This window comes from Salvia miltiorrhiza, chromosome 8 (genome assembly GCF_028751815.1).
Source record: "Salvia miltiorrhiza cultivar Shanhuang (shh) chromosome 8, IMPLAD_Smil_shh, whole genome shotgun sequence".
Classification (NCBI taxonomy): Eukaryota; Viridiplantae; Streptophyta; class Magnoliopsida; order Lamiales; family Lamiaceae; genus Salvia; species Salvia miltiorrhiza.
The window spans coordinates 48,760,942-48,832,213 of record NC_080394.1 but is presented as its reverse complement, the minus strand read 5'-3'; the positions used below and the strand labels follow the sequence as shown (position 1 = coordinate 48,832,213).

Below are 71,272 nucleotides of genomic sequence, written 5' to 3'. Positions count from 1 at the left end.
CCAAGAATAATGTCCACGTCCCACATCGGCATTAAATGCAAACATTTAGCTGTCATCTTAAGGGGACCTAACTCAAAGTCTAAGTTAGGACAGGTGTGCTTAGTTGTGATACCCTTGCCTAGAGGAGTCATTACCCCCATTTTATTTTTATCTTGTTCTACATTAAGCTCAAAGGTATCTACGCAGGCATATGATATGAATGAATGCGAGGCACCAGTATCAAATAACACAATGATAGGCACACCCTTTAATTGACCCATACCTGCCAAATTACCTTGGTTTTTCTCAAAATGTTTCTGCTCTAGGGCAAAAATCCGTTGGTGTTGTTGTTGATTCAGCGGCTGCTTCTGTGGTGGTGGTTGTTGTTGCTGCTGCTGTTGCTGTTGCTGTGGTTGATGTTGTTGTTGCGGCGGTGGAAAATTTCCCTCCATAGCCTTTAGATTTGGAGTTGGGTTGGGGTACGGTCTTTCCCCTCTATTACCTTGTTGCTTATTTGGGCATTGGTTCGAGAAATGCCCCGCTTGTCCACATGTATAGCAGCTGTTACTACCAGCCTTACAAATTCCAGTATGCATTTTATTGCATTTGGAACACGGTGGAATTCCTTGTTGTCCCAGAGGTGGTTTGACATTTCCAGAGAATTGTTGCTGGCTGGTCCTTGCCATATCCTCTTGTTGGGCTGATTCTGATATTCCCACTTTCTTTTTCCTTTCTGAGTGGAGTTTTGATTAGCAAAAGGTGGATTCATGGGCGCTCGTGGCTTCGCCTGGTACTGAGGTGGCTCTGGTGCTTGAGGTGTCTTCTCGGGCTGCATAGCTAGTTCCATGTCAAGTGCCCTATTCAGAGCTTCAGCATAAGTTAAAGTATCTTGACTTGTTAATATCACTCGGATATCTTGTCTCAGTCCAGCACAGAAAAGCTCAGACATCTTTTCATCTGTGTCTACTTTATATGGAGCATAACGAGCTAAGTCGCAGAATTCACGGTCATACTCTGCAACAGTCTTCTTCCCTTGCTTCAAATTAGTAAATTCCATTTCCTTTTGCTTACTATAACTCCGGGGAACGTATTTGTCAACAAGAGCAGTTTTGAATTGCTCCCAAGTTAAATTCTCAATTTGTTCCGGAGTATAAGTCTTTTTCCTAGCATTCCACCAGTAGTCGGCTGAGCCTTTTAGTTGAAACGATGTGCATAAAAGACGTTCTTGATCATTACACCTTAGGAAACGAAAGATTCGCTCCATAGATCGGATCCATTCCTCAGCCTCTGTCGGATTTCCAGTCCCACTAAAAAGTTCTTCTATTCTCCTTTCAGGTGGTGGAGATGGAGGTGGTGTAGGTTCCTGATCATATACACCAACTAGTTCTCGATTTCTTCTTTTAGGCGGCATTCTATTATCAATACATAAAGTCTATATTAAATACATCATCATTGCAAAATAACTCATACTTAAGCAATTGTATTTAACTCATCATACTCAACAAATAGTAACTCATGAAATTTGCTAAATGACCGCGTAGGTCATCATCATATATCATCAGGTAAAAGCTGCCTCCTCGGAGGACTTTTACAAAATAGCAGGGATATGTACAGCAAAAATCCCTAGTACTAATCCTGATGTTCTACTATATAAACATCACAACTAGTACTACACCACGGTGCGGTCAGCTAGACTCCGCATCCGTATCACCAAAACATATATATACATCTACACACCACACATAGCTATATACATCTATGTACATACATAAAGTTACTACACCTATCTAACCATCATCAAAGAGTAGCTAACATCTGCTCATGCTGCACTGGACTCGCTAGGCTCCGTCTCTGTCTCGCCCTCATGTCGTGGAACCTCGTGAACTCTCACACCCTTACCTGCAGAATCCCTCCTCAAGAACACACGTATCGTCTGACTGTGTGTCTCTGCCTCGTGTGTATCATCCGAGTCGACTACCACATCAGCTTGATTTAGATCTATTGGTTCTCGACGTATGGTTCCAACAGTTGGCTGCATTCCAGGAGAATCCATATGGTCTCGAGGTACTCAAGGTGGTCTGGAAGGTCCAGCTTCATACTCGTCGCAGGTGCGGGTTCCAAGGATGGTACAGTCGGACGTGAGTGTTTGTTGAGAAGTCGTCTCACTATCAGAGGAAATCACTAGGTAGATCGGTGTAGGAGAACGAAGTAGAGCAGCTATCTCGTCATCCGTATCAGACTCAAGGAGTGGGGCCACCTGAACTGGCTCGGGCGGCACATACGAAGCAGGGTCATCTCGTGGTAAGAAATCGGCAATTCCTCCTCCAGCTTGGATGTAGTCTCCTGGTAACGTGTATGGTCCATAAGGAGCTGCCCCATAGCGGTAATACTGATAACTAACCGCTGCTACGAAACCTAGAAAATCTACATACAGGTCGTATTCTTCACCATAATGGTATAAGTAGTCTGAGGCAATGGAGGTCGCCCAACCCTTCCAGTCGGATGGAAGTATAGTCAACAGTCGAATAATGCCATCATACGAGGAGATCCCATACATGCTAGCTTCCAACCAGTGCTCGTGGAAGTGGGCAAGAAATTCCCCCAATGTGTCTCTCCAGCACATGCCATAGTGAAGGTACTCCCAGCGGATCTCATCCCGTGTCGCTCCAGCACTAACTCTCTTCCTCGCGGTACGTAGGGTACGAGCCATCCTGCCAATATAACCTTTACAACTTAACTTAACATAATACCCATAAAAACTAACTCCTAATAAATATCCCAAATAATGAAATAGCTCACTCAAATAACACATACTTGAATAATTAAATACTCATCCAAATCACTTACAAAATCATAAAAAGTTTTAAATAAACAATAATCCAAAATAATCTCATAAATATATCCATCACTTCATTCATCAGAATCTCAAACTCTTTAAATCACATCAAAATAATTTTTTTTAGAATGGAAATAATTTAAACTCATACCTGATTAAGCTGGATGAGATTGTGTACTGAGCATTCGTCATTAATATTCTAGTAGTCTAGAGATACAATCTAGACTAAACTCAAAATAAATTAGGCTCAGAGCAAAGGGCCTGCTCTGATACCACTTTGTCGCAGCCCGGCCTAGGATAAAGATAATTAGACCAGGTATCATACGACTAGGGTGGAGAAACGAGAGATGGAAAGTAATTGAAAGTGTCTAAGACAAATAAATAATTAACAACTCACATATATAATCAATGAATCTCAAGAGGTTCGTCACCATCAAACTTTAACAAAAGAAGTTTAAACCAAATAAACATCATAACCAAGATTCGTCAAGCTCATATACAGGTTAAGGTTTTAAAACGTTCTACAACACGTCAAAAGTGATAAGAGAATTAAAGTGTTGCAGCGGAGTACATCATTGGACGTTATGTATGAAGACACAACATCCTGAGCCTATTACTATTTACATAAACAAAAAGCTCCAGCTCAGCACACTTCCATCTTCATCCCAACTTAACCTGCACATTTAGAAAGATATGCTGGGCTGAGTACCAAAAGCACTCAGTGAACATGTGCCGAAAACATTTGAAACTCTGCATGATAATGCTATATATTGAACTTGCCACTTTAAGCAATACACAAGTGATTTCTAAAGCAACCTGTGTTTGCTAAACTGTTTTTACAGAGTAACTGAAAGTGTCTGCGCAGACTAAGTTCTCATATAAGTATGTACCATATCTACTAATCTCAATAAACACGTTGAGAAGTAGGCCTCCTTCCCCAACGTAACGACAAGCTAACTCAAGGTTAACCGTCACTCTGTGTACACAAATCCTGACTCGCTCAGGACCCGAATTTGTTCTTCTATGTAGATGGTATCATACAAATCTTAAATAATGGCAAGTCAACAATTTGAAAATAAATGCATACACTTAAACATTATATAGTAAAATATGCATCTTTATCTCTTGAGTTAGTAAGCCCACCTGACATATCTTCTTTACTCACTTTATACCCTAGTGTCATGCTCGTTCCTAGCTGGAACCTTTAAATAGATAAAAATTTCGTAAGAAAAATAAGGAAAATATATATATATCTAATATTATAACAATAACTCATGTTTCCTATTAACTTATTATTCTAACATTTCCTCGCATCATATCATCAATACAATAACACCACTCATCCTCTTAACTCAATAAGGAAAAAAAAAAGAATAAGCTCATAGATGTTTGTCAATTCTCAATGAATAGATACATATTTAGTTTAATAAACTAACTTTATCAATCTCCTCAATCTCTATGAAAAGAAACCTCAATGAGCTAAAATTAAACTCCATCAATGCTACTACTCTCAACTATATGCATAAACATAGCAACTTTATCACTTCCCTGCTCTTTATACAATCGAGCTTTATAAAAGAATTGGGTAGTAGGGCTGTTCTAATCTCAATAATTAATAAAATCACATCATAATATACATATCTCCATCAAAAGGTAGCATAGGAACACTCTTAACACAAAAGCCCTAATTTCCACTAAACTAATAAAATCAACTTCCCAAACTATGTGGCGTAAACTCATAATATACTCATATATGACATAGTTCCAGCTCAAGAACACATATATGAACTCAATTATTCAAGAACATAATTAAAATTTTCGAACTCAACCTAGGGTTTACACTAACTTGAGAAAAATCCAAAATCAAGTAACAATTACTGCAATTACCCACCACAATCATACTTAGGACATCAGAAACATAGTATATATTAATATTAGAATCATACCTCAACTCTAGTATAAAATTCTCAAATTTTTCGAAGAACCCTAGAATTCAAAGTAGAAATTTCTTCAAGTTCGAATCATAAAGAGATAAAGAATTAAAGAATTTACCCTTTCCTTTCAAGATTTTGCAGCTATCACTTGAAATCTCTCTACAAGATTAACTTGAAAGAAGAAAATGGTGGTTCTTCTTTTTTGGGGAAGAAGGTCGACGGGTTGAGGATGAAGGAAAGGAAATGACTCTTCTCAATTATAGATAATATAGTGCTTCATTATCCTCTTTTTTTTTCTTGGAAGCCGTGTAATTAAAACAATTTGATAGAGTTAACATTGTTAAAATAATCTGACTCTAACTTCAAGTATTTCGATCCACTTGAATTTCTTTTCTTTTTTTAAAAAAAATTGTATACTAATAAATCATATAAGACCACTTGACATATATCACTAAATTTGGGGCCACTAGAGAAAATATATATATATATATATAACTACGTACTTAAACTTTAATGACATGAAAAGAAACATATTAATACATTGATTTATAAATAAATGAGATTCTTTTAGGAACACGCCTAAATAAATATTCTCCAACTACAAAAATTTAATGAAGCTATCTACCAACAATTATTCATCTTCAAGAAAATAAAATTAAATACTCTCATATTATTCACACTATTGATTTAGTAATAAATCTTAATTACTAAATCAATAAACTCATTAGTAAAAAAAAATACTCAAATAATTAAATAGCATCTCAAGCTATTTAATTCCTTTAACAAATATATAAATACTAATAAAAATATTATAAAAATATACGGGGTATTACAGGACACCATCTTCAGGAAGGGCAATTCAAGGTTTGGAGAATATAAATCTCTCTGTTGAGTATCGATATTAGCATCATTCAATGGTTGAAAATGAACAAAAGATGGAGAAAATGTGGAAACGCATTGCAGAAGCCTACAATGGATTCCCAACAATTATGCTTGAGGTGGTTGTATCTTAAGATTTGTGAATTTGGCATGCTTTTTTTGAGTTGCAGGGTCCAACAATGATATAAACGTGCTTAATCAGTCTCCACTGTTCAACGACATTCTACAAATGCAAGCGCCTTCCATACCATTCACAGTAAATGGCACGCAATATGTTCTTGGATACTACCTAACAAACGACATATATCCTCAGTGGGAAACTTTTGTCAAGAGCTTCCAATATCCTCAAGATCCGAAAAGAAGGAAGTTCGGGGAAATGCAAGAAGCTGCGAGAAATGATGTAGAACGCGCATTAGGGGTTCTCCAAGGTCCGAGTCGCCTCTTGTATAAAGAAAACATTACTGACATTATGTATGCTTGCATTACTTTACATAATATGATAAATGAAGATGAAGAAAAAATGGCAAGCCAATGGATCGAAGACGAACTAAGTACGTCGAGCAACAATATTGCAGGGGAAATGAATCATGGTTCGGTAGAAGGATTCAACGAGTACGTCATGAGAGGTGCTAGAGTACGTGACAAAATAATATATCAACGTGTGGGAGCGATTCGAGACGATGATTAATGGCATAATTAATTTTTTTTTCGGTTTTGTCATTTGGTATTTAAATTAAGATGTTGTGTGTATTTTTATTTGTATTTTTAATTTTAGTTGTGTTGTAAGAATTTACTTTTCAATAATATGTTTTGTTTGAATTTTAATTTTTTAGCATAATTATATTAATTTTAAAATTATATGTTATCATTTAAATAAATTATTTTATTCGTATAATTATACTACCTCCGTCCCCAAAATAAGTTCCTCTTTGGGGACGACACGAGTTTTAAGAAAAAGTGGTAAAGTGTATTGATAGTGGAGAAAAATATATTATAATTAGTATTGGGAGTGGTGAAAGGTGAAAAAGTGTTATAATTAGTATTGAGAGTTATGAAAAAGTGAAAAGTAAGAATAAATTAGTGTTATCATTTAAATAAATTAATGTATTCCTATAATTATATTAATTTTATTAAAATAAAATATTATACAAAAATTAAAATACATAATATATATATATATATATATGTATATAGTGGTAAAAGTAGTAATAATGATAGTGTGGTCCATTAACAGTTAAAAATGAGGTAGTGCTATAATAGAGAAAATATGGGGTAGTTGAAAAAGGAGGTAGTTGCTGATGTGGCACACAGGTGAAACTACTATGGGGTAGTACCACAGTGGATGCTCTTATACATTTGAAAAATTAAATTGTCATACGTAAATTCAATTATTTTGTTGTTTTATGGAGTTCAAAATTTTACCGCATGAGTTTATAAGCAAAAGTCATCAACAAACATATGATTATCAGATTGAATCTATTTCCCTTTTCGGTCCACTTTAGCTAAGGTTTTCACCACCTACTCATATCACAATTCCCTAAAGAGGGAATAAAATTTTCTCTGCCAAAAATCATAAAGTCTCAATCCTTCTCCGCCGATTCTGAAATCTTTGATCTTCTTCTTCGATCGACCTTTATCTGCCGATGGTTGATGCTCCTACGTCTTCTCCCACTTATTCCAGGAATTGGGAGTACGAGTCGATGGAAATAGAGGGTGATCCGACCTCCCATCCATGGAAGCAGTTGCCATGTCCTATGTGGCATTCTTGGAGCGGGTTGCGCCGAAATCAGAATCCATGGTGGTGGAAACGGAATACATGGTGCCGGCGATTGAATCTTTCATAGATTCGACGCCGGTGACTGGATTTGTTGAGGAGTGGTTGTTGGCGACTGGATCTGTTGACCAATCTGTTTCTGCGGCTAAATCTCGATGATTGAAGGTCCTGACGACTCACACTCCTCTATTGACTGCTCCAGCGTCTGGATCTATTCACGAAGCCGATTTCTATAACTTTTTGCAGTATGAAGATGAAAAGTACATAAAGTATGTGGGCTTTTCATAGTCTATGCTGCCAGACAGTGGCTACGACGCGTGGGTGGCTATTGATGGCCTCATCCCTAATAAAGAGCTGCCACCGTTCGTGAGAACGAAGTATGAACCTAGTGCGTGCCGCAGCCGTCTTCAAACCCTAGGAATTTATTTTCCTACGATGTTTGATTTGAGCAAGTAAGGTGATATCTAACTACTCTTTCCTTTGTTCTTTGATTTTTGGTGATGTGGTGTGTAGGGATGGCAATCGGTTACGACGGGTACGGATAATGACTATCCATACCCATATCCACGAACTAAATGGATATTGGTTTTTAACCACGAAACTATCCATGGATATCAAATGGTATCCATACCCACTACCCGCGGATACCCGCTACCCATCGAGTATCCGCGAACCCGCTATCCGGCGGGTATCCGTCACCCGCTATTCGTCGGATACCCACTATCCACCGGATACCGGCCACCTACTATCCGTCGGATACCCACGAAACAAAATTTAAATATAAATTTACAACAAATTTAATAGAAAAAAAAATCAACACAAATAACATAGTTCAAATCCACATGTTGAAATCCACAAAGAACAATGTTTAAATTCAAATTCATCAACTAAAATATAAAATCCAACAAAATTCTATAATTGCTCAACAAAATTCAAATTTAAATTAGACTATTAGAGTTTGGGGTCTTGGTTGAGTTTCTGTCTGGGCCTATTTTAAGATATAATATGCTGTCCATAATCTCAAAATATATATTCAAAGCCCATATTTTATGGATTTTTTTGTGGATATTTGACGGGTAATTCACAGATAATTGATGGGTAATTGGCGGGTATTTTTTGCGGGTAAACGGGTTTCGCGGGTATGGATAGTAAGTATCCAAACTCATACCCACGAGCTAAATGGATAGTGCATTGCAATCATGAAACTATTCGTGGATATCAAATGGTATCCAAACCCATCCTAATAGGTTTGGATTTTCGCGGATATCTGTTACCTGTGGGTAGATTGCCATCCCTAGCGATGTGTTAGTTGGCTGGTGATGCCATTTGGTTGATGTTTGTGGGCTGGTGATGCCATTTGATTGTTGTTAATGTCTACTTTAAACTGAATAGTGTTGTGGGGAGGGGGGCTGGTGATGCCACTATTTGATTATTAAACTAATATTGCATCTGTGATACTACTACTTGTGATTAGTCGGCCCTATATATGATGATGTTTATTATGAGGGTTTGTGATATTGCATCTGTGATAGTATTACTTGTGATTAGCTCTGCCCCTTGCAACACCTATGTGTTTCTGTGTTAGTATATGATGCTCTGGCCCTTTGATGAAGCGTATTGTGACGTGGTATGTGATCTGTTTGTTTGTTGAAGGCTTGTGATATGTGATATGTGGTGTGACCTTATGATGATGTGTATTGTGATGTGGTCTGTTATCTGTTTGTTTGTTGAAGGCTTGTGTTATGTGATACGTGGTCTGGCCCTATGTGTTCTGTTTGATGCTTCGACCCTATGATGATGTGTATTATGAGGGATGCTGATTATCTCCTAAGAGAGCCACCACTAGGTTTGTCACCTAGTATTGGAGGTTCCTTAGGATGATTATCATGCATAATAAGTCAATGATGTAAAAGTAATTCAGTGAGACTTTGTTTTACTAAAACAACAACATAAGTCTACATTCCAAACAAGTCCAAAATATGCTAAGTGATGTTTGGTTTTGTAAATCATACCCAAAAGTATTTTTAGTGAGTCTCCTAACTGATTTGTACATGTCCGAGACACTCTAGGAGCATATCCAGGTTGTGTTGCATCTGTTTTTCATCCAGGTTGTGTTGCATTTGTTCTTCATTTGTGTCAGCATGTTTTAGACCCTCTAGGAACTCCACAGACTCTCTTACAAGTTGTTCTTCAACTGCTATTGCATCTGGTAGAATCTCATGCCTTTCTAATATCTCTTTATTCATATGAGGGATTTTGTAGTTGTTGCCCCCCTTAGCTTAGATTATTTCGTGGTAGCAACCTTGTAGAGTAAGAAAGACATGATTTATCTTCTGTGGAGGGTACTCTATTTATGCTTCTTGCATATTTTTGAGTAGTTCTTCTACATCCTTGGCTGGTTTTTGGTCTTTCAATGTTTGAAATTTGAATTGCTCTAAAGAATCCAAGATCATTGACATTGGTGTCCGGAGAGTTAGCAGGTTGGCAGACCAGATGGATATTGAATCCATCTGCTCTTGCAATTGCTATGAACTCTGGGTCATCAGGCTTGATGTGTGGCTTGACATTGTCTTGTTGTATTACTATATTCTTGCTTGTAAATGCATGTCACACCCCAATTCTTGAACGAATAAAATATAATCGAGGTGCGACTAAAATCATAGAAATAAACAAGGAGAGAACCTTGTGGGATTCAAATAATGGAATAAAAGTCGGGGAACACCCTTTGAGTGAAGAAAGACAAAAATCAGCTGATAATAATCAATCAACAACATTCTAAGCCTTAGGATCATAAGTTCGGTTTCATGCTTCCGATAACCAACGCTAAATAACATAGAGCTAGAAGTTGAGAGTTTAAGCTCGATAAAACATAATTCGGAATTTAACATAAAAGTCTTAAGTTGGAAAAACAAAAGACAAATAAAAGCTAGTGCAACAGCGGAAGACAAAATACGGAGTTGAACCCTAGCCTCAGCTCTGCCCCGTCAGCACCGACCAATCAACCTGAAAACATTTGAAAGTAATTTTGGGCTAAGTACTAATGTACTTAGTGGGCTAGCATTTTTACAAACATTTCATAATCATAAGAGCAGTTTATCCAATTATACTTGACATGACTTAGAAGGTTTTAAATTGAAATAACTTCTAAGCATGTTAAAACATTTTATTATATTGCGCGCAATTGTCACACTCCCTTTCCGTTACTCGCTGTGATCCCGGACCTTTTAGCCACCGACGGATCCATTACTCCTGCTTACTTGAACTGAGGGCGTAACCCAGCCAAGTTCCCATTTGGGACCCAATGCTCCGGAACACATCCCGTCGAGCACCCTTATAACGCCTCATACATGATTAGTGTCCGATGGAGATCAACCCACCAGGTCAGCTAATAGGTGTACACAATTCTCAAATAACATGTTAGGTCAAGAGAGAACCTCGATCGATTCATTGTTGCGAGCCTTAAACAGAGCAGAGTGCACAAAATATTTTATCGGATAAACAGTTTTCATTTCATTGAAACATTTAAGCTCAATAGCTAAACCATACATTTGGAAAATAAGCCCACCTGATTAGGCAATGCCTGTCGTTTATTCTTAACTCTGAATCGGTATAGCAGTGCTACTCCTCACGATCCACAAAGCCTACAAGAAATCTATAATCTTAATAGGTCTCCTGAATCTAATCTTAAGTCATAGTGTAGTGCTTATCATCCTATGATTCACTTAACCGAGTTTTCAAAATTTAATAAATATTTGAAAACTAAATTCTTGAGTCAAGGACACCAACAATATCCTTGCTCGATTTTACTTAAATAATTGAATTAATAAATAAAACCAATATAATCAAAATGATTTTATTTGCAAAATATTTAATGCAAAGTTAATTCATGCTTTAACTCACATAATTAAATAAATACAATTAATATATGCATATAATAAAAAAATACTATTATGCAAACTTTTTCTAAAATAGTTAATTAAACTCAAATAAAGAGTCAAATTAATATATCAATTAAACAAGTCCAACAATTAAATGGAAGCACATATTTTATTTGAAAAATTCGCAGCTCAAAATAAAATAAATAGCAGTCCACATTTAAACTAAAATTTCAGTCCAGATTTTAATTAAAAATAGCCCATTTGTAAAATAATTTAAGGAGGCCCAATGGCCCAAAGTTCTTTCTTCCTCTTCTTTTACACGCACACACTCAAAATCACACGCAAGTCACACAACACACACACCAGCGCACGCCACACTACCCTCTCTCTTCTTCCCTGCGGCGGTAGCCGCCGCCGGCCACGCCGCCGCCCCCCTGACTCCCTCGTTCTCTCTCTCCGATCTCCCCCTCTCGTCTGCTCTTTCTCTACACCCTCTGTCCTTCCTCCCTATCTCCTGCTCCGGACGAAACGCCGACTAAGTCGCCGCCTCCGAGCCCTAAATCCCCAAATCCAGACGCCACCCCTTCGATTCCGGCGAGGCCGTCACCCTTACACCCATCTCCCTCTCCACCTCTCTATCTCACTCCCTCCTACGATTCCCAGCGGCTGCACGACCATGAAGCCGCCGCCGCCGAACTCCAGTCAGGGTCCCAATCCAGCCTTTCCCTCTAAACTCCGGCGACCGCAGGTAGTAGCTTCACGCCACTACCGCCGTGCCCTAGCTCCTGCCTTCCTCTTCCCTTTGCTCGGCCGGACAGCAGCTCGGAGCCACCGCCGACCGTACCGCCCCCATCTCCCTCTGACTTCCGGCGAACGACAACGAGAAGCCGTCGCTGCCCTCCCCTCTACTCTCGACTCTCATGACCAGCAACAGACACACCACAAGTTCAACAAAAGATCTCTCACTCAACATTCAACAGCCAAGACCAAGACTCAAGTTTGAAATTACAGTTTATAAGGCTAGTTCTATACATGCTTGTTCAATATTATTCCACTACTTGTATTCCAAATTGTATACACATTTCATAAAGTTCATACGTTTACAGCCTTCGTAAAAATTGATGTGTTGGTTTGAATGAAAGAATGAGTTGCTGGTTAGTTTGCAGTGCGTGAATTATGTTGTGGCAATTGAATAAATGGAAGTAAAGAGTTCAAAGGTAAAACCTTCTTGATATTTTCTGGTATGTTGCAAGTTCTGCAAAGAATCAATAAGCAGAGGAAATAGTTTCAGAATTTCTAACTGATGAGAAGAAGTGAAAAGAGAATGAATTGAAGGGGAAACATTACCGAGGAGGGCTTGCTGTTGGGTGAAGGATTTTGAGAGGAGGTTAAAAGTATTTGAAGGGGTGAGATTGAATAGGTTAAAGTACATATACAGTAGCAAAGCATGGATGAAACGTGAAGGAGGATGAGACTGAGACTGAGACGTGAAAGACGTGAATGAGCAGTTGAGGAATGGGCGCATGGGGGTGAGCTGCATAGCTGGTAGATGGTAGCTGCTGTACTTGGGAGTATTGGCATAAAGAGAAATGGAGTTGGGTTTGGGCTAAGAATTTAAATGCTAAATATATATACCACTTAACCTTAACTAAAAGGCCCAAATAAATAAATAAAACTATCAAGCCCAATACAATTAAATAGTTAAAATCCAACATAAACTTAAATTAAATCATGTACACATAAATACTTAATCATGGAGATAAATCACATATGATCACTTTAAATAATATGAAATGCGTAAAGATTTGAATAGATGAATTTTTCAAAAGATTTTGTAAAACATTTTGTTGGCATTAAAAATAAATTCATTTTATTTTCCGGCATAAATCATTTAATCTAAGCTTAAAATAAATTCTAAACTTAATATAAATGGGCGGGGTGTTACAATGCAGGTCACTTGGCTTTTAAAACATGTAACATATGTGAAAATGAGTGGAAAAAAAAAAAGCTAAGTGATGAATTGTTAAGTAAATTCTGATAACATAACATAAAAAATGCATACTTTATTGATCATGCAGTTCCTTATGAGATTTTTTGTGATATATGGAATTAGTTTCACTTCTATAGTGCCTTCAACTCTATTCTTAGAGTTTCTTTGTGCTGCCTCTTTATTTATGAATGGAAAAATGCCCAACTTTCCATAAAAAAATGACATTACCATGTGCATCTATAATAGGTCATGCAATGGGACACATAAACATAATTTTGGGTATAAATCTCTTAGATTTGCAACACCTATAAGGCTTCTTCTCACCCGACATAAGGTAATATCTATCCTAATTCTTGGTTAAGTAAAATCACTTCTCGTCTATGTGTATGGTGTTGAACATGGTCTGAAATTTTATGAGTCCTCCCTCACTTACACCACTAAGCTGACTAAGGCTCCATTTGCAGCCTTGAAAGTTTATTTTGAGGGGTTAAAAATGGATTGATAGCATTGGTATGCGGTTTAAGTTTCTTATCTTTCACCCACACATGAATAAGTGACTTACTAACACCAAAATTACCGGCCATTAGTCTTAATGATGATCACTCTAGCACACTTAGCTAATTTACTTTTTCTGCATCAACCTTCCATTTGTCTTTGTGCGTTGATCCTTTTTTCATTGATTTGAACTGTATAAGTAGTTCGAGTGCTTGCTGCGCCATGGCTGATTTCCAGATGCACCAAATCGTCTTCAAACTGACATCGAAGAGATTGACAGCCTCTTTCTTGGCACCGTACTGAAGTTTACCGTTGCAACTACGTTGCAGCAACCACTGTGCAACCTAATTTCTCTATGCATTTGTTAGTTTTGTACTCTCTCTAAATTCTGCCTTTTTATGGAGTGGGATAATTTATTGTGTTCACCCAACTCCTCTTGTATTTATTGTGTCATTTAGTGAGAAGTGTACTTTGAAATTTTTCTCCAAATGTTTTGGAGTTAAATTATAGATTTTTGGCGCCAGTGAATGATTTTATGACTTAAATGTATTCTGACTTTGTTGACCGAATTAATGAAATATGTTCAATTTTATTGATTCTTCTATTTTGTTCAATTTCTTACCTTTGATAGCAGATTATGTAAAAAAAATGGGTTAATTTGGTATAAATACACCAACTTTCCATGATTTTGAAATTAGACACGAGCTTTGAAATCTTCTTGATAATATTCAACCTTTGCACCCATTTTTAATTTTGGCCCGCCTAAATTTTCCAGCCAAATACGTGGCAGTACTGATCCGTTGTCATCCGACCTGTGTATTGACAATAATGACATGGCCTTTTTTTATTCCAAAATGACCTCGTTTTGGGAAAAAATACTAGAAACGTTGTTGTCCTGTATAATTTCGTTCATTTCTAAATTAGGGCTACGAAAAAATTGAAACTTGAAGAAATTGTCGAGGAAGGTTAAAGATGGCAGATAGGTAAGTGAAATTTGCAAATGTATGAAATTTAATGAATTTAATGTGTGAATAAGATGATTTAGCTCTGTCTTTTCTTGTATTGTTAATTTTGCAGTTCGTTTAGAATGTTTATACAACATGGTGGGCAATTCCATAAGGAAAGAAACTCCTAACTCTAATTGGATTAAATCTATGAAACTCAGTGCCGTAGTGGGTTAGATACTGATTTCTTTGGCTACTTCGATTTAATTGACGAAGTTAAAAAGTTAGGATATGAGTCATGGGAACATATTTGGTGTAAGGAGCTGGATTCAAATGCTTTTAGCTTACTTGAGGACGACAATGATGTTCTTTCTATGTTAAGTCAGCTGACTCCAAATCGTAGACATATTAGAGTATATGTTGAGGGTGGTAAGAAACCTGCATTGTCAATTGGAGAGGGTAATATGGTTGTTGGAGAAGAAACTGCTCATAACTTGGATGCAACTCATGAAGCTAGCCCTAAGGTGCAACGGCCTACAAAGAAGTCTAAGGGTAAGGAGAAATTTGTGAGAGATATGGCACAGAACCGAAGGCAAACAGATTGTACAAAGCAAAATCAATTGCTTTGGAAACATTGAGGGGTTCAGTGACTGCTCATTATGCCAAATTGAGGAGCTGCTTGGCTGAGATGATGGCCAGTGATCCAGAGGTGAAATTTGAGCCATTATGCAGTGAAGGAGCTATCTTTAGAGGGTTATACATTGGTTTCAGCTCATTGATGAAAATGTTCAAAGCTGGGTGTAGACCAATAATAGGACTAGATGGATGTTTTTTGAAAACACATCTAGGTGGGATTTTGCTTTGTGCTGTGAGTAAAGATGGTAATAATCAAATGTATACATTGGCTTGGGCTGTTGTGGAGGTGGAGAATGAAGAAAATTGGAAGTGGTTCATTGAAAGACTGTTGGAGCAGTTGGGGACAGAACAAGGTGGAGGTTACACCTTCATTTCTGACCAACAAAAGGTGAGATTTGATTAAATTTTTTTGTACCACATATCATTTCACTACCATGTTTGAGAATTTTATCTAACATATTTTACATGTAGGGACTGACAAAATCATTGGCAGATCTAGCACCTATGTCCGAGCATAGGAATTGTGCTAGACATGCCTATGCAAACTGGAACAAGAAGAACAAAGGCATTCATTGAAAAACATGTTTTGGAGTTGTGTAAGAAGTACATATGTGGAGGAGTGGCAGATTGGCAGTTGATGAAATGAGGAAGGAAAATGAGCAAGCCTATCTTGACTTCATGGAGAGAGAACCGGCCAAATTCTGTAAGGCTTTCATTAGTACCCATTGCAAATGTGATATGGTTGATAATAACATAAGCGAAACTTTTAATGGGTACATAGTTAAGTTAAGAGTAAAGCATATTATTACTATGTGTTAGGAAATTAGATGTTCTGTGATGGAGAGGCAGTATAAGAAGCTTACTAAGGCTGGCTCTATGAATGATACTATATGTTTTAGAATTAGGAAGACTGTTGAGGAATTGAAGTTCAAAAGTAGGTACTGTGAGGTTCATCCAGCTGTTGGTGGTTTATATGAGGTGTATCTTTATGATGGTAAGTTCACTGTTAGTCTTGAGGAAAAGGTGTGTAGTTGTAGATCATGGGAGTTAAGTGGGATCACATGTCTTCATGCTACTACTGCAATCATGTACATGAAAGAGGGGGTGGAGGAATATGTGCATGATTACTACAGCATTGAGAGGTATAAGAAAGCTTATGAGCATGGAATCAAACCTTTAAGAGGTGAGAAAATGTGGCCTCATGCAGAGGGTTGGCCTGTTCAGCCACCTGCATTTTCAAATAGGGCAGGAAGGCTAAAAAAAGGGGGTTAGAGAACATAACAAGAAACACCCCACCAACCCAAACAAATTGAGAAGATTGGGCTTGTAATGACATGCAAGAACTGTTGGCAGAAGGGGCACAATACAAGAGGATGCAAGAATGAAAAGTGTGATCCACCAGCCAAAGAAAATGTAATGTGCACTATCTTGTATTTTGCATAAATATAACACTACCTAATACTGTAATGTATATTCAATATGGAGAAGAAGAGGCAGACCAGCCAAAGCTCATTTAGAGGCTCAATCAAGCCAAGTAACTGGAACAGAGACTAGCTCTCTTACAAATACAGCCTCTGCCCCAAATCCTCCTAATCCTCGAGCTCCCACATCGCTCCCACTCCAAGTCAAGAAAACAATTGCAAAGGATAGAGCACTTGCTAGGAAAGGAATTGGCACGATGGTTACAGAGTCAGGGAACATCTATGTCAGGGTAATGATTAAAGGATTAAGTCTTACTCTTTAACTTAGTATAAAACAAAATCTAATTGGGATGATATTAACAGGGTTCTAGCAATCAAAGGGGTTCAAAATTCATCAATCCAAGGAAGGTATCTGAGCTCCCAAACACTCAAGAAAGCGGGAAAGATGAAGTGTAATGGAGTAAAGAGAACTCAAGCAAGTGTAATAAATGTTGTAGGCATCAACAAATGTATACATATTCACAGTAAAAGAAAATAAAGGAATCATAATAGTGATTATTTTTTCACAAATAATTTAAAGTAAATTACAAATAAGCAAAAGTCAAGTCAAAATAAGTAAATGAATAAAAATAATGTCAAATACCTTTATGTTAATTAAAAATTAGTAAAAATAATAAAAAATTATTATCATTATCCTTTTATTCTACACATAATATCTTCTTCAGCACCAAATTAAATAGGTACTTAAGTGGTGGAGGGAAGGAATAATTCATTTTGTAAAAAATAAACGAAAAAACAAATTAATACCATCACTATTAACAGTTTCAAAAAAAAAATACCATCATTATTAACGAAACCCCCACTAGAAAACTACACGGCACCAAACCAAAGGCGGAGAAACGCACACGAACAAAAGCCTCATCCGCACCAAAAGTAATTTATGGGCTGCTGCGGCGACGACGACGACGACGACGCACCACCACAACCGTCGCAACAATTGCTTTCGCCGCCGCATGATCTCCTCCAGCCGCTCTGTTCCTCATCATCCGCCGACACCACGATCTCGCCGATGAATTCGAATTTCTCGGCTCTCCTATGCAAGGACACTCTCCGGGCCATACTCCAGAAGCTATCGCTCTCCGATCTTGCCCGCGCCTCTTGCGTCTGTCGCCTCTGGCAGTCGGTGGCCTCCGATAGCCAGATGCAGATTCAAGCTTTCATTTCCCCGTGGAAGCTTCGAGACATCGTCGGAAAACCTAGCTCTAGCGCCTTCTGGAGAGATAATTCCCTTTCGAAATTCGCCGTCTCTCACCGCCTCTCCCGCAGCGATTCCATTGCTAGCCTCGCTGTTAAGTATACTGCTCAGGTATTCCATGGATGCTAATCGAGTTCATTTTGCGAATTGTGATTGTGCAAACCCAGTCTATATGCGTTCGGTAATATGTGTTCCTATAACCAACTATAATAGGTTAGTTTCGAAGATTATGATTTATGATTATCTTTTATTTTACATATAGCTGACTAATACAATAATTTTGTTATTGCCTTTTCCGCGCGCGGCTGTGAACTATTGACTCATGAAATTCTTTTTGCTAGCTGATATATGAGGTTAAGGCCAATCACTTTATCATTCTGATGCGTATTCCTGAGAATTTGTGGCTTGGTATAAGGTTAAACTCCTGTTCAGTTTATCTGCTCATCGGGAACAAATGAAGGGCGATTGTCTTTCACTTTTTATCCCCAAATTGTATGTAACCTTATCGGCAATGATTCAAAGTAGCTGTAAAATGTTATAGTTCTAGCTTCTTGCCAATAACAATTACAGCTGTGAAATGCTTCTGAACTTTGAAATATTCTTATGATGTTCTTCTTGTGTTTATATATAAATGAAAAACATTGGTGAAGATGTCAATGCTCATAGTTATGAAGCAATGTATAGAATATCACATTGATCAAATGCATATCACTCCAAGTTTGTACTATGCTTTGTCGTCAGACATGATGTGGCCCGAATTTGGCTAATACAGATCAATTATGACAGTTCTACTGCTCTGGTCCTGTTTTTTTGTCTTGTTAATCTTTTTTTTGACTTGGGGAAGGGAGAGTAGTGGGGTTTGAACCTTAGACCTTGCTGTTTATAATTGAAGTCTGCACCCCTTGGGGACGTTTGTCTTGTTAATCTTAGTTTGTCTCTTGAGATACCATGGCTCATAGAATCAAAAGTTTTGTTATTCTTATGAATGGTTGATTGCAATGGTGAGTTTCTTCCACGGATTTTTGTCATGCCCATATCAAATTATCAATACATCAAGGTTTGCCCTCATCTTTTTGTGCTGCGCGGATGAATTCAGCTATATAATTCTTATAATTGTAAGGTTACATCTCTTCTATTGCTTACAAAGGCTTTACGCTGCGTTGATGATTATCCAACATTGACAGGTTATGGACATCAAGCGCTTAAACAACATGATGAGTGACCATGGGATATACTCCAGGGAGCGTCTGCTAATCCCTGTTAACAACCCAGAGATGCTCGTAGGTTCCACATGCTACATAGAAGTGGACGCCCATGCAAAGAGAGAGGTTGCAGTACTGTATCTCGAGGGTGGCCCCGACAAAAATCTGAATTCCCTTCTACATAGACTGGCCACTGAACGAGGTAAAAAAAGGGTGATAGACTCGTTGAAGAGGAGTATGCGTGTCGATGATGGCACAGCTCTATACTACCTATCCATATCGAACGGTGATCCTAGAGCTGCACTTACACAATTCTCTGATGATGTGCGCTGGGAGAGGCAGGTTAGTCTCGCATAATCTGTAATACAAAGCCAGTGATCCTGTTTGTGCTAGCAATAATGGACTTTGCATTATTGGGTTCATTGGCGTTCCAGTATATTCCATGTATATAGAATCCCAATTACCTGGGCTCACAGAAATAATTTTCTTTATGTGAAGCTAGGGGAAATTATTCAAAGAATCGAAGTTGTGTTTATATATTTCTGCTATTCCAGGTTCTCATAAGTTGTGCCTCTTGGTGTTCATGCAGTTTGTTGCTTTTTCTTTTTCTAAATAGAAGAATAATATAGTGAGGTATAAATTTGTGTTGTTGCCTCTCAAAGTTATGATCCAAAATTGAGAAATGAAGTGTATTCTTTTTTTTTTTGAAGAGAGAAATGAAGTGTATTCAACCATGTGAATACTGTAACTTTTGAGTATTGTAATTGGAGAATTAAAAAAGAGTTGTAATCTAGTTCCAAAAGAAAAAGAAAAAGAAAAAAAAAAGAGTTGTAATCTAAGAGGGTGTATTCAATTAAGAATTTAACAGATTTTAACAGATGTTTTTATAATCTATGGATTCCCTTAATTCCATGGATTGTCTTAATTCTATATAGAGTTTAACTCCTGTTAGATTTATTTATCCCTATTTTTCTAGAATTTATAAGTTTATAGATTGTTATAATAAAAAATATCTATAAAAAAACAATTAAATTATTCTTATCAATATGGCATCAAATATTGTACAGGAAACTTACTCGGAACAAATAAAAGGATAAAAAACAAACCTGCCTCAAGAGAACATGAACTTCTTCCTTCTCCATATAATTTGCCTGTGTCAAATTCTTCTCATTTTTTTTGCCCAACAAAAATCAATAGGATTGCATCAGCAGAAAAAATATAACAAGTTCAGAGCATCTGACATTAAACCAGACTGATATTCAAGTTGAGAGACCAAAGCATCCCCACAAATAAAAATATCTCCTCACAAAATTTTTCAATAAAAAGTAGGTAGAAGACATTATTGGCTCAAGCCCTACCAAAACATAGATAAACACAGATCGGATGATGAGTTTTAAGAAAAATACGATGAAGCTTATACAGTTATGCAACAGATAAAGACGGCAGGGGGGAGAGAATACTTTAAAATCTCTTATGGAGAGGTGAGATTTGTGTAGAAATTTTTTATTTATACTAGGGTTACTGAATTCCTCTAAAATCCACAACATTAGAAATTTCAATACCAGCAGAATAGATGGATATTTAAAAGTCATAATTGAATATTAACAGATTTTTATGAACTTTTTAAAATCTGAATTAAATATCTATGAATATTTAAAATATAATTTTTTTTTCCAGAATCTGAATTGAATACATCCCCTAAGAAAAAGAAGAGTCCCTCAAGTTTCCTTACAATATCCATACTGGTTTACCGCTTCTGAAAACGGTGAAGAAATAATTTGAGTTTCTTTTTAATCGAAAAGCTTGAATCTAGTTCCTTAATCATATATATGGTAAATTTGAAAATGAATTAACATGATACTCCCTCCGTTCCACGAAGCATGACACAATTTCTTTTTTGGTCTGTCCCACAAAGCATGACACGTTTCTAAAAATGACAAAAAATTTACCCTTTATTCACATATTCACTTTTTCACCTACCACACTTAACACACAAAATACCAATTTCTTAATTTTCGTGCCGAAAAGAACTGTGTCGTGTTTCATGGGACGGAGGAAGTACTAAATTAATAAAGTGAATTTCAGCATACATGTTGATCAAGCAGTAGAGTGAATATTGGTTAATGCCTTTAGATCATCTCTAATGCATGACACTTAGAGATGATGCTAATTGGTGGTCTCCACCTTAGAGCCACCCATCTCCAGTTCATTGGCTCTATAAGTGGCGCTATAATCTTCATTTCCATTTAATCCAATTTTTACTCTTCTATTTTAAAATTTAACATTTCATTAAAATTAAAAATTCAACATTTCATTAATTAAAATAAAATAACAATTAAATTAATTTAAATAATAAAAAAAATTCAACACTAATAAAAAAATATATTTAAATCTACCCTATATCAATCATCTACGCCTCATCACATCTTAGAGCATGCTCTTGTGCATATGCCAATTGAGCCTCCGACATACCCGAAGTGTCCGCAAAGAGGATTTTGTAATCGAGCTCCTCCCTTCGTACCTCAACTTCTTTGTCTCGCACCTCGGCTTCTTTGAGCCTCACCTTGGCTTCTTTGGCTCACACCTCGGCTTCTTTGGATTTTGCCTCGGTGATAAAACCAGTTTGAATGGCATGTTCCTTCATGCTCTCGGCGACGTGTTCAAGTGCTATATAGTATACGTCTACTTTTCCGACAATGATTCCACCTTCTTCCCCTTTCCTTTGTCGCGCTTCGCCGCTTTCTGGCCTTGGGGCCTCATCGTGATAATCGGCTCCGAAGATGTTGTAGAGGCCGCTCCCTCGGACCCCTTTGACTTTTTTGAAGAATGCACATCCTCGCCCTAAGATGCGAATTTCTGACATTCGCGCAAGATCATCCAACATTTGATTTCTGAGCTCCGTGATGCCCCCCCAATATTCGGTAGTCCTTTGACCATCTCCCAGTATAGAGTTGTGGGTAGTCTTCGCCCACAACATCCATATGAACTCGACGTCTGCAAAACCTATGGGCCTTTGTGTGGCACACCTAACACAGTACACGGCCTTAGGGCTGGAAAAATGTAAACAGACACACACACATAACCCGTCAATTTTCTTTTTAATAAAAGTTACATTGTCACCAATCATAGGACAATTGACATTATGATTGTGGTTGGAAAAATATATCAAAAATTGGTATAGTGCATCGTATCGTAAAATATCGAATTTTTAATGTATCGTGATTTTTGGTAAGGTATAATATTATATAAAATATTATAAGATAAATGTATGGGTTTTTAGAATACTAATGTACGTTGATATCACAATATATATAAAAAAATCAACATATACCGCGATATAGGTATATACTGAAATACCATTATAATTAATAGGTGTATAATTATATCTAACTCATCGTTTTTACGAATTCTAAAAAATGTCACAAGCTAAAGGTATTGCCAAAATGATACCCAACCTACAAAAAATATTGTCTATGTCCTATTAAAAATTTTCGGCTCCCAAAAATTAACGTGAATTGTTGGATATCCGACATGAGTTCGCGATCGGCGTAGGTAAGCCATGTTGGATATCTCGCAATCCACGTCAATTTTAGGGAGCTGGAAAATTTTAATATGACATAAATAATATTTTTTTGATAAGTCGAGTGTTGTTTTGATAATACCTTTAGACGATTAAATATTTTATAGAATTCGCTAAAACAATGAGACAGAAAATGACATTTACTATATAATTAATTTATAATGAGATGAAAATATTTATAATTCTCAAGTTGATTTTGAAAATTAAATAAATGTAGTATATATAATCAAACGAGATAATTAATTCCCTCAATTCACCAAAATTATGACATTTTTATCATTTTTAACGTCCATTATAAATATAATATTTTCTTTTTATGACATAACCTCATAATTTATTTTTATTATAAGGGTTAATTGTCTGTAAATCCATAACATTTACACAGAATTGGTTTTTGCACCTAATTTTATTTTTCTACTTTTAAATACATAACCTTTCGTTTTTGTCTCAAATTTGTCCGGTGATCGGTTTTTTCTTACGCCGACGCCAGAAATGCCATTGTGGTAGCCAGAATTGATGAGGTGGTAGCCAGAATTGACATCTAAATATATTTTTTACATGTGACAAAAATATAATAAAAAAAGCAATATTTTTTCCAAATCATCATCTTCCCCAACCTAATTCACCTCTCCCCCCCCCCTTCTTCCCCCTTCTCCCCACCTGCTGACCCCTAATTCAGCTCCCCCCACCCGCCATTGCCGTCGGTCGGCCGCTCCCCCTCCCCCTCCCCAAACCCGTCAGTCCTCCCCTCCAGACCCGTCCGCCCTCCCCCTCCCCAGATCTACCCTTCTCTCTATATCTCCCAAAATCGGCCGCAGCTGTTTCCCTCTGGCGAAGCCACTCCGATTCCGGACGCCACTGTTTCCCTACAACGTTGGATTTTATTCGATTTCTTCCGTCAAAGATTTGGGCAATTTGTGGTGAAATTGAATCGCGGGGCGGTGGTTTCCTCGCTACTTACTCTTCGAGAATTTTGCATGCGATTCTGAGGTTGAGAGACTATAAATTGTTGCATTTGTATGATTGGATCATTGCGAATTCGCCTAGATATGGTGTGATTATTGATTGTGCCATGAGGGATCATGTGGTTGGAAATTGATGAGGAGTGAAATATACATGAACATTGATAATACTCTTTTATAGAGAATAATCGATTATATTTCTTCTTGTATATACATAAGTCTATCGTGGAGAGTTCAGAGGTAGCAATTGATATATGGAATAATTAAGAATATCCCCGCGCTAGTCGACCCCTAGCAAGGGAGAAAATACCTCACGTTGGCTGACCCTAGCAAGGGGGAAACTACCCACCGCTGGCTGACCTGGCAAGGGCTAAAATACCCAACGCTGGCTGAGCCTAGCAAGGGTGAAAATACCCAACGCTAGTCCACCCCTAACAAGGGAGAAAATACCCCACGTTGGGTGACCCCTAGCAAGGGAGAAAGCCCGTGCTAGTTGGCTCTAGCAGGGGAGAAAATCCATGCTGGCTGACCTCTAGGAAACATGGGAGCTGGTACTAACTTTAACTTGGAAAAAATGAAAGGTGGAATCCTTAGAGAAAATATGGATATTGCAATGATAAACACCAGTGCTGACTGAACACATATGTCAAGATAAGAAGCCACCATGGAAGCCAGGAGATGGGTGGCGCCAACATTGATCTAGCCAAGACAATCGAAGACCAGCATTGGAAAAATAATGGCACCCGACAAAAGCTGACCAATCTATTTTTTATTAGTGCTCTTGAAAGGTATAGTTAGTTAGACACCATGCAGTGTACGTGAACACTAATTTTTATTGTACCATTTTTATCTGTTGTATAAATAGGGCATTTTATTCATCTAGAAGATGAGCTTTTTTTGTCATTTCTTTCTCAAGAACAAAAAATCTGTAAATTGTAAACTCTCAAACATAGTGAAAACTCCGGCAATCTCCCATGGATGTAGATCTAATGATCGAACCACGTAAATCTTTGTGTTATTTATTGTTTTATTTAAAGGTGTTGATACTTGTTTCATCAGAAATGAAGAAGGCTTTGTTGGGTTTGGGCAATCAGAGTTTTGAATGCCCGATTTTAGTTAGAGTGGTGGTGTGGCTAGCATTGCAGCTCAATGTATTGTATGGTGAAGTTAATGGAATGTATTTTGCTGTTGATCTGTTGAAGGAATGTGTGTTGAACTCTGCATCGCGTGCTTCGTTGTTTTGGGGAGGGCCGACAAGTTTGGGGAGGGGGGAGGGGGCGATGGTGGCGGCAGGGGCGGCGGCGGGTCGGGGAAGATGGGGAAATTAGGGTTTGAGAGTGGGGGAGATTGGAGAAGATGATGAGGTAATTTTTTTTTCTTTTTTTTTCCACATGTCAATTCCAGCTGCCACAATGTCATTCCCGGCGCCGGCGTAAGTAAAAACCAATCACCGAATAAATTTGAGATAAAAATGAAAGGTTATGTATTTAAAAATAAATTTTTTAAATTAAGTGCAAAAACTAATTCCGTGTAAACGTTATGAATTTATAGACAATTACCCCTTATTATAAATACGTCTTATTTATAAAAAAATAACATTTGGTTCACGGTAGGGGTGAGCATCGGTTCGGTTTGGTGCAAAACCGAACCAAAAATTTAAAACCGAAAACCGAACCGATGGTTAAAATTGGAACCGAACCGCACCAATTGGGGGTGTCAAACCGAACCGAAACCGAACCGGTAAAACCGTCGGTTTCGGTTCGGTTTACCGAACCAATGCAAAAAAAAAATCTTTTTTTTCGAAAAAAAATAATTAAAAATCTGTAAAATAATGTAAAAATATATAATTTACTAAAAAACCAATTAATATATTATAAAATATATAAAATATTATAAAATATAAATATATAAACCAATTAAAAATTAGAAAATTGAATATATATTATAAAATATAAATATATAATAAAATATTAATATTTATCGGTTCGGTTCGGTTTAAAACCGAACCAAAAGCTGAAAACCGAAACCGAACCGAAATTATCGGTTTTTAATTTTCGGAACCGAACCGAAAACCGAACCAATAGATTCGGGACCGAACCGCACCAAAACGGTTCGATTCGATTCGGTTTTGCATTTCGGTTCGGTTTTTGCTCACCCCTAGTTCACGGTAATCATGTGATTCCTTTCACACTTGGTAGCAGCCATCATTTATAACAAGCCCCTCCAACGACCAATCAAAAACAAACACATACTGACGTACTTGTAACCGTAATCAACTACCAATTTTCCATTAGTTATTGCATGAAATTGTGAGAATGAAGTTTTAGTTAAGATCGCAAATGATCTCAAATTTTCTTATGAATTTTTTTACCATTAACCCTTTATATTTTGAGGAGATGAAATTTGAAGGGATAAAAAAAGCCCATGCTGAAAAAGAATTACTTACGAAAACTGAATTTTAATACACGTATGGTTTGCAATTTTGCATTAGTACGTAAATTTTAAAGATAAAATTGATAAATAGTCATTTTCAAACTAGTGATGACTGATATATTTGAGGAAGTATATTTATTGTAGTGGTTGGAGAGTAGTTTTCATTTTCAAACAGGACGTGATTGGCAAAAGAGAATAATACAACCAAAGTCAATCATATTTTATCAACTCTTCTTTTGTTATTTTGTGTGTAAATATCAATTCATTTTAATTGCTTCATTGAACTTAAAATTGGGACCATTTATATAATTAGGCACACATTTATCCCTTTTGCGTTTGTAGCCATCACCTATTAAAACACGCTGATGTATCGAATTTACCAATTTAACGAAGCGATAATGCATGAATATATATATTTGTAATATCGAATGATACTCTTATAGAAGTTGAAATTTGGAGCCATGTACTCTTAATTTGCTCCATCAAAAAAAAAAGAAAATAAAAAAGGACCTTTCTATATTCGTTCTTAACTAACTCTAACAACCTTCATTTATAAATTTATCATATTTATATACGATAAAACTTTAATAAATATTAAAAAAAAAACTGGCCTTGACAAGCGATGGTCTTCGTTGAAGAAATTTGAACTTTTCCACACCGACCATTGTAGGAAAATTTATTAGGAGAAATATTTATTTCATTTGTCACTAAAAAATCGCAAAATCCAATCTGATAAGTTAGTGGTATTATTCATTCAGCTATGAGTTTCAATATTGACGGCGTTGTAAATTTGCAATGTAATTTGGAATTGGAAAAGTAGGGAAGAAAACGACCATTCAGTCAACAATCATCATCTTACCCAAATACATTGAATTGCAAGTTGGAAAATTGTGAGGATAATAACATTTTAATTCATAACTATGGGCGAGACAAGACCGAAATAGTAACATTTTTATACTCAAGAGTTAAAATAGAGTGGCATTATTTTAAGGGTTAATGCTAGCTTTTATTTTTTTCTAGATAAAAAATAAAAAATACGTTTTACTCTATTATAAAAAAATTATAAATTTGGAGCTTGAAAGAGTAAATTAAAATTACTCTTACTTTAAGCCGCGAACTTTGTTTGACATTCCCGATCAATAATACAAGTTGAGCTTGTCGAAATCAGTAATGCTAGATTAATTACTACGAGTTGAGTTTATATCAAGTACTAGTGCATTTGTGGTAAATAAATTAATGCACTAATACGCGACATACTTGATCATTGCAAGTCGAGCAATCAACATCAATAGTCGAACATCAATATGCAAAATACACCAATACTCGATCCACATAAGGGTAAAAAAATTCTAAATGAATACAATTTATCTATTTTATGAAATATATTATATTTTAAATTTTATAAAAATGGATAAATACCATTTTTCACCTTTATTTTAATAGTGGTTTAATTTAATATAGGTTGGTATGTAAAATTTAAATGTGTCCCTATCTCTGCATCACTATGTGAGCAAGTCGAACATATTATGGAATTTGTGTCTCTATTTTGATTGACGATTTTACTACACAGATGGAGTTAACTTCCAAATGCACACATTTGGATAGTGATTCATAAGTAAGGATTTGTTAAGGTAAAAATATACAGTATCATTCTTTTTTTCATATAATATATTTAGAAAATAAGGCAAAATTGCACCTAAATACACAAACTTTGCCAAGCGAAGTTAGGATTTTACATTTTAATACACCAACTTTTGTTGTTGTCCAAATTTGACACGACTTAATTCTTAAAAATTCAAAAAACAACCCATTTTTGTAAATAATTATACAAAGATCCACTTATGTTATAATTTGGGACATTTAAACCAAAACAAGATATTTCCTTATGATGTTTTCTTTTAAACCATTTTAGGCGCGGATCAAAGATTAAAAGAAAACATCATAAGGAAATATCTTGTTTTGGTTTAAATGTCCCAAATAATAATATAAGTGAGTCTTTGTATAATTATTTACAAAAAAGGGGTTGTTTTTTGAATTTTTAAGAATTAAGTCGTACGTGTCAAATTTGGACAACAACGAAGTTGGTGTATTAAAATGTAAAATCCTAACTTCGCGTCAAATATAAATTTTTGGCAAAGTTTGTGTATTTTCACGCAATTATCCATAGAAAATAATTAACATACTAAATGTTTGATATCACAAAGTCGAATTCAATTCAATTACGACCAATCTGATTTTTCAAGAAAGTAATTAAATCTTGATCACTCCATACCGTCGAACAACGGTGACTCATCAACTTGCGATATACTAATATTTTTAATTTTTGTTTTTGACAAGACAACTTGCAATAACAAATACCAAAGCAAGGAAACTGCTTCAGCGCAAGAGGGAGATAGATATGTAAAACTCATTTTTAGATCATTTAAAAGCTTGTTCCAAAAAAATAAAAAATAAAATCGGTGATGCTATTTGGATCATTTTGTTCCGGATCAAATACAATAAATATTTGAGTTAATATATAAAAGTGTCCACTTTCATATTGTAAAATTAAAATTTAGCCTATGAAATAAAAATACTTAAAAAATGGCCAGTTTTTTAGCAAAAAGACAGAATTATCCTCCCTTAAAAATTAAAAAATCAACTACACTAATTGTTTCTCTCTCTAGCGTGTTCTCTCTCTGCTCTCTCCCTTCTCTCGCTCTCTCTCTCCCTCCCTCCCTCCCTCCCTCCTCCGGCGAAGCGCCGCCGCCCCGGCCTCGTCGTCTCCGCCCATAGCAGCGCCGAAAACGACGCCGTCCATCCAGATTCTGGCGGTGCATCTAATCCCAACGGTGGTGTGATGAACATGCAATTTTTACCTCTTGGTATGTCATATTTGATGTTCAGTTATGAGGATTTTGTGTGTTTGATGATTTATTTGAGCTTATATTGGTTTATGGTCAAGAACTTGTCACTTGCTTGTTATTTGAACGAATTTTCAGAAATAATGAAGCCGAATTTGGAAGAATTGGCTGAAATACAAATTGTAGTTGAGAGGAGTTCGTGAGCGCAAACGGATCATAAATCGAAGTTCGGACGAGGGAGAACTAGTCAAAACAAAATCTCTGCGCAAAGCTGTCAGGAGTACTGTTTCGTCATGCGGGCTGGGCGCGCGGCCGCGCCTCGGGCCGCGTGACAGCACATATTTTGCGCGATCTTTCTATTATTTCAGCAATTTTTCGATCCTACACGGTTTTGACCTATATTTTGAGACCTAGGGCATATAAATACTCCCAGAAACATATTGAAAGCACCTTTTATCATCTTATATCATATTTTACTTTTCCTGAGAGCTGAGGGAGACGGAGAACGGAGCAGAGCAAGATTGAAGATTCTCAACTATACTACGGTTTTATTGTTGAATGATTATTTGTATTTTTGAGATTTTGATTTCTAGTCATATGTCTATGTGTGGCTAGAATCCTTTTTCCCAAGGTTTAGGGAGTAGACATGATTTGAATTTCTGACTGTTTGATTCAATTAATTGAGATTGTTTTTCCTTTTCATGTTCTTGTTACAATTGTTTGCTTTATTGATTGGCCACCAGTTTAGCATAATCATAGGTTTTAATTTGAGATCGGGAGATGATAATTATTACCTGAACTAAGAACATAGAACACATATATTTAATTCTAAAGGGAATTGATATTTGTGAGGGCGTTAATCCTATGAGCTTTTAGGAGTTGCATGTTAGAAGTGCGATCCGGGGACGGTAGCCTTGCATGTAATCAACGGTTTGTATGCCACGGGAGTGGGTATGAACTAGCTTAGAGATTACCTTAGGAATCATCTCATTAATTGAATTGAACATGTTAATAAGGAGAATCTGTTGAAACCTTTGCCTTGGGAAATCTTCTCTTATCTGTTTCTCTATTTCGCAGCTTGATTTATTTTGTTCCCTGTTCTTTATTTATTTATTTAGTTTTAAAAACAAAACTCTTAATTTCTTTTGTCCAGATAGAGTAAAATAATTTAGGATAGGAATTGGTTAATTCAGTCTCTGTGGAATACGACCTTGCTTGCTACTGTACATAATTGCACCCGTACACTTGCGGCGTGTCAAATAAAATAGCGAACAAGTTTTTGGCGCCGTTGCCGGGGATTGATTATTTATCAGTAATATCTGTAGATTGTTTGAGACTAATCTGGATTTTTTTTTTGTTATTTTTATTTATGTTCTTTATTTTTCTTTTGGTTCTTATTTTTGGTTCTGGAGTTTTACCAGGTAGTGCATGAGCAGCTATGGTGATTTTTGATAGCATGGGCACTACATGCTATCAATGGCCAGCCGAGAGGGTATATTTGAAGAATGTTGCTGCAACCACAAGTTCTGATTCGGTTACTTTGTTAGCCACTCAAATCGCTGCATTGACTTCCAAGATAAATGCTTTGATTATTGCTAAGATGGAGTCAGCTGTGAAAAATCCGATGATGATGGAAGAGGCAAATTTTGTCAGCAATTTGAATTTCAGGAATTTTGAGCAGGGTGGATTTCAAAGAGGACAGCAGGGAAATAATCAAAGTTGGCAACAGTTCTATCATGGAGGGTGCCCGAATAACGCGCTTCAGGCTCCACCAGGTTTCTGTTGGATTTGTATACTGAAAGCAAGAACTTTATGCTTGTATACAATGATTCCTGTTTTCACTATTCTTATCTCCTATCTGATTGTGTTCATGATTGCATATGTATGTTCTTTATCTCTGTATGAGTAGATTATATGGTGTGTTGTAGATCACAGAAGACCATATAATTGGAATAACCTTAAGAGATATAATATGATCACAGCCGAAATAACTCTAGGACAAGTTATTGGTTTAGGCTGCAGTATAGATGGAAGTAGTTTGTCTTGGCTACTTGTCTATACTGGTGCGTCATTACGTATTGATAGGACCACAGTTTGAGATGTATTCTTCTATCTGACTTAAGTGAAGAATCAAGATCTCGGTGACTTATAAGATCTTAATATTAATAAGTATTCAGATATATATGTTAATTCGTATATCACTTTGACTTACTATGGGTGAAAGTTATATTCTAACTCGAGTACTCTGTATCTTGGGTGATAGCGGTTAATATATGATATTTGATTATCTGTATTAGTACCCGTATCCGATATAGGATAATGACATCCCCTTAAGGAGCTCAATAAGGTTTATTACGCTAAACCCTGCAGGTTGATTAAGTTCAGGCGTAATAATAAAGTTTGAGTGGTACTGCTTAAGGAATTATTAAGAGATTAATTAATTTAAGCTGTCAGAGCTCTAATTAATTAATGGATGTCGGATATTTTAAATACGGAGATTTAATAAGTCTAAATACAAGCCCCGACTCATCACCGGCAATAAAGGGGTAAGTCAGTATCGGTTCTCTAGTGGAATGAACTGATATTTATAAATTAATTATGGTATGGGCTGACCATAGATAAATTAATTTATTTGAGGCCTATCTTTATTCCTTGTATCTGGTCCCTGGGTTGGCCCAATGTCTCCTAGCCCAAGTAGGGCAGATTTTCGGCCCTCACCCTAAAACTGGCGCCCCCTCTCAGTTTCTTTATTATTAAATACAACTGTCAGCTCTCAGGAAAATACACTGATAATTATTAGAGTTTTTGAGAGCAGAGAGAGGCGCAGGGAACGTGAGGTGATTTCTGTCTTGGGAATTTCCATAGCTCGTTGTCCATCCAACGTTGGGAGTTGAGCGGGATACAGTCGAGAAGATCAGAGCTGGAGTCTTTCGACACGATCATCAACGACCTGTGCATCCGCTTTACAAGTAAGTAATCCCTAACACCTATGTGCAGCTGTTAAATTCATAGGAGCATGTTAAGATTAATCGTTGTATGGTAAATTAATAATAACCAAGAAACGATCATCGGGCAAACGGAACGTTAATTCAATTTAATATTCCTTCAGTTTCTCTGTCACCAATGGAGTCATCAATGAGGAGAAGAAGCCTAATTTGGAAGAGCTGCTGATGAAATTTATCTCCAAGTCGGATGAGAGGATGGAGAAGCTTGAGTCTACCACTGCTGTTTTAGGGACTCAGATGAAGGTATTTGAGACTCAGATGACTCAAATTACCACTTCTATTAGCAATCTATATCAGTCGGGCCAATTCTCAAGCAATACCGTGGTGAGTCCAAAAGAGCAGTGTATGACCATTGAGCTCGAAAGTGATACATCATATGAAGAGCCTCAAGAGATGGAAGAAGAGCAAGAAGTTCTGAAAGTTTAGATGAGCTTGAAGGATGAAAATTTTAAAAGTGTTGAAGAGCGCAATGTCCTAAATGTAGTCGACACTTGCATCGACCAAGGGAAATCATTGAAGGCTTGTCTCTTTAGCTTTTATCTAACTCCATCTTTTGATTTTAATTTTGATTCATCTGATGAACACTTTTTGGAGTGTGGTAGTACTTTTGATTGTTCACAGGATAGCCATAGTTTTCAAGAAATTTTGAAGGTTGAAAAACCACCTTATCATTGGTTCGCAACATATGATGCACTCAAATTTGATGAAAAGTGGCCACCACCTACACCTACTGGATCGTCGAGCTAACGACGTTAAAAATAGCGCTTATTGGGAGGCAACCCAATCTTGGTTAGTTCGTTTCTTTTTGTTTGTTAGTTTATTTTTGTGCCCCATAAATCCTTTTCAAACTTATTCTCCTTGATGGTGAATAAGTTTGGGGGGATGTGTCTTCGTGGGTGCACTTTTTGTTTTGGTTGTTCTTGTTTGTTCTGTCGTTGAGTTTTCTTAGTCTTGCTTTGGTAGTTCTCTTTGTGATGTACCTTGATGATGATGTGAGATGTGTAGAGTTTTGTTGGATAATTGGCTTATGATGATTTCTGCTTTAAAATTGTGAAATTGCATGCATTTGTGTTGATATTGTTGTGATTGAGCATGATTGATGAATGATAAGCGTGGTCTCTATGTGTTTGCAATCAATGAAATAAGCTGTGAGATTTGAGCCTTGACTGTCACCATTTTACAGTCTTATTTCTTATTCTTGAGTGATTGTTCGAGCATGCATGTGTCTCATTAGAACTTGTCTTGATTTCTCCCTTGAGGCCACATAGTGTGCTTAATAACTTTGAGATGATAGAAGGCCGTCTTTGCTAGCCTATATATCCCATATTTGTCCTATTACTATATATGATCCTAGTTCACCCCTTTGAGCCTTTTATTTTCCATTTTATTTGGTTTAGCTGTAGGTGGGAGCTTGGAGATTGTTGTTATGGGGTAGTTGGTTTGTGGAGATGTGTGTTTATGGATTATGTACTTTGATCTTGATTGAAAAAATCCTAGTACCCTACAAGTCGTTGAAAAAAAAAGAAAAAAAAAAAGGAAAAGAAAGAGAGAGAGAAAAAAAGAAAAGAAAAGAGAGAAAAGAATTGAAAAAAATGGGTACATAGGATGCTTTAGAAAGTCATAATATCATGAGAATTAATTATTGTGTTGTGATGGATTTTGTATTGGAAATTTGGTTTTTGTGATAGGTGGATGATTGTTGAGTTAGAATGTTATAAGGTTGGTGATTGTGCTACATTGAGAATTATCTTTTAGTCACTTAGCCAAATATATCCTACCCTACCAAAGAGCGTACGTTACAACCTTCAATAAAGACCTTTTTGATCTTGGTTATAGGAGCACACGTGTAGTGGTGGAGAGGTGAGACGATCGACAAGCCTATGGTTGAGCACTTGTCTTGCTTGAACTGAGCGTATACACGTCCATGATCTTGATTGATACACTTGAGAGTTAAGAGTTCTTAAATTCTTTATCTTTTGGTGAGGATTGCAAGTCATTGAGACCATAATTTGAAGTTTGTCATGAGTGTGATATCTTGATGATAGGAGATACAAATGCATGTTGATTTTTTGTTGACAAATCTGAAACCACAATGTTATCCACTTTTCCCTGCGCTCTTGTTGATTCATTCTTGATTCATCTTTGTATTGTCCGAGGACGGACAATAGTTTAAGTTTGGGGGGTTGATGAACATGCAATTTTTACCTCTTGGTATGTCATATTTGATGTTTAGTTATGAGGATTTTGTGTGTTTGATGATTTATTTGAGCTTATATTGGTTTATGGTCAAGAACTTGTCACTTGCTTGTTGTTTGAACGAATTTTCAGAAATAATGAAGCCGAATTTGGAAGAATTAGCTGAGATACAAATTGTAGTTCGTCTTGAAAGGAGTTCGTGAGCGCAAACGGATCATAAATCGGAGATCGGACGAGGGAGAACGAGTCAAAACAAAATCTCTGCGCAAAGCTGTCAGGAGTACTGTTTCGTCATGCGGGCTGGGGGCGCGGCCGCGCCTCGGGCCACGTGACAGCACAGATTTTGCGCGATCTTTCTATTATTTCAGCTATTTTTCGATCCTACACGGTTTTGACCTATATTTTGAGACCTAGGTCATATAAATACTCCCAGAAACATATTGAAAGCACCTTTTATCATCTTATATCATATTTTACTTTTCCTGAGAGCTGAGGGAGACGGAGAACAGAGCAGAGCAAGATTGAAGATTCTCAACTATACTACGGTTTTATTGTTGAATGATTATTTGTATTTTTGAGATTTTGATTTCTAGTCATATGTCTATGTGTGGCTAGAATCCTTTTTTCCCAGGGTTTAGGGAGTAGACATGATTTGAATTTCTGACTGTTTGATTCAATTAATTGAGATTGTTTTTCCTTTTCATGTTCTTGTTACAATTGTTTGCTTTATTGATTGGCCACCAGTTTAGCTTAATCATAGGTTTTAATTTGAGATCGGGAGATGATAATTATTACCTGAACTAAGAACATAGAACACATATATTTAATTCTAAAGGGAATTGATATTTGTGAGGGCGTTAATCCTATGAGCTTTTAGGAGTTGCATGTTAGAAGTGCGATCCGGGGACGGTAGCCTTGCATGTAATCAACGGTTTGTATGCCACGGGAGTGTGTATGAACTAGCTTAGAGATTGCCTTAGGAATCATCTCATTAATTGAATTGAACATGTTAATAAGGAGAATCTGTTGAAACCTTTGCCTTGGGAAATCTTCTCTTATCTGTTTCTCTATTTCGCAGCTTGATTTATTTTGTTCCCTGTTCTTTATTTATTTATTTAGTTTTAAAAACAAAACTCTTAATTTCTTTTGTCCAGATAGAGTAAAATAATTTAGGATAAGAATTGGTTAATTCAGTCTCTGTGGAATACGACCTTGCTTGCTATTGTACACAATTGCACTCGTACACTTGCGGCGTGTCAAATAAAATAGCGAACATGGTGGCTTGTGGTTGTGGCACCGCCAGGGTTCCAGGTCTCTCTCTCTCTTTAAATCGCCCGCCGTCGTGCCGCCTCCAACGCTGTGTCGCCGATCCCCTCACTGCTGCTGCCGTCAGCTTTCTCTCTTGTTGCGGAAATCCGATGACTAAGAGCGATCGTCAGAGTTCCAGACCTCCAATTTGGGTGAAATAGAAGTTGATCTGTTGAGATTTGGGCGAATTGGGCGAATTGGTGATTTTGGTGGTTATGGCGGATAACTGCAGGTCGGCAGCCATTGAAGCATGTGATGTCTGTGCTTCTGAACACGAGTCTGTCTCTGAAGCCAATCAAGCTGCGGAGGAGGAACTTGATGTCAATGGCAATCTGATTGAACACGACGAGCTGATTGAACACGACGAGCTGGTCGGTGATCAGCAGAGGAGATGGCGACAGATCTCTCTCTCTCTCTCTCTCTCTCTCTCTCTCGACAAATCTCCCCCAGATCTATTGTGAATTTGAGTTTTTCTAGTTTTTCTCCCCCAAAAATTGAAGGCGGCGGCGGCCACCCTTCCTCTCCAGCGGCGGTGACTACGGTGGCGGTGGAAAATAGAGAATAAGGAAAAGAAGAAGATCTCGTGTGATTGAAGGAGTTTCTAGAGAAATCCGAGCTCAAAGTGAAGGATGAATTTGCGTCCAAATGCTTCGAAGTCGATAATATTTTGTTGTATTTTGATCGTAGATTGAATTTATTCATATAATATTTTGTTGTATTTTGATTGTTGATTCGGAGGAATTGATGTATTTTGTTGGTAGATTGAATTGTTGTATTTTGGTGTTCTTAAATTCACAATCAGATTTATGGTTTCTCTAATCGAATTTGTGGTTTAAATTAATATTCTTGAATTAATAATTAGATCTATGAATTTACAATTTAATATTCTCCAATTCACAATTAAATTTATGAATTCACAATTTAATGTTCTTGAATTCGAAATCCCAACGCGACTCAGGGGGTTGAATGCAGATCAGAGATTAGTCTTCTACCAGAAAATCAGAAGAAAGCTGGCTGGAATAAATCAGTGCAAAAGAAAAGAACTGGGGGCGATCTCCCCCTTAAATTGGGATTGAATAGACTCCTACACCAAAGACCCAAGAAACATCTCGCAAGGATGCAGGAGCGAAAGAGGATGATAGAGAAAGGGGAGGCCCCTTTAATATCACACTACTAGAAAAACGCACATAGATAACGGATTTTATCCGTTATCTATGAGCAAAAAAAGCGTTGTGTATAGTGGTGTTATCTATTATAGGTGTCATACACAACGGTTTAAAAACCGTTATCTATGAAGGGAAAAGATAACAGTACAACCACACATACATAACGGTTATAAAACCGTTATCTATGAAGGGAATAGATAACAGTACAACCACACATACATAACGGTTATAAAACCGTTATCTATATTGATTATACATAACGGTTTTCGACTGTTATGTATTATAATTTATCCGTTATCTATTCCATAATATATATTTTTTCATATTATAGTTAACAGTTTTTTATACTTTTTATAACGGTTTAAACCGTTATCTTTGTAAGAAAAAGATAACGGTTTTCGACCGTTATCTATTCCATAATACATATTTTTTTCATATTATAGTTAACAGTTTTTTATACTTTTTATAACGGTTTAAACCGTTATCTTTGTAAATATTATAGTTAACAGTTTTTTATACTTTTTATAACGGTTTAAACCGTTATCTTTGTAAGAAAAAGATAACGGTTTTCGACTGTTATGTATTAGAATTAATCCGTTATGTATTATATAATATTTCTTTTTTCTCATATTATAGATAACAGTTTTTATACTTTTTATAACGGTTTAAACCGTTATCTTTGTAAGATATAGATAACGGTTTTGTATGTATTAGATGACAGTTTTTCACATATTTTTTATTTATTCTTAATTTTTCCTTTTATGAATATCTAAAAATAAATAAAAAAAATTCAAATAATAAAATAACATTGACAAGATAATATTAGCATATATAACATAACATCCAACAATTCGAGCTACACAAGTTGCCTGTTAATACATGTTTTACTACATGCGCATGTAGTAAATATCACATACATTTCTGTCTACCAATTCTCCCACCATACAAGTACCAGCTTCTTAATTTCGCCCAATTTTATACAAACTACATCACCAGGGACAAGAATAGCAGCATCTTTTCCATGGACTTATCATGGAACCTTCTGTTCCAAACTCTTCTAGTCTCTTCAGCGCTGCCCGGTTCAAGAACCTACAGTTACACTAAAACACTTTTGTCACAAATGGCTCACTGCTGCACTTAATAGTAGCACTACTCCCTGCATTAATTATTTCTTTCCTTTTTTTCACAAGAGTATAAGATCTTCCAGGAAAGAGATGAGAGGAAAAGCAGATGATAGAGAAGCAGCCAACAAATAAATATGAGATGATAGCTGCAATGATGGAGATGAAAGTGATGCTTCCATTGAAATATAAACATGCGTAAGAGTTTCACCTGGTAATTGAAATAGAAGCATGCACTGAGCAATTAACTACATAAGGTTCAAGCTAGCCATGAAATATAAGGTGGCAAAAAATCCAGCGACGAGCGATGAACATTAAACCTTGATGATGCTAATGAAGTTTACTTACTAGTTTCATTTATCAGAACTCTCATAATCAAATATTGCCTTGCAAGTATTAACATCACAAACATACCATAATAAACCCTGCAAACACACACACAAATCCAACAGCAAAACCTCACTTAGTCTTCCTATCTTCCAAAAAGATGAATCCATTGCCATCTCAAGTCTAAGAAGCTTCAAAAAAGGCAGTCTCATTCAAAAAGATCATTTTTTTTTATTATCACAAGTCTACATCTCCTGTACAACCCCACAACTACACAAGATACACCTCTAACAGCATATGAAGAAGCATTGTAAACCAACGATATAGCAAGGTCATAAGCAGGAAAATTTCACAAGGTTTAAGCTGCAAACCTCAGCTACACGACGTAGACAACGTGGGAAAGCTTCCCATCATCGAAAGGCAGCCGGATATACTCCTGCGCGAACTCCTCCGCAATCTCAAAGGCAAGCTCCCCCTGCAAAGCCTTGCAATACATAAACAGCACAGCAGTAGCCGCCACACTGTAGAGCAACAGAATCGTCATAAACCCCGTGTATACGACGGCCTGAAACACGAATGCCCAGCTAACTTTTATCAGTAACTGACCATTACATCCCCACACAAAGTTCAGTATATAAAATTAGAAGTAGTAAAATAAATAGAAGATTCAAGAAAAACGATTAAGAGACAAATCTTTATACCTCACTTTCTATTAGCAACTGGCCCAGTGCATTCGGAAGATAAGGAAATATTGAAGGTCTTAGAGTGTCCACCATACGATGAATGAAAGAGGTAACCTAGAAAAAAATGTGTCGTTAGATAGAGTTTGGAATATGGCCATCAAGTGGAGAGATCTGCAATTCTTACCTTACTTCGCAGGGGTTCTACCTTTGGGAAGACAACAAGAATTTGCAGGAGAATATCCAAAGTCTAGAATAAATAACAAGTCATCAGTATGTGCAAAATGAATATTGTGCAAAATGAATATTGCAACTGGCACTATTCAACAATGAAAAATATGCAGTTGGAAAAACTTTCCCCCCTTTAACTCTAATGAAGTTTAATTATGAAAGTCAGGAAGCAGAACTTTAACTTCATCAGAAACAACTCAAGGGAATTTAGAACCTCTAATTCTTGAATCAAAAATTTGCACATTTTAATAGTAATAAAAACCATTCTCCTGTAAAGGAAGTACCGTGTCATTTCCCAGGTTAGACAATAAACGGTATATAAATTATCTCAATCGAGGTCTTTTAAATGATCCCCAATCACATAATCATATAATACTTCACCTACATGACCTAAGCAGCACCAAGAATTGAAATTCAGTTCTATCTCAAATGGACTGGTAAAACAGAGTTGAGAGTTAGCATTGCATACTTGCTCTTATTGTACTCAAACTCGATATGAAGGCAGTCCTCAATTCCAACTTCCATCTACAAGTTCAAATAGAAAAAAGGAAGAAAAAGATTATAGGCATACTCTTGTGAAGAATGAGTGGGATAATAAGCAATTTACACTCAATATCTGTATCACATATCTGATATTATATGGAAACTGCATTACAAACATAAAGAATGAGCCTTCTTATTTTGCAACTTCCCCTGCAGTCATCCAGAGAGATCTCGTAAACATTACTATGCAACATAAGATTTAACCAAACACGTCGTGGTACACACATAAAGTAAGGATTTTCAGAAGACAACTTTATAACAAGTAATTTTAACTAATGGAATATGATACACACTTAAATACATGTGCAGTGAGGCATCTAAACAAGAACCAAAGCATGTAGCAACTAAATCCAAAACTTTTAGAAGGCAAAGCATTATTTAAAGGAATTGCTTAAAGGATATGGTAACATCAAATATGGAGAAAGGAATACACTGTAGGTTTGCTTCCAAGATAGAATTATAAAACAATAGCAACCCCAGACACGAGCCTTCTTCTAAGCAAATATACAGTATACACACACCAATAGAATGAGAAGACCACTCGGAGAGAGCATAGGGGCTAATCTTAAGGTAAAATACCTGCTCAGAAAGATAAGATGCATATGCTCTCATTCCAAATCCCAGTGCTCGTGTGCGGCTTCCCTGAGCACATGATAATCGTCTCCTTTAGCTACAAGTTTAAGAGAAGTTAAATTAAGTTTGAGCCAGACATAACACATAAAAAATTAAGAGAGAATATAGCCAATCAGCAAACATATTTATCAGACTTTTTGTAAGTACCATGGATATGCTGCTGTTTCTGTTCAATTTCATCATCTGTAAATCCTTGACGAAGGGAAACCATTAAGTTAACTATGTTTCTCCAGTTCATTTTGTTAGGTTCTTGTTCGGCTGACTTAGGAGTGGGTATATTAAACAAGGATTGCAACAAAGTTCGAGCAAAAGCCCTAATCTAAATCATATTGTTACCAACAAAGTTCAAAAATTAGGGATTTGGAATGAGATTTGCGTAAGGGATGTATAATTAGGGATTCTACCTTGGTGGTGGCTATTGTAGAAGGCGGCGGCGACAGCGGCGGCTCCTAGGGTCTGCGATTGAGAGCTCGACCGGCGACAGCTGCTAGGCCTAACGGACGGAGAGAGAGAGACAGGTGCGGTAGGTGGCAGACGGAGAAGCAAAAAGCCCGATCTGCTGCTGCCGCTGCGAGAAGAGCGGCGTCGGCGGAGGAGAGGGGTGGTCTGCTCGTGCTCGGTGGAGGGGAGAAGGGTGCTCCACCTCTCGATCTGCTGCTGCGAGAAGAGCGGCGTCAGAGGCGACGCGATGCAGGGTGGGTGGGGGCAGGGGCAGTCACTGACTCACTGGCACCGGCGTCCGGTTGCTCGTGCAGCGTCGTCCGGCGCGGCGTCACCGGGGGAGGCGGCGGGTGTGTTAGGAGTATTGGAGCAGAAGCTTGAAAATCAGATTTTGAGTTAGGTTTCGAATTTTACCTAATAAAAATATATATTTATGAAAAAAAACAATGTTAATACATAACAGTTATATAACGCATTTCTTAACGGTAAAAAAACTGTTGTAAAAAAGTGTTAATAGATAACGGTTGACGTAACGGTTTATCAAACCGTTATGTATGTAACTAATAGATAACGCTAAAAGATAACGGATTACATCATACTGTTATCTATTGTTATGGATAACACTACATAGATAACGGATTTCTTCAAAACCGTTGTCTTTTCTAGAAAATGCGCTCATACATAACGGTTTTTAAAAAAAACCGTTATGTATGAAGTGTTATGTATGTGAAATTTTGTAGTAGTGAGACGAGGATGAAAGGGGATCGGGCGAGAACCAACCAGAAAATCAATTGGAGGACAGTAAAACACAGACCAATCAAGACCATTTGGATGAAGGCACAAGAATTTGGGGGTTCGGAAAAGAAATTGGATTGTCTAGCAGCTTCGGCGATTTCGAGATGGCCAAGCAACTAAATGGAGGCAAAGATTCCGATGGCGCAGATGAGAATAAGATACCTAATTTTTAATGAAGGTTCTTTCATACAATATTCGTGGTCTGGGGAGCAAGATTAAGAAGAGGGAGATCAGAGAAACCAAGAATAGATTGGAGTTGGATTTTGCTTGATACAAGAAACAAAAATTGAAAGGTTCTATGATTTGGACCTCAAGAGCATCTGGGGGTCAGAATTTTTCGGGTATGCTGAACGCCATGCTAAAGGAAGGTCAGAGGGGATTCTGACCATGTGGAACAAAGCACGATTTTCCAGTTGTAGTCATTGGGACATCCCGGGTGCCCTGTTCGTGAATGATAGATGGAGCTCAGGTAACATCAATTGCTGTATTATTAATGTTTATGCTTCCCAAAATATGAGAGATAAGGAGGTGCTTTGGGATAGAATTGGTCTTGTGGTGAAGCAATACAAAGAATTTTGTATCTGTATAGCAGTGGATTTTAACTCAATCCGAAATAGTTCCGAAAGGGTCGGAAGGGGAACACAATTCTCCAGTAGAGACATGCAGGGTTTCGATAATTTTGCCAGGAACTCCAATTTGGTTGAAGTCCGGCTGCAGGGGAGGAAGTTCACGTGGTATCAACCACAGGGTCAGTGTAAATAAAAACTTGATAGGTTCTTGGTGAATGAAAAATGGTTGTCTATCTGGCCTCAATCAAGAGTGAGAGGTCTCCAAAGAACGATATCCGATCACTGCCCGATTACGTTGGAAACAAAGGCGGTGGATTGGGGACCGAAGCCTTTTCGATTTATCAACGCTTGGTCAAAGCATCAAGATTTTGAGAGAGTGGTTAAAGATTCTTGGCAACGAAGTTGTATTAACGGATGGAATTGTTATGTCTTTAAGGAAAAACTAAAGAGGCTAAAGAAATATCTCAAGTTTTGGAACAAAACCACTTTTGGGCAGGTCGAGGATAATATCTCGAGGCTACGCGATGAAATTCAGAAATGGGACATCATTGATGATATTATGGGCTTGGAGGAAGATGAGGCCACCAAGAGAAATGAAGCAGAGGCGAGATTGCTTATTCAGATGAACAATAAGGATTGCCTGCTCACTCAAAAATCGAGAATGCAATGGTTGAAGAATGGAGATGTCAACAGTGGAATTTTTCACAAGGCAATTACAGGTAGAAGAATGAAGAATGAGATACCGGGGATTCTTGTAGATGATTCCTGGATTGATGAGCCAAATGCGGTGAAAAGCGAGGTCAGATCTCACTTCCAGTCACAATTCCGGAAGAGAACTAGAGTAAGTCCAAACCTCCCCGAGGACTTCGTTCAAAAGAAAATTTCAGATAAAGCAAGAGGGCGGCTAGACAACCCTTTCACGGAAGAGGAGATCAAGATGGCGGTGTGGAATTGTGATAGCGGGAAAAGCCCCGAACCCGACAGCTTTAACTTTCATTTCATGAAGTCATGTTGGGAGATAATCAAGGAGGACATCTTCAAAGTGTTCAAGGAGTTTCATTCTTATGGCAAGTTGACTAGAGGAAGCAACCCTTCCTTTGTTGTTTTAATACCAAAGAAAGAAGCAACGTCGGGCCTCAAAGACTTCAGACCGATCTCTCTTATCAACTGTTTATACAAGGTAACTGCAAAAGTTCTTTCATCGAGAGTGAAGTAGGTGCTGAAGCATATCATATCCGTATGTCAAAGTGCCTTTATTGAAAGTAGATATATTCTTGATGGAGTTTTAGTTTTGAACGAAATCATTGCAGAGGCCAAGAGAAAGAAAAAAGGCAATATTCTTTTCAAAGTTGATTTTGCAAAAACATATGATATAGTGGATTGGGCCTTTCTCGACAAAATGAACTTTAGCCCTAATTGGAGGAAATGGGTTGCAGGTTGTCTTAGTTCAGCAACTACTAATGTTCTGGTAAATGGAAGTCCCTCAGGAGAGTTTCAATTGGAAAGAGGCCTCAGACAAGGAGATCCACTTTCTTCTTTTTTGTTCCTTATCGTAGCTGAAGGTTTAAACCTGCTAGTCGAGAGAGCGGTTAAAAAAGAATTGTTGGAACCGGTGAAAATTGGCAGGGGAGAGGTGGAGATTTCCCATTTACAATACGCGGATGATACCATGTTCGTGGCTCCGGATACGAAAGAACATGCCTGGGCTTTCAAGAGTATTCTAAAACTTTTTGAACTACTCTCGGGTTTGACTGTGAATTTCAACAAAAGCTACATCATGGGAGTATGTACCGCTGAATCTAAAAGTGTTGAATTGGTTGAAATTCTGGAGTGTAAAGTAGGAGCAATCCCTACTAACTACTTAGGCATCAAAATTGGGATACACCTCAACAGGGCGACGGAGTGGAGATACTTGGTGGACAAAATCAAAAAGAAGATCAGAGGATGGAATAATAGGAAAATATCTTTTGCAGGAAGATTAACTTTGGTACGGTCAGTCCTATTCTCTATCCCAATTTTTCAATTGTCGTTCTCTAAGGTACCCAAATGTGTGTTGTCTGAAATTTGATCATTTTTGAGCAAATTCCTGTGGGAGGGGGGGGAGGCTTGGAGACTAGGAAAATCCATTGGGTGAGATGGGATGAGTTGTGCAAAGAAAATTGACTCGGGGGTTTGGATATCAAAAACCTCGATTGGTTTAATATTGCGCTCATGTCAAAATGGATGTGGAGGTTCCTAACTGAGAAAGATTTATTATGGGTTCGGGTGATTCGAGCAACTCAGGGGGAAGTCTGTTGGCAAAGTGAAGGATTGAGGGGTGTGGGAAATAGAGAGATTAGACCGGGATGGTGGAAAAATGTTTTGAGTTTCAGCTGGGGAGAAAATGGGAAATGGTTTAGAGAAAATTTAGAAATGAAAATCGGGGAGAGAGATATGATTCTTTTTGGGCACCATTGTTGGATTGGTAGGAAGAGCCTCTCGGTAATGTTCCCTAGACTGTTCTAAGTAACAACCAAGGAGGCGCCATCAAAAGTATGGGAGATTGGGTCGACGAGAACTGGGAATGGAAGCTCTCATGGAACCGAGACCTGTCGGGTAGAGATCTTGAGCAGGCCAACACTCTTCATTCTATTATCAACAGAGCTCGAGTTAGTGTTGGTGTCAAAGATGGTTGGAGATGGAAAGCATCTCCCAATGGCAGCTTCTCTGTCAAAACGGCGTACAAGGTTCTGTGCTTTGAGAGAAATCCTACCGACCGTCTTCATGATGACAAGATTTGGTCGCTGATATGGAAGGCTGCCACTCCTTTCAAGACCAGAACTACAGCCTGGCGGATTTTGAAAGGGAGACTGCCTACTTGTGATGAACTCCAAAAACGACAGGTGAGTTTTCAAAATGCCGAAACTTTGTGTGTTTTTTGCAAATCGAAAGATGAAACCATTAATCATATCTTATTTGAGTGCCATAAAGTTGATGAAATTTGGAAAGAGATATTGCGGTGGATTGGCAAACAGACAACTATGAATCATAAGGCAAAGGAACATTTGTTGGCTTTTATGAATCTTGGAAACAAGGAGGACATCCAATTTCTTCTTGTTGTTTGGTTGTGCACGATTTGGTGCATTTGAAAAGAGAGGAATGCTTGTAAGTTCAACCAAGGTGTGTGGAGGAAAGAGAAGTTGGTAGCTGAGACCAAAACAAGGATAGGGGGGGCTGGAGGCATTTAAATTGCGTGTATCACTATAGATTTCAGGCGCTGGTTTTTGGAGGCAAAATTGCATGGTTAAATTGTCTTGAGAGTATTGTGATGCTCTCATTTTTCTTTGTTGTTGCTCTTTTGTAATCCTTTCTTGTTTGGGTATTCCTAATACCCTCATTCTTTTAAATAAAAAGTTCTTTTTCCTGATAAAAAAATAGGCTCATTTTCCATTTTAGGTTGTCCAACTCCAATATGCCTAGTCTTAATATAGAAACGTTTAGGACTTTATTAAGTAACAATAAATGAGTACTATTTAGTTTTTTCATAAGGGAGTACTCTTAAAATGTTACTTTTTGGTGGACCACACCACATTTAACTACCAAAAAGTGAATTTCTTAATCTCCGTGCCGAAAAGAAATGAGTCTATTGGCCTTGGATGGAGGGAGTATAATTTTTCATTCCATTTTAGAAATATGTTAAATTATTTAAATAAATTTATAATACATATAATTCAAATTTCAAACTTAATTCAATATATATATAAAACTTATAAACTTTTACTATGAGTAAACACATTTTCAATTGTCCCCAAGGAGACACCAAATGATGCGAACTCTTATCTACGAACAGTGAGGTGCGGGGGTTCAAACCCTACCGCTTCCCCTCCCCAAAAGTAAAAAAATAAAAATAAAACATATTTTCAATTTTAATATTACAACCTTTGTCCTTGTTGTTCCAGATCAATTTGATTTAAATAAATTCATCCAAACAAATCAAAGAATGAAAATTAAAAATTCAAAGCTGGCCCACTTATTCAAAAGAAAAAGAAAAGAAAAAGTTGTTAGAATATTGTCTGCTTATGCCGATTCGTTTTCCAATCACAGTGATACTGATAATATATTCCCTTCCCAGACACAAACAGTGTTTTCCAACTCCACTTACATGGAATTTGCTACGCTCAAAATCACACTCCCCATCAAATTTAAATATTACCTTTCACACTTTGGAATTTTCCTTGAAATAATACAAGTCAACCTATACTAAAACTAGCACACTGTTTTCTACTAATATAAGTATCTTCTCCCCTTCATCACTCTTACTCCACAATTTGCAGCGATGGATGAGCGCATCGTCAATGGCGACGTCGGCGGCCAGGTGAGGGGAGTGGTGGTGCTGATGAAGAAGAACGTGCTCGGAGTGAACAACGTCGCGGCGTCGGTCGTCGATCGAGTCGGCGAGTTTTTGGGGAGGAAGGTCGCGCTGCAGCTCATCGGCACCGCCGCTCATCCAGATTCTGCTGGTATGTATGTATAATGTATTGTTTCGTTATTGAGATTGATTGGATGGTGATCTAGTAAGTAGTAGCTGCGTCTCCACCGACAGAGGTGAGCCTACGGTTCAGATGTAGGCTTTTCGTTGGCGATGGTTGATTTTGTATTTATGAAACTTCAATCATTTTTTATTTATTTGAGGAAATGAAACTTCAATCATGATGCATCTCTGCGTAAACTTCATAAATAATGCCTAAAGTTAAAGCTCTTAAAATTCTGAGTTGTTACTTTATTAAATAAAAAATAAAAAAAAAATTGGGTGAATTCATTTTATTTTATGGTTTCTTTGTCTTTCTTTCTTTCTTTCTTTTTTATCCTCTCAAATGATTAGCTGAGGCCTTGAATTTGAGATTTTCTCTGTTGTTCATTTCTTTTATCCATTTAGACATGATGGGTTGCAAATCTATGATTTTGTATGTAAATTTTATATGTATGCTATTTATTGCTTGAAGGTAAGTTCTATATAATTATAAACAAGTCTCTAATGATCAAAAGCTGACAAAACAAGTCTGCTCGATTTTGGATTGGGCCTATACCTTTTAGGTTTGTTGGAAATCCAGGCTGGGTTGGGCCCACCCAAAATGATCAAAAGCTGGGTGGACTCGACCCAATTTTGGGCTACAAATAGTGTTATGGGTCTGATTGGATTTCATTATTTTGAGCCCAGCCCGGGTCAGTTTCCTAGTTTTAGGAAAGACTGGCCCGGCGGCCCGGCCCGGTCTTTTGGCACCTTTAGTGTAGATCAGCAACCGGTATAATAGTTCAGCAGCCATTCTCGAATTGTTTATCTTCACAAATAGCAAACTGGTCGATTGGAAGTAAATATAAGTTGTATAACATCAATTGAAGTTTCAGTTCTAAAAATAGTGACAAATATTTATATAAGCTGCCGGCAACAATGCTAAAAATTGGAATACAAAGATGAAACTTGACTCCTGTTTGTTTTTACAGCAGAAAGTTGCAGAGGCAAACTTGGGAAGAAAGCATATCTAGAAGACTGGATCACAAAAATCACTCCTATGACAGCAGCTGCCACGTACAATGTCACCTTCGAGTGGAGCAAGGAGATGGGCTATCCGGGGGCATTCACAATCACAAATTTTCACCATAGTGAATTCTACCTCAAGACGCTGACTCTTGAAGACATCCCTGGCCATGGCCGCGTCCATTTCATCTGCAATTCTTGGGTTTACCATGCTGAATGCTACAAAAAAGACCGGATATTTTTCGCTAATCAGGTAAAAGAAAAATATTGCAGCATGTTAAATAGTGATAACATGAATCGCTACACTCTTTCAAGGCTATATAACGAGCTATCTCCACTAAGTTCATTCATGAAGGTGCATCAAATGCTATATTTTGTTTCAGCATGATCTCAAGTTCACATATGTTATTGTGCTCACTCCCATGTACCTAAAAGTAAAAGTTTATAAGAACGAAACAGCTGCTTCTGCATTAGCTTTCAGATGCCAAAATCAAACAGAATTTGCACGTCTAGCTTTATCATTAAACAATTTGCTTTGACTCAGAAAGAGTGATTTTGTGCCTGTGACGTGTGTTCTATATAAAGAAGAAAATAACCTTCTGTTGCAGACATATCTCCCTAGCCAAACGCCTCCGCCACTTCGTGGTTACAGAGAAGAAGAATTGGAGAACCTGAGAGGAACTGGAACAGGAAAGCTTGAGGAATGGGATAGGGTGTACGACTATGATATATACAATGATTTAGGTGATCCAGATAAAGGTCCAGAGCATGAACGTCCCATTCTTGGGGGTTCAACTGAATACCCATATCCTCGCAGAGGAAGAACTGGCCGGCCTCTGGCTTCATCAGGTAAGAGGTTGAACATGAAACTTAAGAGAGATTACCATGTATAGATGCATTCTGACATTGGAAGATGCATGCATTTAAGCATCTACGTATAAACCACATGTGTTTAATCACTTGCTACTTTGTAGATCCCAGAACCGAGAGCAGGATACCAGCATATAACAGCCTGAGCATCTACGTCCCGAGGGATGAAAGGTTTAGTCATCTGAAGATGTCAGATTTTGTAGCATATGCACTCAAGTCACTATTTCAGTTCTTGGTGCCAGTGCTTAAGGATCTGTTTGACAAAACTCCCGATGAGTTTGACTCATTTGAGGACGTGCTACGGCTCTATGATGGTGCAACCGAAGTATCTAATGTAACTATGTTGGAGAAAATTAGACAACATATACCCTTAGAGACGATAAGGGAGCTACTCAGATCAGATGGAGAGAAAACATACAATTTTCCGCTGCCACATGTCATCAAAGGTAACTTAGCGGAAACATTATACTGAATTTGTTGACTTTGACATGTATTAATTTAAGAAATGAAGAGAGCTAACCTTTTACTTAAACTAATTTGTTATTTTCTTCGTGGAGCAGAAGATAAAGATGCCTGGCGATCTGATGAAGAATTCGGTAGAGAAATGCTGGCTGGAATCAATCCTGTCATTATCCAATGCCTCCAAGTAAATAAAATTTTCTGCTCTTTATCTTTTTTCCTATGAGAAGGGGGTATCAGATATAAAGCCGCTAATTTTTAGCTTTGAGTAAACAAAACAGAATCAAATACAAAACACAGAATTTGCTGAATAACTTTCATGTGCTAATAACGCTCTAGAAAATGAAAAAGAAAAACCAAGAATAGTGTTCATATTATTTATTTGTCCTATGAGGTCGAAAGTGTTCGATTGTTATACTTTTCTACTCACAGGAATTCCCGCCAACAAGCAAACTAAATCCAGAGCTATATGGAAGGCAATCCAGTAAAATATCAGAAAAGCATATAATACACAATCTAGAAGGCTTGACTGTTGCTGAGGTAAAACTAAATCAAACTTGACTGCATGGATGATTAATATCAAATATTAACTTAAGTAATTGGGGTGGTTATATATATAGGCAATCAGGAACAATAAGCTGTACATACTAGATCACCACGACAGCCTGATGCCATACCTGAGGAGGATAAATACTACAGCTGCAAAGACTTATGCAACGAGAACAATTCTCTTCTTGAAAGAAGATGGAACACTGAGGCCCATAGCAATTGAATTAAGTTTGCCACATCCAGAAGGGGATCATTACGGTGCAGTAAGTCGCGTATGCACCCCAGCAGAAGATGGAGTTGAAGGTACCATCTGGCTGATGGCGAAGGCTTATGTGGCAGTAGATGACTCTGGCTATCACCAGCTCATAAGTCACTGGTAAAGCTGTTAAACATAGCTGCAAAAACAAAAATTTAGGCATGGCATAATCTTTCATGAAGAAAAGTTTCAAATATTTTCTCCTCTTCTCAATGCAGGTTAAACACTCATGCATCAATTGAGCCATTTATTATCGCCACCAACAGACAGCTGAGTGTACTCCACCCAATTCATAAACTTTTGCAGCCTCACTTCAGAGATACGATGAATATAAATGCACTAGCTCGTCAAGCCCTTATATGTGCTGGAGGGTTTGTTGAGATGACAGTATTTCCAGGAAAATATTCTTTGGAAATGTCATCTATGGTTTATAAGGACTGGGTTTTCCCAGAGCAAGCACTTCCAGGAGACCTTATAAAAAGGTACATGTGTATTGAGCTCTACAATATGATACTATTGTCATGAGATTGCAAATAATGATCACTCATCAGATAAAAAATTCTAAGACACTGTCCAATCAATCCCCTTCCATAACATTGCTCCATAATTTTGTAAAAACTGAACGAAAATAACTCTAAAGCTTTCTCAAAAGTTTAAACTTACATCTCTTGCTAACTATCTACGAATTTGCAGAGGGGTGGCAATCAAAGACTCTAGCTGCCCACATGGAGTGCGATTACTGATAGAGGACTATCCTTTTGCTGTTGATGGACTCGAGATCTGGGGAGCAATCAAAACATGGGTTCAGGATTACTGCAATCTTTACTACAAGAGTGATGAAATGGTTCAGGAAGATCCCGAGCTTCAGGCGTGGTGGACTGAAATACGAGAAAAGGGACATGGAGATAAGAAAGACGAACCCTGGTGGCCCACAATGCAATCATGTGAAGAGCTGATAGAATCCTGCACCACTATCATATGGGTGGCGTCTGCCCTTCACGCAGCATTAAATTTCGGACAGTACCCTTATGGAGGGTACCTGCCAAATCGTCCTGCTACTAGCCGGAGATTCATTCCAGATATTGGCACTCCTGCCTATGAAGAAATGAAGTTGAATCCTGAAAAGGCTTACTTGAAAACCATCACTCCCCAGATGCAAGGTGTGCTTGGCATCTCCCTCGTAGAAATTTTATCCAGGCATTCTTCCGATGAGATTTATCTTGGACAGCGAGACTCTCCTGAATGGACAGCAGACACAGAGGCACGCAAAGCATTCGAAAGGTTTGGGGACCGGTTAAGAGAGACAGAGCAAAAGTTCATTGATTTGAACAATGATAAGAGATGGAGGAATAGGTCGGGGCCAGTGAAGATGCCGTACACTTTGCTATACCCCAGCAGTGAGATCGGACTGACAGGCAGGGGAATTCCCAACAGCATCTCAATGTAACTGTCTTGCTAGGATTTGCCAAATAAGATTGCAAATATTATCTGTAAAACTCATGTCAAAATATATGGCAAGCTCTCAAATTCTGTTTGAAAGGAAAGTGCATATGCATTTGGAAACAACAATCTCGCATGAATTGGCTGTCCTTATCTCAAGTATAAGGAGACTGATACAGCTCTTTTATTTGATTATCCAAGTGACGCAACGTGCTGTAAATGAGGCTTCTTTCTGGGTGAGAATAGTCTCCAGCTACAAATATATTTTTACTCCTCCCCACTTCAATCCAACTACAACCTGCCACCTTTTTCAGGTCTCTCGTTTTCATCATCTTTCTCATCTCCAACACCCCATCCCATCTAGCATCAGCAGCGTACAGATTTGATAAAACCACATAATTTCCTATGTCAGTGGTTTCAGTTCTTAAAAGGCGATCAGCTACAACATGACCCATGTCCACATCATGGTGGGCTCTGCAGGCACCGAGAAGAGCACCCCATAAATTGGCATTTGGTGCAATAGGCATGTGATTTAGAAAGGATAGTGCTTCCTTAATTTGACCTCCTCGACCGAGGAGATCCACCACACATGCGTACTGCTCCATGCTCGGTTTCATGCGATGCACCTGATCTATCGAATTAAAAACTAATAATCCTTCATTGATAAGACCAGCATGACGACAAGCAGATAAAACAGCAGTGATCACAACATGATCTGGTTTGATACCACACTCGAGCATAAACTCAAATACCCTAATGGCTTCCTTGCCCATTCCATGCATAGCGAATCCTCCAACCATGGCCGTGAACACAACAAGGTCTTTCCAGCGAGTTGATTGATAAAGCTTATATGCAGCGTTTATGTTCCCACATTTTGAGTACACATCTAGAAGAGCCGCCATTAAATGAACGTCGTCAAAGCAGGCCCTAATTATGTAACCATGACACTGCCTCAGCAAGTGCACAGAAGCCATTTGACCACAAACAGGAATAATACTCATAACAGTCATGGGATCAGGCCTTAATCCATGATGCTGTAACTCATGAAACAAACGGAGAGCTTCATCAGGACACTCGTTCTGGGCATATCCCCGGGTCATAAGATTCCAAGTAGTAATATCCCTTTCAGACATACTCTGGAAAATAGTATTTGCATCATCATGTGAACCATGTTCCAAGTATCCTGATATCATCGAATTGCAGGTGACCACATTCCTCTTTCCAGATAAGTTATCAAACAATTTTGATGCATATTCTATATTTCCACATTTGGCATATGCATCAAGCAGAGCATTTCCAAGAGTGGGTTCAGCATCACCATGCAAAATACCAGATCTCAATGAGTACCCATGAGTTTCTTTAACATTATCAATTCTGCAAAGGGAAGCACAGAGATGTACCACAGTTAAGATAGTTATGGCATCAGGTTTTACTCCTTCCACAAACATCAAACAGAAGAGATCAGCAAACTGAGTTTTAAGTAGATTTACGCCAAGCGCATCAAGCATAGTATTCCACGATATCAAATCCTTATGACGGATGAGTGAAAATGTTCCGAATGCTGCATCTGTGCGGCCACATTTCGCATAAAATTTTGTTAAAGCATTTCCAATGGATGTATCCTCGCATAAGGCAGGATGCCGCAAAACATACCCATGTATCTCCTTCCCCACTTGCAGATCACTTAACTGGGCACAAACAGGAAGAATGCTGATCACAGTGATGGGGTCAAGTCCAACCATCTTCACGCAAACAAAACACCGAAATGTCTCCAACGATTTCAACCACTGACCATTTGAAGCATACCCGGCAATCATCGAGTTCCAAGAAACCGAGTCTCTGAACTTCATTCGCTCAAACAAAGATTCTGCTTCTCTTATTCGACCAACTTTCAAATAGAAGCTCAAAATAGCATTATTTACCGAGGTTTCATCTTCCAAATCAGCGCGCCGCAACACATAGCAATGGATCTCCTTCCCTAATCTGTCACAACCAGTCTTCCCCATAGCAGCACAGAGGGGCAGAACATTTACAATGGTGGCATAGTTAGGCATTACTGGCCCTTTAATCATCTCAGTGAAGAGACGAAAAGCATCCTCGACGAGCTTATTCTCCGCTAAACCTGCAATCGCTGCATTATACGAAACCACATCTTTATCAAAAATCTCTCCAAAAACAACACAGGCATCCAAAAGAAGCCCAGATTTTGCATACATCGACACTAAAGCATTTCCTACCAATGTCTGCGATTCCATTCCAGACTTCATCGCGTACGCATGAACACTCCTCCGAGCACCCCGGGTGCCGGACCGCGTGCAGACAGGAATGACGATAGCGAGAGTGACGGCACTCGGTTTAGGATCGCGCACAGCACGGAGCATGTTGAAAAACCTCATAACCGTGTGATCGTGACGGCCGGAACCGGCGAATCCGGACAAGAGAGTGTTCCAAGTGACGGTGTCTCGGTCAGTAATTTCGTCGAACAGCTTGTGGCAGTCGTCGAGAACTCTGCATTTCGCGTACATGTTGAGCAAAGCTTTCGAGATTAAGTGGCAACAATGGTGTCCTTCTTTAATAACGTGAGCGTGTACAGATTTCCCCAATTTGATACCTGATGCTGCCGCACATGATTTAAGAAGATCGGCTAAAACTTGGTAACTGGATTCATAGCTTCTTCTTTGGAGTAAGACGGAAAGGGCTTCTCTCATTGTACCCATAGCCGTGGAAACCTAATTAGGTAGCAGCGTTAAGCCCTCACTCCGACGGCGGCGGCCCCACCTAGTTTCCCTTTTCTGTTCAACTTTAAAAACCAATTCTTCAATTATAAAAGTATTTAAGAAAATACTAAAAAATAGTCAAAGCTTACAAGTCACGGTTCCTCTCATATATATATATATGTAGAATACAAAACCCACAGGCACCGCCAAATCTGCATCTCTCTCAATGTCAAATGGCGGGAGTTAACTGAATAGGGTTCGCAGTAGAGAAAGTAAGAAGCGAAATGGGGAGGAGTTCGCAGCCCCAATTGTTCAGCGTCAGAATAGTTTCGATCGACTACTACATGGCGCCTCCAATTCCCGACTTCGACATTTCTTATAGCTCTTTCCACGGTAAAATCTCTTATTTTTTGCGTAATTGAGGGACTAGTTCTAGTTTTGTATTTTGATATGTAAAGTGGTTTGAGGTTTTGTGAAACCGCCGTGTTTAGGTGGGAAGGTGAACGAGGTTCCAGTGATAAGGATATACGGTTCGACGCCGGCTGGTCAGAAGACTTGTTTGCACGTTCATCAAGTATGCAATTGGATACTCGAAATTCTTGTTCTTTTTTGTGTGATTATATTTCTGATCCCATTAACTATACGTAGGCCTGTAGGCATGCATTTGAAATTTCTAATTAGACGTATGATTCAAGATTCGAATTTCTGTGTACTGACTGACATGTGGTGTAGTTGAAGTATGAGGGAAATGGTTCTGAAACTTGCTTATTGTAATTTGGAAATTTCCACTTTCTCACTTGTGAGATGTGAGGAGTGTGGAAAATCGCAATAGGGTGAGATTAGGCTGGTCAGTTTGTAGGGCAAGGTGAGGAGATGATGGATGACTTGTTTATTATTAGTTTGTTACACAATATTAGTGGAAGAACGCCACAGTTGCAGAAATGGTTGAATAATGAAAGGGCTGTTAGTTTTTTAGGCGTCTATGATACAGATTTTGGAGCACCTTTTGAGATTTTATTAGAGAAAGTCTAGTAAAGGAGAAGGCAGAGCAATTGATATCTGATTAGTCTTCTATAGAATCTGTTAATGAGAATGCTGTTTTGAATCTACGTATCATTTTCTATTCACAAATTTCATGAAGGCAAGGCTGTTGTGAAGGCTCCCTTCTTTTAGTGGGTAACAAAAATAAGCCACTATTTCTATTGATTCTCATATGAAGACTGAAGGTGGGATTATTTTTTGTGGTAAGAGAAAAAAAGTTTTCACATGAGGTTGTTTTTCTCAAAACTAAAATAGTGATTTTATTCTCGGAGAATCAATATCTATTTGCACTAATGCACCATGTATCAACTACTGCCATTGTAAAGAGGATTTCCTGTGGCTGTGTATCATTTTTCTATTTGATGTCATTCTCCTTGTTTTCCCAAGATCTTTGTAGCTCTACTTTTTGTCTCTATATCCTAAGTTCTCATTTGTTTGACTTTATTCAGGATGAATGTGCTATGAACTTTATCACAAACTGGGTCAAACAGGAAACAAAGTACTGTATAAAAATTATATTCATATGTTTATTTCACTTCTCAATTATCATTTACATATCTTTCTGCAATCCTCTTTAGTTATGATTCTAGATTGATGTTCTTAGTAAGTATTTATATTGTTTGAATAAATTATTTCAGTTTCATGGATTAAATTGTCAATGTTCATTCATGAGCTATTTGCTTAAGCTCCCTTTGTGTTTTGCAGGTTTTACCTTATTTGTATGTTCCTATTTCTGATCTGGGGCCTATAGCAAATGATGAAGGTATCTATTAGCTGAAACTTCACTGGTGATGCAGAAAACAATTATTCTTATATTTCTATCTACTCTCTAACATAATTTCAGAACAGGGAGGTTTATCTTTCAGAAAAACTACGCTCCAAACATATTACAGTAGCATGTATATAGGATAAGAGGACTAGAAAAGAATCCCTCTAATTCAGGGATACACGTACTAAACACCCCATAAACAGCCTATCTAGGAAAAGAAAACTAAAACAAAGAGCATCATCTAGTCATTCTATATTGACATCAGCAAATCAACAGGAAAAAAATATTAATTTCTAATAATTAAATTTCAGAAATTCTGCACTCCCCTGATCCCCTTCAAGTTGGGTGTTGTTAACTCGGTAAACATTGATCATCTGATTTTCAACTCAGTTTTTCAAAGATGGCTCAACTTTCGCTTTGGTAAAATTGGTGTTCTCTATCACCATTTCCAACCAAACCTTCATCTCCCTTTTAGTATTTACCATGAAAGGTATGGCTTGACCATTTTCTTTGCCGTAATTTTTTTAATCTTTTGCAGTAATATCTATCTGCTTTATTGCCTAGGTATTATGCTGCAGTCCTTTTTCACTTTGTATTCGTTATTTTGCCCTTTCTCCAAAATATTTTGAACTAAATATAGTTTCCAACTGGTAATCTAATCATTACGTGTTTCTTTCTTTCTTTCTTGTGATTGAGCAGCTGATTCATGCATGCATTCTGTATCTCTTGCCCTTGAGAAGGCCCTGAAGGTTTTAACTTGTTTTTACATTCTAAAGCTTAGTTCACCTTCACTAGTATAATATAAGAATCTGGTTTTAATATTAACAGCTTAAAGGGAATACTGGCTCAAAACGTCAACATGTGCATGGTTGCAATCTCGTTCGTGCGAGGAAGTTTTACGGTTATCATTCTTCAGAGGAGCTATTTATGAAGATATATTTGTATCCTGATGTTGGAATATGTACTCGTGTGTATGTGTGTGCATTTCTCCCCCTTTCTTTCCTTTTACCATGGCCCATGAACATGGTGAATCATCTTTTAGCTTTTAAATCTTAGCAGCTGGGGATTTTCCCTGGTTTTGAATCTGCTTGTTCATATATTGATGTAAGTATTGATAGTTCCCTTAATTTTTTAAGCCTGCTATTGCAATCATTTGATAAACATATATCCCTTTTCAAGTCCTCCTTTCATGCAATTGTTAAGGGGGATAGTTTTTGCACCATAGTTTCCAGTAATCTTGTATGCTTGGTATGGACAATGGAAATTTCTTATCATATGCTAGTGCATATCATACTCCACAAGTTGCACCTTAGATTAACACGAAAGGAAATTGCCATCCTTTCTCTTTATGTTTTGCTCCTACTTCAATTATTTCATGTGAAAGACCTTGACATAAAGATCAGCTACCATCCACAGGATGTTTCTCGTGCTGCAAATCTTCTTCTGGTACCAACGATTTTAAGCTTCTTTAATTTTCAGCATCTGTATTAATTCAATAATTTTTCTATTTATGGGATTTTTTCTGCTCTATGTATTGTGTCTGTATGTTATTTGGATGTGTGCTATAGGCCTATAGCTGATGAAGGTTAGCTGGTCCTTAGTTTGGTACGGTATTTGAACTTACAAAGTTTTTTTTTATTATTATTTGTGGTCCTTTTCATTTTCTTTTATTTGTCAATTTTCCCCTTTCTCAGTATGCTTGTGCTGCTGGGTGGCTGGGTGTGTGTTTACCTACATGTGTACATATTTGACTATCTTACTTTTCAATGGTATTTAAGGGAAGCATTACTCAATACATTACTCTTAGATTGATTATAGAGTGGAAAACATTTCCTTGATACATTACTTCTAGATAACTTGAATTCTCTATTATATTGCAAGTTGCTGCATGAGTGACCTAATACTCCTTTGGTTATCCAAGAAATTTTGTTATCTCTGTTCTTCCCCTCTATAATTTTGCAAGCCTGGAGAACATCTAACCTTTTCTGTTTTGTGTAGGTAGGTGCTGTACTGGATAAGAATTTGCAGCCATATGAATCACATATACCTTTTCTCCTGCAGTTCTTGGTGAGCTTATCTTCAAACATAAATTCATTTTGAGTAATAAGTTCCCCATCTTGTGGCTCACTTGTATAATCATCGTGTGGTTTGAATTCTTGCTGTCACAGCACTGACATGCTAATTATCTTATGGTTAAAATTCTTTCTATCATAGCACCTGCGTGCTACTTGCCCTTAATATTCTTTTGTTGATTGTGGAATGTTGTCTTCTATTTATATCTCTTGCCAATTGGTGTTCAAGATTTCAATGATCTCCACTTTCTTTTTTAGTGATGTTCCTTCAATTTCTTTACATGCCTTGGAAAACATGGATAAGTTTTCCTAGATTCATTTTCTTACAGTTAGGTTGAAAATAACTAACCTATTGAGATTTGTAAGACTCTTTTTTGCTTGGCCACATGTGTAATTGATTATTCTCTAGTAGTGCCAAAACTTATTCGCTTCTGTCCACATTGTCTTCCCCTGAAAGAGTGCAGTAATGCCTCCCTTAAAACTTATTCTACATTTCATAATTTTCAGATTGACTACAATTTGTATGGAATGGGACATTTACATGTTTCTAAGATGAAGTTTCGCCATCCTGTTCCAGATGTTTATTCTCACCAGAAAGTCAAGTACAATGGTAAACTGAGAACATCAGGAGATGACTCCACTTGCATGGCTTTTCAGGTTTCCGTGGTGTTCCTTTTGCTCAGTCTAGTGAGTGGATTCTGAATATGGGTTTGATTCAGGCTATACTGTGATTTCTTATCTAGGCAGATTTAGGTGGTGATTTTTCTTTGGCTACTCCGATATGGATATCTTCTACGATTCCTGATGGATGGATATGGCAATTTTCAAATCAACCCAGTTCTTCAGCAGGTGAAGATAATCCACTATTCAGGCGCCAGAGTACCTCTGAACTGGAAGCGGATGCTGTAGCACATGGTTGTTGCTCTACAGTTGTCTGAAGGTTGACGTGGTTGTTTCCGTGGCCTTTAACTAATATATGCTTTTTTCATATGCATTGATATGCAGATATTGTAAATCAGCAGTTTATATCATATGTCTCTATGTCTCAAACCCCTTCCAACACAAAAATGGTTCAGTCGCTAATACCAATATGGGAGGTAGTAATCTGATCAACATAATTTCCGTCGGTTGCCTACTAATTTTGCTAATTATGTTTGTTTCTTTCTTTTACTAGGAAGAACATGAGGCGAATGGGGTAACTGAAGTAATGCTTCTTGATCCAGAGAAACCACTACCACAAGATGTTTTAAGGGATCTGTTAGGTGGGGCTGAGTTTGAAAAATTTATGGAAGTGTTTGATGATTCAGATAACTGGTCACTTTTGACTCCTGAGTCAGTTGAGTCTTCAGCGGTTTGTGGAGATTTTCTCGACCCTGCGGCTGCTAACCTTGAAGAAAGCAGTTATTTGCCTTCCAATTATTCAAAGGCAATCGAAAAAGTTGGACCTTTAATATCATTAAAGTCACCACTTCAGGAATTTATTGCAGCAGAAACTAATGAGACTGATGCAGCTTATCAACTGCAACTATCTGCCAATGCGGAACCGTCAACTGCAAAGGTAATTCTCAATATTCATGGCCCAAAATGTCTGTGTCATAAAACTGAACATGAGTATATGGAGAAGATATTCCCCTATTCTTCATTGACTTAAACCTGTTTTTTGTTATTTGGGTTACATTTGTGTTATATGAATTGTGTTCATTAGGATGAAGATGCCTTAAGGCTTTTAAAGTGGCTTGCATCTTCTCAAGCTGCAGAAGATATCAACTCTGATGATGAGCTCGCTCATGAGACAATTTTGAGTCCCTTACTTCCTTCAAAAAACATTGACAAAGTGTTAGAGAGAGCCAATGTGGATTATGAAAGTGAATCTCAGAAAGAGTGTCAAGATATTCTTGATTCTGTTGATATGCTTAATAATGAAGACCGCGACGGCAAACCCTTCCAGCTTGCTGAGTACAATGATCCTAACAAACTTTTGATGAGTAGGGTTATTCCGCAAGTGGATGGATCCAGTGATGATCTACCATCAACTCCCTGCTCAGGCGAGGCACCCAAAACAGAATATAGTGAAGCAAAGTCAAATTTGGAAGCACAATCATGGTCTAGAATAGCCTCAAAGTTGAGCAATAAGCATCTAAATAAAAGACCTCAATGGGGTTCTTTACCTGTTTGCTGTCAGAAAGTGAGTGACTTTTCACCTCCCAAGGCAAAAGAAGATTTGGGGACTTCTTGGACTAGAAATGAATCAGATAAACTTCCACTTGTAAAAATTAATAAGAAGAAAGATGTGTGTCACACAGGGCAAGCTAGTGTAATAGCTGAATGCTCTACACGGGATTTGATGAGGAGAAAACGGTCTTCTCGAGTTGAACTCTCTGATTATAGGAGGGATGCAGAATATTGCTCTGATTCTGAGTATGGAAGCAGAGACGTAATCCTTGGCTCAAGGCTGTGGAGTTGTGATGAAAACAAAAAGGACCTTACTTCACTGACAAACTCACATGAGAGGAAAATAAATTCCATTGTTGAGGCCTGCGATGAGGCTTTTTATATAAAACCATCTTGTTCCCCTGTTTCAGGGGATTTGCATCGATCAACTCGTGAGGATGGCATAGATGCAGAAAATATGCCAAAAAATGGAAATACAGAGTGTGTTGATCATAATTATAGCTGTTCTGGTGAATATTTGCACAGCACTGTTGATTGTAATGTGAATGTCGCTGTCAGCTCATGCAAGTCTGAACACACTCATGTTTCAACCCCGGAGACTTTTGGTGAAGTTTTAGGCCACACTATGCTGCAAACAGGTATTGTGGAATCATGTGCCGTCCCTTCAAACTCAGCTGTAGGTGACCCTGCATCCAACACTGCCTGCACAAGTGAAAGGTCTCCAACCTCAGTCTCTATGCACAAGTTGCACGATGTTCCAGCCGATGATTTGAAGGGCATGGGAAGGGAAACAACTCACACACAGTTTGAAAATTCACCATATTGTGGAAGAGATCCTGGCATGTATGAAGCTTATGACTCATCAAAAGATGTAGACAAGGAAGCTGAAACTGTAAAACTTATCGCCATGACCATTCCCAAGAAACCTCCAACAATAGATTGGAAACAGGAGGGCAAGACTGAAGCTCCTTTGTTTCTTAGAAATGGGGTTAGTAGCATAGCAATGTCTCTTCAGGGAAGATCGGCAAACAATTTGCTGCCTTTCTTCGAGAGGAATTGCCTGGAAGAAGAACAATTTCCATGTGTTAGCCCTAGAAAATGTGGGCCTGTCGATAACCATGAAGCAGTAATGGGTGTTCCTGTTCTTTACCAGAATGATGGGTCATATTTATACATGCTGACTCCTGTAATGTCGCCTCCATCAAGGCAATCTGTTGATAGATGGCTGTCTCCTGATTGCTCCGACATTTTCAGGCACAAGATAGACTCACCATCGCGATTTCTTCCAATATCTGATGGATTATCTGGTGATATAGTGGACTCACAGGATTCTCAGGCTGATGACAGTAACTCCATCCTGCCCGAGTCTGCTTATATGCCAAAGCGAAATCAACCACCAGAGCATAATCAAGAGACTAAGAGGAAACTAGAAAGCAGCTGCTCACTAGATACCTCTCAGATATCTGGTCCTGATAAAAAGATGAGGCTAACTCCATTAAGTCAGATTGGTTTTCGAGATCCAGCAAGTGCGGGTCAAGGACAGCAGCTTACATTGCTTAGTGTGGAGGTACAGGCTGATTCTAGAGGGGATTTAAGACCGGACCCTCGATTTGATGCCATCAATGTTATCGTTCTTGTTCTTCAAGAGGATGATGAATCTATGTTTGATACTTATGTGCTTCTGCGGTGGGATTCTGCTAATGTAGAAAAGGACCTTGATGCAGTTTCAGAGTCCAAGAAATTTGTTTTCCCAGAAGAATTACAATTGTTTAATCATTTCACGAAGCTAATCCATGCTTTTGACCCTGACGTTCTTATGGGCTGGGATGTTCAAAGCGGTTCCCTTGGGTTTCTGGCTGAAAGGGCAGCACATCTTGGCATCGGTTTGCTGAATAATATATCGAGGACACCATCTCGAATCAATATCTCTTCTACAGATTCTAGGGCTTCTGAAAAAGAAAAAGATTCCAAATCGGTAACTGCTGAAATACCCTATCTCGAGAACTCAATAATTGAGGACGAGTGGGGCCGGACGCATGCCAGTGGTGTTCATGTTGGTGGCAGAATTGTGCTTAATATCTGGAGACTAATGCGTAATGAAGTTAAGCTTAACATGTACACAGTTGAAGCTGTTGCCGAGACAGTGCTGAGGCGAAAAATTCCGTACATCCCTTGGAAAGTGCTAACAAGATGGTTTGCAAGTGGCCCTGGACGAGCACGGTATAGATCTATTGACTATACAAGTGAGAGAGCAAAGTTGAATTTACAGATTCTGAATCAGCTGGATATGATCAACCGAACATCAGAACTAGCTCGAGTATTTGGTATTGACTTCTTTTCTGTACTATCTCGAGGTTCACAGTATCGTGTCGAATCAATGTTTTTGCGTTTAGCGCACACACAGAACTATCTTGCCATTTCCCCCGGAACCCAACAGGTTGCCAGTCAACCAGCAATGGAATGTATACCGCTTGTTATGGAGCCAGAATCAAGGTTTTATGCAGATCCTGTCGTCGTTCTGGATTTTCAGTCTCTTTATCCATCAATGGTAATTGGATATAACCTTTGCTTTTGTACATGCCTGGGAAAGATCACACCTCCAAAAACACACGGACTTGGCGTCAGTTCGTATTCACCAGATTTAAAAACATTGCGCAATTTGAAACACGAGTTGCTGGTAGCTCCAAATGGTGTCGCCTATGTTCCTTCAAAAGTCCGGAGAGGTATACTGCCTAGGCTGTTAGAAGAGATATTGTCAACCAGAATCATGGTGAAACAAGCAATGAAAAAGCTGGATCCATCTCAGCTAGTTCGACACAGGATACTAAATGCTCGACAACTTGCTTTAAAGCTTATAGCAAATGTCACTTATGGCTATACAGCTGCTGGGTTTAGTGGACGCATGCCTTGTGCTGAACTTGCAGATAGTATCGTGCAGTGTGGCCGTAGAACTTTGGAAACTGCAATCTCGTTTGTAAACTCAAATGACAAGTGGAAAGCGAAAGTCATTTATGGTGATACAGATAGGTTTGTCCGTTTACTCATCCAATGTTTTAGTGGGTCCTTTTAAACTCGAAAGATTTTTTTGCTTAGTTTTCTCTTGGCTGAGTTACAAATGCTCTTATTTGGTGCAGCATGTTCGTACTCCTTAAAGGGCGGTCTGTTCAAGAAGCATTCACGATTGGACGAGAAATTGCATCAGCAATAACTGAAATGAATCCGAGTCCCGTCACGTTGAAAATGGAAAAGGTTTACCACCCCTGCTTCCTCCTTACAAAGAAGCGATATGTGGGTTACAGCTACGAGAGTCCTGATCAGAGCAAGCCGATCTTTGATGCTAAGGGCATCGAGACAGTTCGAAGAGATACATGTGCTGCTGTATCTAAAACCATGGAGCAGTCATTAAGGATCTATTTTGAAAGCCAGGATATAGATAAGGTATGGAGTGATCTAGGGGGGCTTCAGCACCCCCGATCCAATTTGTATAGCAACTTGAATTTCTGTAAAGATCTAAATGCATATCTGCTTTCCTGCTTTCCTGGTTCAGGTAAAAACTTACGTGCTGCGTCAGTGGACGAAAATATTATCCGGCAGGGTCTCCATTCAGGACTTTGTTTTTGCAAAGGAGGTTCGCCTAGGTACTTATGCTGAACGTGCTTATTCACTTCCACCAGCAGCAATTGTGGCCACTAAATCACTGCGCAACGACCCTCGGGCAGAACCTCGGTATGCTGAGCGGATACCTTATGTAGTGATCCACGGTGAGCCCGGTGCTCGTCTAGTAGACATGGTGGTCGATCCGTTTGAACTTCTAGCCATCAGTTCGCCTTTCAGATTAAATGATATCTATTACATCAGGAAACAAATCATCCCAGCTCTGCAGAGAGTGTTTGGACTGGTTGGAGCTGATCTGAACCAGTGGTTTCTGGACACGCCTCGCCCAGTGCGCGAAGCTGCTGGGAAACGCCAATCCCTCGCACAGAATCCACAGAGGATGAGAATCGATTACTACTACTCATCCAAGCACTGCACACTCTGTGGTGAGTTAGTTCAAGGATCAGCTCATCTTTGTGGTGACTGTTCCAAGAATGAAACAACTGTTGCTATAGCCTTGGCGGGAAGAACTTCGAAGCTCGAAAAGAATATCCAACACCTTGCTGCTGTGAGTATAACTTCAGTGCATTCGCCCTAATAAAATTCTAATTGTGATTATTAAACTCTAACTAGGGATTCATAAGCCCTAATTGCGGTGGATGCACCACATGAGTTTTTGCCTTCGTTTCTGTGTTACCTATTACAGTAATCTATTAAATCTCTTTCTCTACATATGCAGATATGTCGTGATTGTGGAGGAGGGGATTGGGTTGTTGAAAGTGGAGTGAAATGCACTTCATTGGCGTGCTCAGTTTTCTATGAGAGAATCAAAGTCCAGAAAGAAATGCAGTCGCTTTCTGAAGTAGCTACGGCAACTGGTTTCTATCCTAAATGCATGGTAGAATGGTTCTAACTCTTCGCATTATTATCTACTTAATAGTAATGGTTTTTTGTTCAAGGTTTATGCACATGTATGTACCTACATATAAATACAAATTATATACAGTTATACTAGAATATTTGGCACATATGTATACTAATGTTAGATTAGATTTGATCTTCTCCTTGCCATTTGTCTTATTGGTATGAAAAGGCTTTTAGAGAAGATTGATGTAGTTATTGTAATTTGATGTGAATGCATTATTTTGTAGTTTGGTGTATTTATCATGAGTGGAAATTAGTTGCGACAATACAAATGTTTAGTCTCCAATATGATTCAGGTTAACTATTTATATCTATCACCGTTTAATATTTTGGATTAGTGGGTAAATATGCTTGTTTTTGCTAAATTCTGATTTTTAATGCAATAAAAATGTTATTATAAATATATAAACTTTACAAGTTTTGTAATTTTTTTTGGTTCAATTACTACGTGTCATCAGACACCCGCCCGACGATGAAAATGGGAAAGCTGCGTATGATAATTTAATTTTGGGTAAATATTAGTTCATGATTCAACGTATTAGCGTTTTAGTGAATGTGTCATATCGTTAGAATAAGTGAATAGAAGTACCCATTGTATCAATATTGGTGTGTTACGTGGCTTTTTTGGGCTTAAAAAAATAAATAAATAAACTAATGTAATTACAACTCATTTGGAAACGACGTCGCAACATTAAACAAAACATTCTCTTCAAATGATCAATGATGAGTTATGCATCGTTGCCTATTTCGTTTTGGGGATATGCCTTGGAAACAACGGTTTACTTGCTGAATCTAGTGTCGTCCAAATCGGTTCCTAAAACTCCTGTCGAGTTATGGTTTGGGCGTCAGCCTAGTTTGAGCCATATAAAGATATGTGGTTGTCCTGCATACGTGCTAGACAACGAAGCGAAGAAATTGGAGCCTAGATGCGAAATAATGCTGTTTGTAGGATATCCTAAGGGAACGAAAGGTGATTATTTCTATAATCCTAAGGATCAAAAAGTGGTTGTTAGCACCAACGCACGATTCTTGGAACAGGATTATATAGATAAACACAAGTCTAAGTCCGAGATTGTCCTTCAAGAAATCGAAGGCAATGGACAGACGATTCCATCACCCCAGCTAAGTGTGCAAGTGAATGCACCACAGGACACTGCACAAACCATTGTCACAGCTGTACCACCACCGCTTCGTCGTAGTGGGAGGGTTATCGTCCAACCCGATCGATTTATGTTCTTGGGAGAATTTTCGGATCTTCTTCCTGTTGATGAACAAAAGGATATCCCTGACAACTTTAGACAAGCGATGGAAGATTTAGATGCAGATTCTTGGTACGACGCCATGGTTTCTGAAATAGAATCCATGACTGCTATGAATGTATACGAGAAAACTGAATTACCAGATGGCTTCTTAGCCATAGGTAGTAGGTGGGTATACAAGAGAAAACGAGATTCGGATGGCGAAGTCGCGGCTTTTAAAGCCAGACTGGTGGCGAAAGGCTATACCCAGGAACAGGGTATAGATTATGATGAAACCTTTTCGCCGGTTGCCATGCTTAAGTCCATCCGAATACTCCTTGCCATAGCAGCCCACATGAACCTTGAGGTTTGGCAAATGGATGTCAAGACCGCTTTCTTAAACAGTTTCCTTGAAGAAGGAAGGGACATCTATATGCAGCAACCCGAAGGGTTTGTGAAGAAGGGCGAAGAGCATCTTGTATGGAAGCTAAAGTCCATTTATGGACTTAAGCAAGCTTCGAGGTCATGGAACAAACGTTTTGACGAGGTCATTAAATCCTATGGATTTACTTGTTGTGAGAACGAGAGTTGCGTATACCGTTTAGTTGCCAATGGTGACATGGTTTTCCTTGCACTTTATGTAGATGATATCCTCCTCATTGGCAACAATGTGGCGCTATTATCGGACATAAAGAAGTGGTTATCCGAACAGTTTCAAATGAAGGACTTAGGAGATGCAGCGTACATCCTGGGGATCAAGGTTGTTCGTGATCTTCAGAAAATGATGTTGAGCTTATCTCAAACGTCCTACATTGATACTGTGATTGCTCGTTTTAGCATGCAAACTGCCAATAAAGGGTTGCTACCTTTCAGACATGGCATTCCTCTGTCTAAGGACATGTGTCCTAAGACACCTAGTGAGGTTGAGGAAATGAGGAAGATACCATATGCTTCCACTGTAGGTAGCCTCATGTATGCGATACTTTGCACGAGACCTGATATTTGCTATGTCGTTGGCATGGCTGCGAGATATCAGTCAAACCCTGGACCAGGACACTGGACTGCGGTAAAGCATATTCTCAAGTACCTGAAAAGGACTCGAGACTATAGGTTAGTTTACAAGTCAGACAGTCTAACTCATTTGGATTATACCGATTCGGATTTCCAGGTTGACCGGGATGAGAAGAGATCTACCTCTGGTTATGTGTTTACCTTGGGAGGTGGAGCCGTATCATGGCGGAGTGCAAAGCAGAACTGCATTGCAGACTCTACCATGGAAGCCGAATATGTAGCTGCTTCCGAAGCTGCTAAAGAGGTTGTATGGTTCCAGAACTACCTCTTGGATCTAGGAGTGGTACCTAATTTGCCTAAGAGTATCATAATTTATTGTGATAACTCGGGTGCAGTGGCAAATTCTAAGGAACCCAGGACCCACAAGGCGACCAAACACATAGAGAGAAAGTACCACATTATACGAGAAATCGTACACAGAGGAGATGTGCTGGTTGAGAAGATCAATACCTTGGAGAACTTAGCTGATCCTTTCACAAAGAGTTTACCGCAGAAGGCCTACGAGAAGCATGCTCGATGGATGGGATTGCGGTTGATGCCACCCACTTAGAGAAATTTTAAGTATAAGTGGGAGAAGTGATAGTGTTGTAATAGCTAGTATTTAGACACATTGTATACTAAAAGTTTGCTTTAGTATAAGTGGAAGATTGTTGGATTTGTATACTGAAAGCAAGAACGTTTTATGCTTGTATACAATGATTCATGTGTTCACTATTTAATCTTCTATCTGATTGTGTTCATGTTTGCATATGTATGTTCTTTATTTCTATATAAGTAGATTATATGGTGTGTTGTAGATCACAGAAGACCATATAATTGGAATAACCTTAAGAGATATAAAATGATCACAGCCGAAATGACTCTAGGACGAGTCATTGGTTTAGGCTGCAGTATAGATGGAAGGAGTTTGTCTTGACTACTTGTCTATACTGGTACGTCATAACGTATTGATAGGATCACAGTGAAATGTATTCTTCTATCTGACATAAGTGAAGAATCAAGATCTCGGTGACTTAATAGAATTTTAATACTAATAAAATTTCAAATATATATGTTGATTCGTATATCACTTTGACTTACTATGGGTGAGAGTTATATAGTAACTTGAGTACTCTGTATCTTGGGTGATAGCGGTCAATATATGATATTTGATTATCTGTATTAGTACATGTATCCGGTATAGGATAATGACATCCCCTTAAGGAGCTCAACAAGGTTTATTGCATTAAACCCTGCAGGTTGATTAAGTTCAGACGCAATGATAAAGTTTGAGTGGTACTGCTTAAGGATTACAAAGAGACTAATTAATTTAAGCTGTCAGAGCTCTAATTAATTAATGGATGTCGGATATTTTAAATACGGGGATTTAATAAGTCTAAATACAAGCCCCGACTCATCACCGGCAATAAATGGGTAAGTCAGTATTGATTCTCTAGTGGAATGAATTAATACTTATGAATTAATTATGATCTGGGCTGATCATAGAAATTAATTCATTAGAGGCCCATCTTTATTCCTTGTATCCGGTCCCTGAACTGGCCCAAAGTCTCCTGTGCCCTAGTAGGAGAATTTTCACCTATCGCAGTTCTGGTGCCCTAGGACTGTATTTTGTCTTTAAATACAGTTGTCTGCTCTCTGGAAAATATACACGCTATTTAGGTTTTTGAGAGAGCAGCAGAGAAGCGCAACTTGAGAAGGCCGATTCTCCATTGGGAACTTTCACAGCTCGTTGTCCATCCAACGGTGAAAGCTGAGTGGGATACAGTTCAGAAGATCAGAACTGAAGTCTTTCAACTCAATCATCGACAGCCTATGCATACAATTCTCAAGTAAGTAATTCTAACTCCTATGTGCAGCACTTAAATTCATAGGAGCATGTTAGGGATTAATCGTTGTATGGCGAATTAAGATATCCGAGAAACGATCCTATTGGGGCTATAATCCTTCAGATTAGGTTGCAGGAGTTACAAAGCGGGAATTGGAGAGTAATTGAGAGACCAAATCTCAATAGTAAAGAGATTGCCAAAAACAACCCAATAAAGGAACGGAAACGGAAGAGAAGTGAATCAGGGAATAATGTGATACCTCTATCTGACGTGTCAAACAACTTGCTACACCTTGAACGTGAATCCACCAATGAGACTACCACTTTGTCTTTTTTATCGGCTGTTTACTGGAAGCAACGTTCTAAACAATTTTGGCTCCGAAAAGGCGATCAAAATACTCGATTCTTTCACAACATGGCTACTGCGAGGAAGAAATTTAAGAGCTTCTCAAAACTGCAGAGGGATGATAGCATGTGGGCGACTGAGAAAGCTGACATCCAGCGCGTTGTCAAGGAATATTACACCAACCTCTTTGAAGCCAATCAAGAGACAGTGGATTGTGGGGCTATTACAAGAAGTGTGCGGAGGATGGTCACAAATGACATGAACATAATGCTTACGCAACCTTTCGAGAAATATGAGTTTAAGAAGGCATGCAGTGTTTCAAATGCACCCGGACGGGGCCGGATAGCTTTAATCTAGCTTTCTTTCAACGTTTCTCGGATGTGCTGCAGGACATGTTAGTTAAAAATGGGAAACCATGGCTCACTCAAGCATCTTTCCCCGATTGGCTAACCCACACAAACGTGGTTCTCATCTCGAAAGTCGACAATCCTAGATGTATGAAGGACTTACGGCCCACCGCACTGTCAACGTTCTCTATAAAATAATTTCAAAAGTCCTCTGTAATCGGTTAAAGGCTGCCCTTCCAGATCTTATAGACAAAGCTCAATCAACCTTTGTAGAGGGACGGGCGATCCAAGATAACACCTTAATTACTTTTGAGGCTATACATTCAATGAAGAGAAAGACGTGGGGCAAGTTTGGAGATATGGCTCTAAAGATTGATATTAGTAAAGTTTATGATAGTCGACTGTGAATACTTAATGGCAAATTGTCCAAAGAATGGGCTTCTCTGATCAATGGGTAGTTTAGATGAGAATGTGTGTTATGCCTGTCAAATACACGGTCCTTGTAGAGCAAGAAGAGATTGGTCCGATTCGTCCGGGTTGAGGCCTACGGAAAGGGGATCCGTTATCCCCGTATAGGTTCATATTGTGTGCAGAAGGATTATCATTGATGTTTCAATTGGAGATAGGAAGCGGCAGGCTACACGGGCTACGTTTTAGACGTAATGGCCCACCCATTTCTCACCTTATGTTCGCCGATGACAGCATGCTTTTCTGCAGAGCTACGGTGGTGGAATGCACCAAATTGAAAGATGTGTTTGGCATTTATGACAAGTGTTCGGGCCAAGCAATCAATTTTCAGAAATCAGGTATCTTCTTTAGTAGGAACCATGAAGCATGGGGACGCCCCCTGGCTAGGCGTACTCGTTCCGGGGACGTCCCCGGGGATGATACGCGAAAATACGCCCAGAATACGTTTATCGGGACATATTTTTTCCCCATAATTTTACATTAATTTTTTTAATTAAATTTTTTTTAATACGGTCAAATACGTTTGACCCATTAAAAAAATACATTTTTTCAAAAGTTCAAACCTGAAACCCTAGTTCTAACGCGCCTCCACAATCTAAAAAAACTTTTGCTCATCTTTTTATCTCATCAGAGGCGCGACCAAACCACGCACGCCATCGCGCCACCGTCTTGTCACCTTGTGCCATCGCGCCGCCCTACGCTGTCGCGACCAGAGGCTTCCGCCAGTTGCGCGCCTGGAGCTGTTGACTACAGCCATGTAGGATTCTAATTTTGTTCTTTTAGTTTACTTAAGGAGTTAGGGTTTAGTCGAATTATAATGGGCGTGGGTCGATTTCTTTCAATTTGGCAGTGGGTTGTTAATGGGTTGTAAATTCGATTGTTAAATTTATTTCAATTTGGCAGTGGGTGTTAATGGGGGTGATTCGATTGATGGATGTTAATGGGTAGGTTATTTTAATTTAAATATGGACAGGCTGGATTGAAGTTTAATTTATTTTTACTTTGTATATTGATAACTATGAATATTACACATTCTAGTTCTACATCATCTTCTACTACATCCCCTGCCATTGGTGATTTTCTAAAACCATTGTGGAGATATGTTAAAAATTATGGAAACGTAGGAAGTGGTGGTGGTGGAGTAGATTGGGAAAGCAATTTTTGTAGAATAAGGAAGAAGACGACATACACTCAGGTTATGTATCATTTGTTGAAGATGCATAAAGGGATAGCACCTTGCTCGAAAGTAACAAAAGCTGATATGAATGGAATGTGCAAGCTATTAGATGAAGAAGTGTGAAGAACAACCAATAGTGCGTCTAAATCTGTCACATTGCCACCAAACAAACCCCAAACTAATTCAAATGAACTCTATATGAGTTGCAAGACGAAGAAAAGAAAGGGGAGTAACGGAAGCTCATCGGTTCTTGAGAAGGCATTCAATGTTCAAGGCAAGAAGATGTTGGATGTGGTGATTACAAGGTTGTTCTATTCTTCGAGTTTGCCATTTCATTCGGCAAGAAACCCTTACGACAGGAACAAC

General features: G+C 38.2%; 4 protein-coding genes, 2 long non-coding RNA genes and 1 pseudogene across 13 annotated transcripts; 3 read left to right on the top strand and 4 right to left on the bottom strand.

The window, feature by feature from the left end:
• Window positions 1–431, bottom strand: part of LOC130998586 (uncharacterized) — a 6,067-nt pseudogene extending 5,636 nt beyond the window's left edge.
• A 2,760-nt stretch (window positions 432–3,191) lies between these two features.
• On the bottom strand, window positions 3,192–4,908 carry LOC130996979 (uncharacterized). The gene is made up of 2 exons (XR_009092904.1): window positions 4,868–4,908; window positions 3,192–3,490 (listed from the first exon to the last, which is right to left on the bottom strand). It is a non-coding gene; the product is annotated as an uncharacterized LOC130996979 (long non-coding RNA).
• A 12,620-nt stretch (window positions 4,909–17,528) lies between these two features.
• LOC130996951 (F-box protein At1g55000) lies at window positions 17,529–19,787 on the top strand. The gene is made up of 2 exons (XM_057922237.1): window positions 17,529–18,132; window positions 19,206–19,787. The coding sequence occupies exons 1-2, from the start codon at window positions 17,707–17,709 to the stop codon at window positions 19,578–19,580; spliced, it is 801 nt and encodes a 266-aa protein (XP_057778220.1). The 5' UTR covers window positions 17,529–17,706; the 3' UTR covers window positions 19,581–19,787.
• Window positions 19,788–37,511: 17,724 nt separating this feature from the next.
• Window positions 37,512–40,222, bottom strand: LOC130996970 (uncharacterized). Of its 2 annotated transcripts, XR_009092894.1 has the most exons (5): window positions 39,545–40,222; window positions 39,032–39,094; window positions 38,866–38,961; window positions 38,536–38,729; window positions 37,512–37,805 (listed from the first exon to the last, which is right to left on the bottom strand). It is a non-coding gene; the product is annotated as an uncharacterized LOC130996970 (long non-coding RNA). The 2 variants fall into 2 exon arrangements; XR_009092895.1 differs by lacking the exon at window positions 37,512–37,805 and having other exon boundaries at window positions 38,379–38,729.
• A 5,882-nt stretch (window positions 40,223–46,104) lies between these two features.
• Window positions 46,105–51,271, top strand: LOC130996920 (probable linoleate 9S-lipoxygenase 5). Of its 2 annotated transcripts, none has more exons than XM_057922195.1 (9): window positions 46,105–46,555; window positions 47,541–47,824; window positions 48,180–48,420; window positions 48,546–48,887; window positions 49,002–49,087; window positions 49,333–49,440; window positions 49,521–49,825; window positions 49,924–50,187; window positions 50,399–51,271. In XM_057922195.1, the coding sequence occupies exons 1-9, from the start codon at window positions 46,372–46,374 to the stop codon at window positions 51,150–51,152; spliced, it is 2,568 nt and encodes an 855-aa protein (XP_057778178.1). In that variant the 5' UTR covers window positions 46,105–46,371; the 3' UTR covers window positions 51,153–51,271. The 2 variants fall into 2 exon arrangements, with proteins under 2 accessions (XP_057778178.1, XP_057778176.1); XM_057922193.1 differs by having other exon boundaries at window positions 46,120–46,555; window positions 47,538–47,824.
• LOC130996921 (putative pentatricopeptide repeat-containing protein At5g08490) lies at window positions 49,577–53,997 on the bottom strand. Of its 2 annotated transcripts, XM_057922197.1 has the most exons (3): window positions 53,757–53,913; window positions 50,369–53,653; window positions 49,577–49,844 (listed from the first exon to the last, which is right to left on the bottom strand). In XM_057922197.1, exons 1-2 carry the CDS (start codon window positions 53,771–53,773, stop codon window positions 51,301–51,303), a joined length of 2,370 nt encoding a protein of 789 aa, XP_057778180.1. In that variant the 5' UTR covers window positions 53,774–53,913; the 3' UTR covers window positions 49,577–49,844; window positions 50,369–51,300. The 2 variants fall into 2 exon arrangements, with proteins under 2 accessions (XP_057778180.1, XP_057778179.1); XM_057922196.1 differs by having other exon boundaries at window positions 50,369–53,997.
• Window positions 53,998–54,005: 8 nt separating this feature from the next.
• LOC130996916 (DNA polymerase zeta catalytic subunit) lies at window positions 54,006–64,670 on the top strand. 5 transcript variants are annotated; one of them, XM_057922184.1, is made up of 15 exons: window positions 54,006–54,255; window positions 54,354–54,436; window positions 55,609–55,666; window positions 56,372–56,421; window positions 56,501–56,613; window positions 57,076–57,118; window positions 57,671–57,739; window positions 58,252–58,401; window positions 58,488–58,659; window positions 58,750–58,841; window positions 58,919–59,302; window positions 59,450–62,943; window positions 63,051–63,354; window positions 63,464–64,078; window positions 64,250–64,670. In XM_057922184.1, exons 1-15 carry the CDS (start codon window positions 54,147–54,149, stop codon window positions 64,421–64,423), a joined length of 5,910 nt encoding a protein of 1,969 aa, XP_057778167.1. In that variant the 5' UTR covers window positions 54,006–54,146; the 3' UTR covers window positions 64,424–64,670. The 5 variants fall into 5 exon arrangements, with proteins under 5 accessions (XP_057778167.1, XP_057778171.1, XP_057778169.1 ...); XM_057922188.1 differs by lacking the exons at window positions 63,464–64,078; window positions 64,250–64,670 and having other exon boundaries at window positions 59,450–62,972; window positions 63,051–63,258; XM_057922186.1 differs by lacking the exons at window positions 54,006–54,255; window positions 56,372–56,421 and having other exon boundaries at window positions 54,374–54,436.
• The last annotated feature ends 6,602 nt before the right edge of the window (window positions 64,671–71,272 follow it).

What these genes read in the sequence shown, in the direction of transcription:
- LOC130996951 (XM_057922237.1), top strand. Translation starts at nt 17,707, where the DNA reads ATGGGCTGCTGCGGCGACGACGACGACGACGACGCACCACCACAACCG. An exon ending in CTGTTAAGTATACTGCTCAG is followed by an intron (nt 18,133 to 19,205) that starts GTATTCCATGGA and finishes CAACATTGACAG; the next exon opens with GTTATGGACATCAAGCGCTT.
- LOC130996920 (XM_057922193.1), top strand. Translation starts at nt 46,372, where the DNA reads ATGGATGAGCGCATCGTCAATGGCGACGTCGGCGGCCAGGTGAGGGGA. An exon ending in CGCTCATCCAGATTCTGCTG is followed by an intron (nt 46,556 to 47,537) that starts GTATGTATGTAT and finishes TTGTTTTTACAG; the next exon opens with CAGAAAGTTGCAGAGGCAAA. An exon ending in GCTGCCACATGTCATCAAAG is followed by an intron (nt 48,888 to 49,001) that starts GTAACTTAGCGG and finishes TTCGTGGAGCAG; the next exon opens with AAGATAAAGATGCCTGGCGA.
- LOC130996921 (XM_057922196.1), bottom strand. Translation starts at nt 53,862, where the DNA reads ATGGGTACAATGAGAGAAGCCCTTTCCGTCTTACTCCAAAGAAGAAGC.
- LOC130996916 (XM_057922184.1), top strand. Translation starts at nt 54,147, where the DNA reads ATGGGGAGGAGTTCGCAGCCCCAATTGTTCAGCGTCAGAATAGTTTCG. An exon ending in GTGCTGCAAATCTTCTTCTG is followed by an intron (nt 57,119 to 57,670) that starts GTACCAACGATT and finishes TGTTTTGTGTAG; the next exon opens with GTAGGTGCTGTACTGGATAA. An exon ending in CTTTTCTCCTGCAGTTCTTG is followed by an intron (nt 57,740 to 58,251) that starts GTGAGCTTATCT and finishes CATAATTTTCAG; the next exon opens with ATTGACTACAATTTGTATGG.